Source organism: Diceros bicornis, chromosome 8, assembly GCF_020826845.1.
Source record: "Diceros bicornis minor isolate mBicDic1 chromosome 8, mDicBic1.mat.cur, whole genome shotgun sequence".
Taxonomy (NCBI): domain Eukaryota; kingdom Metazoa; phylum Chordata; class Mammalia; order Perissodactyla; family Rhinocerotidae; genus Diceros; species Diceros bicornis.
This window is the reverse complement of record NC_080747.1, coordinates 45,731,541-45,803,629: the sequence shown is the minus strand read 5'-3', so window position 1 is coordinate 45,803,629 and position 72,089 is coordinate 45,731,541.

Below are 72,089 nucleotides of genomic sequence, written 5' to 3'. Positions count from 1 at the left end.
AAAATGTTTTATTAAATCCAGCTATAGTTCATGTCTAACAAAATTACACATGAAGATTGAAGTCTCTTAGCATGCAGAAGAGTTGTACAATCATTTGCAGAATGATTTAAGGAGAAACAATGATCCTCTGTTGATAATGACATTAAAGAGATATATATTTACTCTTAAGCAAGGATATGTAAGTAAATCAATGAATAATTTAAATTATAGTTTTTTGATAAATAAGCTTTTGGAATGTTGCAAAGGAATAACTAGAGAATGTAGAGACACCTTGTGACCATGGTTCTATTCCAAAGGTCTCCGGTTTAGAGGTCAGATTTTCCATCATAGTGGTAAGGACTGAAGGTTCTGGAAAGAGACTGCCTGGATGCAGAGCCTGGCTTCATTGCTTACTAGACATGTGGACTTTCCTTACATCGACAACAAGAATAACAATTGTATCTACCAACAAGTTTGTTGAGAGGATAAAAAGAAATATCACATGCAGAATACCAAGTGCAATGTTTGGCACATAGGAAGTACTCTAAAAATTAAATCATTATTAGCTTTGTAAGGTGACATAAGACACAAAAACCTGTGTTCTTTTTCTTATTAATTTGAAATATTAGTATTTTATACTACAATAGTTGTTTTGAAAATAATTTTAAACAGTTAACTATAAGATTTAAAAGCTCAGCTTCTTTGAATGAAATTCCTAAAATAGTGCCTGCCATACAGAGGTCATTAAATACATTTTTAATGAACAAAGGGAGGGCTGGGCATTCTGAAGCTCCAAGCACGACCTGGGGTTTCCTGAGGCCCCCTCTGAGATCTTGCTCTGGAATACTATTAAGATATTTGTACCAGATAGTCCTTTAAGTTTGGCTCTCTTGTCTTAGAAGCAGTTGTAGCAGGACGGTAAAAGTGCTAGATTGTGGACTCCAATTATTAGGGAGACTTATTACACTTGCGGGTGATGGGAGACAGCTGGGTGCACAAGCAGCTGTTTTGGTACCGTGTCCCAATATGAGTATTTGAGGTGACTTGATCTTAGCAGGCAGGTAAATCAGGGCTTTTGGCAAATTCTGGAGCAGAGCTTATTCACCTATATAGGAAGAAGTGTTATGGCGTTTGCCAGCTGGTGGCAACAAAACAACAGATGTGTTCTGGGAAAAAAGAATTGAAAGACCATGCAAAGCAGGAATTGAGTCCTAAAGAAACAGGATCTTAGTCCCTGTGTCCCCTGACACAGGGACTTGAGTATAAGGAACCAGTTAGTAAGCCCCTTACCATAACAAATTAGAGAAGGGGTTTCGGGGAAAAAGACGGAAACCATATTTGAAGAAATGGACCACATGATGAAGGTTGACTTGCAGTCAAGCATAACATGATGCAGAGTGTTAGCATGTTAAGCAGCAGCTTTTAAAATCCCTCTGCCGAAGGTTAAAATCCATCTTAAGAAAGAAGCAAAGTTGGATCTGTATGTGGGATTTAGCATCCTTTTGGAGAGAAGAGGGAAACTGAGGCTCGGGATCAGATAGCTCTCTAAAATTGTCCAACAGCATTTATAATTGAACTTTAAAACAGTTCTTTAAGTTTCTTGTTGTGTTTAGCATTTGCTGTGAAACTCTATATATTCAATTATATTCAGGAGTCCTTTTATTTCCCCTTCGTGTTGGAACATATTGGGAGACTCTACACACAAAATCTTGGCAAATGACCACATTGCCTGAAATCCTTTCAAGTAGAGTTTGATGTTCTCCTAGAGAGAGCAATGACTTGGGGGTTTTGGATCCACTTGTAATACTAAGGCAGGCTCCGTTCACTCTCAATCTCTGACACACACTTGCCAACCCTGCAACAATTCAGTGTTGTTTTCTTGTCATATCTTCTACTGTTGCCCCTGGCACTGGACTTCCTGAAAATTGGTCTAGCGTCTGATAGTATGTAGACTATGCAAGCGCTTTCAAACCTATTTTGTAATTTGCGCTTGCTCAGCAGCCCAGTCTTTGATGGATTCTATTTTCAAGAATATCTGCTACACACCTCTTCTCCTTTTCCAAGAAAGACTCAAATTTCTAAAGAAATTATGAGTTTACAGAGGCTGAATTAAGCGCAATTTCTAGCCTGCAATGTTCTGAGGAAGTTTCTTAGATTTTCGCAATCAGAAATAAGCTTTCGTGCTTCTGGCAACATTTCTGAAAACCCAAGTCTGCAATAATATAACCCCCCAAATTGACAAATCTGATCTTAAATGAATTCTATAGTTTCCTTCTGCTGCTGAGTTGAACAACTTGGGTATCATGATGAGAGAAAATTCTTGAAGTAGTTTAAGGAGATTAAGAATAATCTCACATGGCTTTGCATTAAAAAACTCTCTGAAAGCATTGATAGAAATTATTGATTTTAGTCAAGCTTTCCTGGGGCTATGGATTAGAGATTACATTTCATACTACATAGCAAGATAACAAGTCTTCCTAATAATCCCTTTCAACCTCACTCTGGCCGCTTGTCATCTGAACCTCATGATCTGTCTCCCCCAACCCCATCATTTCCTCTCTGGGCATTGCTATCCCTTTATTATTCAGAGCATCTTAGTTTTCTCTTGATTTTCCCGGTTAGCATCTCTAGGTATCCAGCCTCTTTCCTTTGATTAAAACAATTGTTTTTATTTTTTTCTTAAATGTCTCAAGTAGAAGTAAAAAACTGAAAAAACTATAATATGTTTTTATTCTTGTAGTTGTCTGATAGCAAGATCATGATCAGATTCTTACCATTATAAATATATGACTGACATGAGATCTCTTTTCCTTAAAATGTTATCTATCTTTTCCAGTACCAAATAAGGTACCATTTCCTGGGGTTCAAACTGAGGACAAACTTTGAATGAATTTATGCTTCAACTCAGTTCACCCTTTCTCTGTCAGTGAATCCAGACTTTGGCAAGGGTAATTGAATGAAATGCAAAGTCATTGCTGATGCCAAGACTACGTGAGAACTGCATTTGCTTGACAGGCCCTCAATGGGCATGTAAAAAGAAATCACATACTGTTTCCCTTTTCTTTCCCTTCCAAGTGCTTATGTTAAAAAGACTGAAGGCTTGGAAAGGTATTCCCAATGTGGTTGTTCTTGTTAGTGTTTAACATAACCTGCTTCTCAGAAAAAATACCAGGTTATATCATTGCTTTGTTGCAATATGTCACGTTCTATATCACATTCATGAAATCTTTGAAGGAATGAAGTCATTCTAATGGGCCACGTACATTACAATTCTTTTCAAACACTTCACTACTTTAACATTTGTTTTTTTTAATCTTTTTAAGTCCTACTATTATAATTCCAGAGTCAATATATACATAATTATTTACATAATTTGGGATTTCCTTATTGCTTATTGCAAAAAATTGGAATTCGGCAAATATGTTTATAGCAGATGTTGGGACAGATGCATACAATTTACCACCTTAACATCAGAATCTGAACACATAATCTAAAAATGAGCACTGGATGTTTAACATGTTGAGGACATAGATTTTTTAAAAATCTGATCATATAGCTACTCTTAAAATAGTGCGAGGGGGGTGATTAAAATCTGATAAATTACAAGCTGAAGCAAAGGTGTCTTATTTAATAATTTCTCCTGTCAGATTTTCAGGTGTAAGTCATAGATGTATTCCTAAGATATAGCTGATTTAAATTTATGGACAGTCTTTTTTTCCCAAAACAAATGATCACATTTCTGTAAGCATTTACCACTGATTTGGAAGTAGGCCAGGAAATCTCTGCCATATGTATAAAATGTTCAAAAACCTTTATTTATTACATCAATATACATATCTTTATAAAAAATTCAGTGCTACAATCCTTTCAAGTTCTGAATGAATAGTCAGGAACAACACAGCAAGGCCTCCAAATCAACCTATTTCTGCCGTAACAAAATGAGGCCTGTATGTGTAATCCTGGTTGTGGGCTCCAAATAGCCCTGAGAATGACATATTATATGACAATGAACAAGACCCTGCCCCAATTCTTCATCTTTAATATTGAGGGGTTAGACTAGATTCTCTGTTCCCTCAAACACATCAATTCTATGTTCAAATGAAGAACATAGAAGTAGGCAGTTTAAAAAATGGCATTTAGAATTAAGTACATGACCCTGGAAATATCACTGCTTTGTTATTAATTCAGGCATAATAAAGTTTAAAGATGATAGTTCCATTGTCATTATTATAAGACTACTTCAAGCTATATGCTTGTATGATCATTTATCTGAATTTCCTATCTGAGTAAACTTCTACGGAGTACTCTTAAGTGGGTTAGTGAAAATTAGGTATTTTTCCAAGCATTTAAAATTTTTATAATTACCTAAATCTTGAAATTTTCATAAGATTTCTTAAAACTTTAGCATCTTGCCAACTTTTAGGCAATAACTTCATAATTAGAGAAGCTTCTTAGCTCTAACTTAGCTCTTATCTCCCTAGTATATTTTTATGAATTTGAATAGAAAAGTCATAAAGAAGAGAGAGAACTAAAAATTGTTCTATCCTTTTTTTTCAAACAAAGAGTAATGATCTGGTTTGGACTGTTGATCATTATGAACGGGTGACCAAAAATAAGGATCCATTATAAAATTATAATCAAGAAATATGCAAAGCAGGGAACAATAGAGGTCGCTTAATATGATTCTAAACTTGGCACTTAGTATATGAATAAACACAGAATTAGTTATTCTTCTATCAATAGAGGTAATTACACTCTTTTATTAAATTATTGAAAAATATTTCTCTCAATTCAGAAAAAATATCTTATAATATCTTTGAAACACAAGGAACATGGGAGGCAGGAGGAGAAGAAAAAAATCACTGCTGTGGGTATTGATAATAGACACCAAAATAAAATAACAAAGAGAATCTCTTTCCTACAGAGCATCTCTACAAGTCAGATGATGACTATTTACATCCCAATATTAAGCCACATCAAAACATTTTGAAGATGACCAGCTGAATAAGGAAGACAGTTTTCTAAATCAAAATTGTGAACTGCAGTTGTTTACTGCCCCATTTCATTTTCTTTAATATTTTCTCACCCTATTTTTGAGAACTTGATTCACAATTGCCCCTGTTTAAAAATGAATATTAAATAGAAAAGAAAGAAATAAACCAGGAGCTATGCAAAAATACCACAAAAGGAAAGATAGAATGATCTATATCAAAATAAAGAATAAACAATCTAATAAAAATCACCCAAGAATAATATTGTACAGGTAGGTATTTCCCTATATTATGAAAGAAATCAAATAACTTAGAATATTTGGTTTAAAAAACTCAAATAATAGGCATGTTAAATAGTGGAAATGATGGTCAACTAGAGGAAAGATAGAGAAGATTGTTGTCTGAGTCCAGATTCCCTAGAAGCAGACAGAAGTTCTGTGTGAGCAACTGATTAAGACACTTCTAGAAAAGGATGCCTAGTAGACAAGGGAAGTCCCCTAAAAAGAACAGATGTAGACATAGAAACAAAAACATACAATAGTAAAAGGAAGGGGATAGAGAATCAGTAAAAGTAATCCAAGAACATCTGGAAGCAGGATCAATACATCCACTCAACTTGTCTTGGTCTGTATTCCCATAAAAGCAGACTCTGAGTCAAGGGCTCTAGTGAAAGTAGTTTATTTGGATGGTGATCCCAGGAAAGACTGGCAAGGCAGTGGAGAAGTGAAACGGGAAGGAAAGAAGGAAATACAGGGTGCTTTATGAAGCAGTTCTCCACTGTGGGTGACTGAAGCTTAATCCCATCAATGTACAAACGTGGAGTTGCATCCTTAGAAACATTGGTGTTTACATTCTTTTTCATCTGACTCATTCTCATGATGTGTGATTGTATATCATTGTGGTTTTATATGCATATCCTTGATAACTGAAGATGTGTCATATTTCTCTGGATGCTTTTAAAATTTGTCTTTATCTTTGGTGTTTGGCTATAATGTGATTGTTTCTTTGAATTTGTCCTGCTTGAGTCAGTTTAGTTTGTTGGATCTGGATACTTTTTAAAATATTGGATATTTTGTCAATTATTTGTTCAAATATTTTGTTTTTTCTGAATCATTCGCTCTCTCTTCACTTTCAGGGATTCCAATTTATTTATATCAGACTTCATTTTTTTTTTGAGGAAGATTGGCCCTACACTAACATCTGTTGCCAATCTTCCTCTTTTTTTTTCCTTTTTTCTCCCCAAAGCCCCGTACATAGTTACAGAGTTGTAGTTCTTCTATGTGGGACACTGCCTGAGCATGGCTTGCTGAACGGTGAGTAGGTCTGCGCCCAGGATCTGCACCAGCAACCCTGGGCTGCCGAAGCACAATGCGTGAACTTAACCACTGCACCACCAGGCCAGTCCCAATATCAGACTTCTTAACATTGTCCCACATAATCCTGAGGCTCTATTAATATTTTCTCAAGTTTTTAATCTCTTTTAAATTCAGGTTAGATCATTTCTGTTGATATATCTTCAAGTTCACTTATTTATTTATCTATCTATCTATTTATTGCAGCCTCCAAACTTCTGGTAATCCCATTCACTTTTCACTCTAGATATTGTATTTTTAAGTTCTTGAATTTCCATTTCTATTCCAGACATCTAGAGAGATTTTATTTCCCGTCTTTTTATTCATCATGTCCATCTTTTCCTTTATCATCTTGCACATATTTACGATGGAGTTTTAAAATCTTTGTCTGCTAATTCTAACATCTCAGTCATCACGGGGTCTGTTTCTATTGACCACTCCTTTTTTTCTTGCTTATAGGTCCATTTTCTGCTTTTTTTTAATATCTAATATCTAATATATATATGTGCTTTAAAAAAAAATTATGCTGGACTTTGTGGATATGTTTTAGGAAGTTTGATTATGTTGTCTCCCTTTAAAGGATGTTGAATTTTGTTCTGGAGAGCACCTACACTTCAACAGGTATCCAGTGCTAACATTTCCTGAGTGTTTGGGGGTTTTAGAAGTGTTCTGTTTCTTTCCCACTGCTTCTTTAGGATCAGGTTTTTATTGTATTTGTGAAGTCAATTAACCATTTCCATTTTTCAAATTATTTTCCTGTTATGTCTTCAGTCATCCTCTTTGTCCTATAAATGTATGATGTTTCATGTCATTTATATGAGCCTTTGGCAGGAAATGAAAGGAAACACTTGTGTCCAATCTGTCATCTTCAAACAAATTCTTAGCTGAATCTTCCCACACTCTACTTTTCCAAATTAAAAATTTACTTCGTCTGCTGCACACTGATTGCATTTAGTTTCCCATCAGTCTCTAAGCTTTTGAGATTCAATGGCTTGAAATACCCCTTTCCCTCTGGCTGGAATGCATTTCCTCACTGTCACTTCCTTCTCTGCTTATTGACATGTTATTCTTCCCTGATGACTCACTAAAACATTTCTTTCTCCTTGAAGCCTTCCCATTTCATACCAAATTAGAATAAATGTCCTCTGAGAGCCTAAAAATATTTATCTGTGACTTTATTTTACACTTCATTGTATTTTGTCTGCATTATGCTTAATATTTATCTCTCTGTCTCCTGAAACACATTTTAAGCTCCTTAAGCATGGGAATAATTTTGATCTCCCCAAATTTTTCAGTCTTACTGAATAAGGATCTTTAGATATGTCATTTAGTTAAAGAAAAAATTGATCTGACACTTGTTACAATGGCAAAAAAGACTTTATTCAAGACTACTGCAATAGGGGTATTGTAGTAGGGCAGAATGATTGTGCTCAACTCTGAATACAAGAAACACAGCTGGGGATTTATAGCCAGTGAGCAGAGTGAGTGGTCAATGGAGGAAAATTACTAAGAGGAGATATCAAGCATAGGGGGATTCTTGCTAAACTGGGCAAACAGGACTCTAGCTACAGGCCGGTAAGGATTTATACATCAAAGATGAGGAGATGAGGAAATTGATCGAATATCAAGGGTGATTAGATATCAAGGATGGGAGGATTCTTGCTAAACTGATTAAGCAGAATTCCTGGTAAACTGGGTTAGACAGGCCAAAGATAGGACAGAGGCTAAGGGCTAGGCCCAGTAGAAAAGAGGGCTCAGAAGAGCCTGACTAAAGTTTGATCAATGTGTCTTTCTCAATATAATCTTACACTTTCATTTCTTTGAGCATTCTGGATCCTCTGCTTAAAATAGTTACCCCATCTCCACCCAGTATTTAGTATATCTTCTTGATCTTACCAAAATATTATTTCATTATGTGGTATCTCTCATTAACTCCCTCAAAAATAATGAAATATAACTTAGTCTTATCTTCCCACAGTAGGAAAGGACTTTTACCAAGTCCAGCATAGTACTTATCATAGGGTAACGTTGTGCTTGAATCTTCTCCTGTAGTAGACTCTAGCTTTATGCACAAGCAGTATGTCTTAGTCAACATTTTAGTTCCTGTAGTATAAGAAGGTGCACTAAAATGTGTGTCAAATTGGACTCTTGACCTTTTACAGTTGGATAATCCTCAAAAATCATCTGGAATTTGGATGTTATCCAGATGATCTGTGAAACTTGCCACTATCAGCTATAATTACACATTTATTTATTTATAAGCACTCTTTGAATTTAGATGAATGTTTTGGACCAAAAATGGTAATCATGATCAAGGGAAAGAACAGTAAGGTCAATTTCTATTTGAAGGATAATGAATCTTAATTTCATTTAGGCAGGATGATAACAAGTCTATTGCCATTTATATATCATTCCTTATTTTATACTTAATTGGGTTTTGTAAATATAGTTCATTTCAGTGACATTTGAAAGAAATATTCTTTAACAGAATTTTCAATGTAAGCAGATGCAATCAATTGTTAGAAATACCACATATATATTGTTACTCTAGTTCCTCTGTATTTCATGTATGTAATATATAGAAAAGAATTGTAATATTTGTTTATTGTATATTATTAGTAGTAGTATACCTAATACACACCTAGTTTCCCTTAATTTGCATATATATTTCAGATTAATTTTATGGTAGCTAACAACAGAGTAATGGGGCTAGTAACAGAGTAATGGAAGAAAAGCTAAAGAAAATAGGGGATAAAATGCTACATGAAATTGAAAAAAAACAAGAAAAAGGAAAGTAAACTGAATAAAATTTGATAGAATATTGTATTGGGGGTACACCAGGCAACAAATAGAGAGATCTAAAAGGAAGAAATGTAGGACCAGGAAAAAAAAATGAAGAATTTTATAGTTAGAATTTTTTTAGCTGTAAGTAAGAGAAATCTAACTGAAGTGGACTTAACAACAACAGAAAAGAATCTGTCAGGCAGGAGGGGGACAGGTGTTGCCTTGTGTAACTGAAAGGTCCATAACCCTAACGGTGTTGGATCCAAACACTTAACTCTTTGGATTATTAAAACTACTAAAAATCTGTTTTGATCTCTGTCTTACTCTGTCTTCGTTCTTAGTCAAGCTCTCCTCATGCTGAGGCAATGACGGGCACCAGTTATTACAAAATTAGTAGAAAGAGAATATATATTTCCTAGCAGATCTGTAAGCTTTTCCAGATCCTTTTCATTGGCCGAATGTATGTCACAAACTTAACCCAAACTAATCATAGTAATCTTGAGAACGGATTGCATTGACTAAACAAGCTAGATTGGGTGACCAACGCTGAAGACTGTCACCTTTGCCTGAAATACCTGAACTAACAGTGGATAAGGAAAGGCAAATCTGGGTATTGTTATCTGAAAACGAGGCAATTAATTCTAGACAATTACCGGAAAGTCAACAAATAACATATATAAGAAGGAGGTAGCTTACACAGTGACAGATACCCAGCTATGGGATGAAAACAAAAAGTGAAAGACGGGAATAACAGGAGAAGGGTAAAGAAAGAAAGTAACTATAAAGATGGACGTGAAGAGAAGGATAAAAAACTCTGATCATAAACAGAAGATACATATATATGTATATATATGATATATATCTTGTATATATCAGACATATACATAAATATAAGATATGTATATTAATGGTATGTATATGAATAAATATAAAATATATATACTAATGGTGTGTATATATATACTTCCATAATGGTGTATGTGTGTATATATATGCATATACACATACGTGAATACAGACACATAAATTTATTTTTTTTAACCTAATGGTAAATTTATCATAGAAATTAGTGTTTACAAGTAGTGATTGGAAATCTGAAGCACAGTGTGCACTCCTCAAATTCCATTTCCTTATGAAACTTGTTGGTTTGATTAGATGCTGCAGTAAACAAGACAGAAAGCAGCCTTCTCTCCCTTCTCAAATATGCATTTGCTCTTACAGATCTGCTAGGAAAGATATATTCACGAAGTGGGAGGGGATATATATATATATATATTTAAAGTAGGCACATATAATAAACATGCATTGATATGGCTAAATTCTTGGCTTCAACATTAGCTAATTCCAAACTTGGAAACAGTGGTACTAACAAAAATAACACATTTGTGCATGGCTGCATATGGGTGCTGTTTTATTATATATAAAACACTGCAAACCGTTTTGAAGTGGATGAGGGCTAGAGGTTGAGTGGTTGTAATGAAGCAAAATTGCAGGTTCCCAAGGGCAGGGTAGAAAAGCAAACGAACTGTGTTTTCAGTTCCTTAGAAATTACTTTGGCAATTAAGAGGTGTTCATATATGTGGTTTGACTGCAATCAGGGCACCCGGTGGAATACCCAGACATTTCTTAATGTAAGTTGGCCATTATTTCAGCAATTATAAAAGGGATATAAATGCTAACATGCACATTTCCAGTAATATGGCTTTCAGTCCCTATACCATCATTGTAGAAATGTATTATGTGGCTTCTTTAAACCCAGCTTGCTCTGCAAGGTCAATGCAACCAGCAATTCCTTCCTTGCAGGGCAACCATTTTATTAGGTAGCATGGAAGTCAGAGCTCCCTATTTCATTAAATGGCAATTAAGTAATTTAAAAATAATACTAAGCCTCTTAATCAGCTTGTTTTGCCATGTATTCCACAAGGGACTTGGGCATTCTCTAACAATTAATAAGAAAAGTGCTTCATGAATACAACCAATGCTTTTAAGCTTTGAATTTTCCTGCTAACCCGGAGGTTTTAAAATAGTGCTCTCATGAAAATGCTGTCTTTTAAAATGCATTCTCTCTCAACAAGAGAAAAGCTTTTAATGAGTTAATGAAGTAATTATCCGCTGTTAGAGTATATTTTATTTTATAGTAGTTTAGACAAAAAGCAGTCACATCCTAAATGAGTAGTTATGAGCAACTAAAAACCCTTACAAATATCTATTAAATCATTTTGTTGTTTTACCTTAAATATATAGAATTTGAAATTGTCCTTGGAGAAAATTGTACCTCAGATAACTGTTTGAGTTATCTATTGCTGCATAACAAACCACCCCAAAGCTTAGTGTCTGAAACAACAACAATAATTTATTCTGGTCACAAATATTCAATTTGGGCAGGGCTCAACAAGGACACTTATCTCTGTACTACATGGTATCAGCTAGCGTGGCTTAAATAGGGGCTGGAGGATCCACTTCCAAGATGGCTCACTCGCATGGCTGGCAAGTTGGTGTTGGCTTTCATCTGGGAACTCAGCCAGTATTGTGGGCCCTGGTTCCTCTCTATGGAGTGTATGGGCTTCCTTAGAGCATGGTGGGCAGGTTCCAAGAGCAAGCATGCCATGAGAACCAAGTGGAAACTGTACTATCCTTTTGGACTTAGATGAGGAATGTACATGGCATCACTTCTGACAACCTCTCCCAGACTCAAAGTGAGGGAACCTGAACCCCCCCTCTCTTTCGGAAAAGTGCCAAAGCCACACTCCAAAAACAGCCCATGGGATAGGAGACACTATTATAGATATTTCTTGGAAAATACCATCTGTCCCGATATTCATATAAAAATGGAAACATATTCAAGACCCACGTGATAAAAAAGAAATACATTCCATTCACTCTGAGTAACAAGAAAAAATCTTCTTTCAACACTTTTTAATTTGTTGGTCTTTGTTCTAATCTAACCAGATGTTCAGTATAACATAGCAGAAGGAGAACATGTATTAGAGTCCAGCATTGTTTTCTAAATCCTATGATGACTAGCTGGGAGACTCTAGGAAAGCCATATAAGCTTTCTGAGTACTTTGCTGTTCATCATTAAAATTAGGTCTAATAATAACTGTTTTGCAAGGGTATTTGCAAGGAAGGTTAAATGAGGTGATAACATAAAGAACTTTGCACATAAGTCATTAATTTTTGTCTAATGCAAATATGTTATCAATGTCACTGTTGTTATCAAATAATGTGAAGACAGTGATAATTTTATATCCAATAAAGCAATGCAAAAATGACCCCAGTATACCTTAACAACCTTGATTATCCACAGAGGAGCTGTCTATAGGTTGATTCATATGGGGTCAATTTGAAAGACTATGAATTTCAACCTACGTTACTTCTAGAATTTCATATCCTGATACTCCAAGTATCGGGATGCTCGTATTGCTGGAGGGAAAAACACTGTAAACTAAATAGTTCTTTTTTTCTCTAGAGCATGGAAAAAAAATCACATATCACAAAAATGTGTTAAAATATTTTTGCTGTTATTATTACTGTTAATTCACAATTAAAATGGATCTGGACAGATCAAATATCCTGAATGATAAATTGAGTGGCTTACTGTAGTCATCTTCAACTTATTTGCCAACCACCTATGGAACAGTTTATAAACATATCACTGTCTAATTATATATCCTGGTACTCAATAATAAGTTAATAGATGATCATGCTCAATAATCCAAATGCCCAAATCAATTATCTTTTATTATAATATGCAATTTATCAAATTATTAAGGACCTTCATATTTAACCATGTCTATCTTTCCACATACCCCACTCCTCACTTACACACACAAAGCCACATTAGAATTCAGAACAGCAGAAAGTCAAATATGGAAGTGATTTTCAGTTTTCTTGCCCGTCTATATATACTAACAATGCTACATCTAGATCCATACTGTGTATACATTTAATGCATTGTTAACTCCTTTCTATCTGATTTTGGAGGAGGAAAGAGAACTTTCAGTTTATAAAATTAAAAATTTTAGGAAACATTAGACGTGAGAATAGTAAATTAATATAACTGTGATTCCCTGGAGTCTGTGTGGAGAAACAACACTATTTAAAACCATGTAAGGGATAAACTTTTTCCTTCTACTGCTATGCAATCCAAATATTTTATTTTTATTTTTCTGACATAAATCTATTTAACTATTCTTCTGCCAGTTCTAATTTTAGTCTAAGGGATAGAGAAATAGGCTGATTGCAACATTAGACTACTGTTATTGAAACATGGTGGAGAGGAGGTGGTGATTAGAAAAAATTACACTAAATTACACTAACACCCCAAAAGAAATTTTCTGAGAAGAAAGTACTATTTTTCCTACAATTGCTGAAATACTGAAAATAGATTCACTAATTTTGTTTCTCTGGCTCCTAAACAAGTTTGAACAACAAGAAATCAATCTGAAATTTCACTTTTATTTAATTTTTTGTAATTTTACTTAATAAAGTATACAAATGTTTCACTGATCTGAATAACAGACATTTGGTAACCACAACTATCTAATAAAGCTACAAAACAGAATTTAGTTTGAAAAGTCACCAAGCCATGATATGAATATCGGAGATCACTTACTCATGTGTCCATTTCACCTCTTTCCTGGCACATGGTAAGTTCTTCAACTCTTTGAAGTTAATCATCACCAGTTGAGCCAATGATATGAAGGGAAGTCACTTTTAGATAGAAGTCTTTGAGAGGTAGTTCATGATTAATCATATTCTCTTACCCCTGCCATGTAGATCTGAGTGCCTGAGTGAACATGTACAGAGATGTGCACTCTCACCTCCATGACTCACAATGACTACGTATCAGAGCAAGAAATAATGCTTTGCTTTAAGTCATTGAGATTTGTGGATGTTTACCTCACCACAACCAAGCCTAGCTCAACTGATATAGAGCCCCAAATATCTACCATAATGCTCATAAGTGTATTAAATTAGGTTACAAACCTGACAAACACAACTTAGATGAAACTTCCTCTATTGTTGCCCTTTGTAGATATGTGAATTCATTGTGACACTCTTAGTCTAAACCCATATACGACTGCAGAATCTACTCAAGTCAGCGTTCAAGACTGTGGTCATCAATGAAAGCTTACCAGGCAAAATTTAGTCCTGATCTGATATTTTTCTTTAAAGCTTAATGAATTAGATGTTATAAAAAGTAAAATTTTGATTATATTCTCACCACATTAAAAAATATAAATTGGAAACTGGGAAGTAGGGAAATTGATGGTTGACATCAGAAGAAGGATACCACATCAAATTAGACCCAAAATTTCATAAACATTACTGTGTGAAGGAAAACTTAGACTTGAAGATATTAACAATATAATAATTCATGTTCATTAGCATGATCCTGGTACTTAAAGTAAAATTTAATATGGAATCATAGCCACAATTGGTTAATTACCTACTTTATGCAAATTATTTCATGGGCGTTCTTCCTGTTGTTCTCAGTACAACTCTGCTGGGCAGGTATCACTAAGCCATATATGTATATATTCATATATATTCAATATATATTCTATATATATATATTCTATATATATATATATGAATATTCTTATACTTATACTTCTATTCATGTATATGTATGAATAGAATTTTCTTACCCAGCCCTAACTCCTTTCTGGAGAAGAATATTTTACCACCACCTTCCGGGAGCTCTGGCCCATAATTAGCCAAGATAATAGAAAGATTCTTTGATATCCCAGAGAAACTAAAGACTCTTAAAGAATACTAATGCAATAAATTTCTATTACTCAAAACAAAAAAAAAAAAAAAGGATTTTGGTGTTTTTTTTTGTGAGGAAGATCAGCCCTGAGCTAACATCCATGTCAATCCTCCTCATTATGCTGAGGAAGGCTGGTCCTGGGCTAGCATCTGTGCCCATCTTCCTCCACTTTATATGGGACACTGCCTCAGCGTGGCCTGACAAGCAGTGCGTCGGTGCGTGCCCGAGATCCGAACCTGGGCTGCCAGCAGCGGAGCTCGAGCACTTAACCGCTACACCCCAGGGCCGGCCCCCAGGATTTGTTTTACTCTGGAGTTGGACCAAAAATGTTGTTTTCCTGCATCTCTCCCTCCTATATTCCAAGTTCCTTGAAGAAAAAAGTTAGATGAAACCTCTTGTCTGAAAACTTGAACCAGAAGCCGTGATGAAGAAAAGGATCCCTAAGGGAAGAAAAGAAAAGGTCCCAGATGCAAGGAGCTCAGTGGCAGGTCAAGGGAAGGAAGAGGGAAGGAAAGCAGAGGAGAAGGACTCATAGAAGGTAGTGACGCTTGTTGAAGGGAAACTCTGCCTGCCCGTCTAGGCGAAGGAAAAGTACAGAACTGATCTGAAATGCTGGAACCAGAATCCAAACTCAGAAAAATCTGATTTTAGAAAACACATTTTTCTATTACAGCACATTGCCTCTCTAGCATGGATATATCTCATTTTACTACATTTACTCTAAGAAAAAAATATATTTACTTATTTTAACTGATTTATTTATAGTCTGACTCCATCCACAAAGAATTGAAAGTGTCTTACTCAAAAATTACAAGGTAAATATTCTGGAATATTTTCCCATAAATAAGTGTATCATTGAAAACTAAATGCAGTTTTAGTATCAGGGCACTCAAATTCAGGCAAGAGGACACTTGCTCTGGGCCTCATGTTTTGAAGTTCCTACATGTGTTACTGCAAAAACATTTATGGAACCAATGGCACCTTCTGTCATTTGAAATTTCACTCTCAACACTGACAGCATGTACCCCTAACCCTAGACACTCACTGACATGATTAACACTGTTCGAGCCCCCAAGGAAAGTCTTGTTTCCTTTCCTTCGACTAGTCCTAGGACCAAAAGCAACTGAGTGAAGCTTTTAGGGCTGTGCTATGCCAGCGTTGGAGATGGCACTGTTTTGAATGGTGGGGTGGACTTACCAGCACGAGCGCTTGCATATAGAAAATGAATTATCAAATCCTTTTTCTCAGATAGGTGTTACTGCAATGGATTTTTGCATAGGGAAGAACCATTTCTCAGTGATGCTGTGTCTATTTTCTTGTTTCTCTTTTTGTTCCAATTTGTAATTCCAAAGGTACTTATGAAAAAGCACAGCACTGACGTTAGATGAACATAGCAACTGAGAGAGACTTTCTAAGAAATAATTGATATTCCTTTTAAATTTGTATAAGACTAGATATAACATATAAAAAGCATGATACCAATTCTTTAATTCATATGGTGTCATTTAGTGGTATGTTTAGCTCATAATTTTATTTTTATAAAGATAATACATTTTAGTTTAATTTTTTAAATGATACAAGTTGTAATTTTCAGACTTATTTAAATGTTTGATTTTAAATTTTGATATTTAATTATAACTTGAATAGATTTAAATGTCTTAGGAATTTTTAATATATTAGAAAAGAAATAACTTCTTTTGGAAATGTATGAAAAATATTTTACTTTTTAATTTTGTACTTTATTTCTGATGAAAAGATTTAAATATACACTCTGAATGCAATTAGTTTTTATTCTTTACATCATCTACATTATTATTCAGAGTGAGTATAAGTCAAAATCTTGTTAGAAATAGAAAATAGTAATTTAATTTAATAAAAAACATAAAAGTAAAAATAAGAGAGAATCTTCAAAGAAGCAGTCCGCTTAAATTTTTAAACACTGTAGACAATAAGAGTGAGCAGGGCCAGCTCCATGGCTTAGCAGTTAAGTGCACGCGCTCCACTACTGGCGGCCCGGGCTCGGATTCTGGGTGCCATCGATGCACTGCTTCTCCGGCCATGCTGAGGCTGCATCCCACATACAGCAACTAGAAGGATGTTCAGCTATGACATACAACTATCTACTGGGGCTTTGGGGGAAAAAAAAAAAATTTGAGTGAGCAGATTTCTGTCGAACATCACCCTCATAAAATTTGCAATCAGATATTACAAATTCTTGATTTAATGAAGATTTAATTACTGATCAAAACAATGAAAACTAGCAAGAAAATTATTTTCATCAAGTTCTCAATTTAAACAGGTCCGATAACATCCCTGCCCTGACAGATTCTTAATAAAAGGAAGATTTAATTGTTGATCATGAAATGTGGCTTGCACACATAAGTACACACAATTTTACAATTTAAAAAGTGGTGATATAAACTCCAAACAATTCACAGAATTCAATAAAACAAGAGACACCAGTAAAGATTATAATCATAATGTTATTTAAAAAATAATATGTTTCCGTCTTATATTTACTTTTTGGTGTTACTAAAAGGAATATATTTATAGAAAACAATAGAAAGAGGGGGTTTATTAAAAATGATTTTGAAATTTGATGGTAAAATGGGTGAACACATAGGATGCATACAAAAATAATGAAACAATTACTATCTAGGCTGGAGAAGTCAAAATGGCTATTAATTTATCAGGTAATATACTGATAGAAGTAATACAGAAAATTTTAAGTGTAATATTTTCATTTCAATTAGATGATATCAGTGATAAAATTGCTATTGAACAACTAACATTTATTCACTACATTGTTAAACTATTAGAAGAAGAAAACAACAAAATCAGGTGTTAAAAATATAGGCTTTGACTTAAGCGAAGAACTAAAATGAGAACACTTAATTTGTTAAATTACTACAAAAATGTGTTGAGGATAAGCTTAACATAGTGTTAGAAAAAAGAAAAGCATAGAAGTGGAAATTTTGGCCAAAAATCCAGAATGCTTTTTGATGCTTCGTCTATACTTAAGAAATAATGACATTTTTGAAACAATTCAGATTGTTTACAATTTTCGTTTCAATTTTCATCTATGTAGTATTTAAAAGTGAGACATCTTAATGAAACATATATCAGATTTGACATAATAATCACTCTTGGAAACATTATGGTAACCCTGCCTTAATTCTGTTAAAGCTATTAGATTTCATTTACAAAAAATACAAATACACAGAAAAGTTAAGAGTGGGAGTGGGAATAGAAGGTCCTCAAAGAGCTAATCATAATTATGATCTTTGACCAAAAAAATGAAATTAATATTGAATTTTCTCTCTTTGTAGTTACTTGATATGAACTATAGTTTTCTAGTAAGATTGTTAGCAATAGCTTATAAAAAATTCAAGCCAACTTAAGTTTGGCTATCTAACTTAAAAGAATTAAAATATAATTGTATTAAATTTTTATGAGTAAACTTCTTATACTTAAAAAAAAACACTCCATATGAAATGTGCAGCAAATGTGACTTTCTAGTTACACAAAACACCAAAACAAGTAAATAAAACATTTGCATGGCTATGAAGCAGATTCATGTAAAAATAGTCACAAAACTTCTTTCTACAATAGTTTTATTTTAGAAATCAATTTCACTATAAAAATCAAGCAATAAAAATGTTGAAAGAAGAAAAATTTAATAAATAATATATAGATCTAGATATTTCTTTATAAGATGGTGACAATCATGACACATGTGATAGCAGTTTATATGATTACATTGGAACATTTTATAATGATAACGATGACTGTCTGTGTTAACACAATACAACTGTTTATTCCAGTATATTCTTCCAGAGGATGATAAGACTATAAATTAGTATATAACTTCACAGTTTACCTCAGAAAATGCCTGCAAACTTTATTCCAGACAGACAATTTACTCTTGATGACATTAGAGTGTCCACCAATATTAAGCTGTTAAGTCACAAAGCAGGCTAATTCCCAATCAGTTTCCTGAATGATTATCCCTAAACTATTGAGCCCAGACCTAAATTCTCTCCCCCTCTCCATATACATATATAGATATATTTACATATACACACGCAAATGTGCAAATATACATATACATTCATATGTATATTTATATACAAATGTACATTTATAAATAAATATAAATATATAATCTGTAAGAAAAAAGTGTGTGTGTGTGTGTGTATATATATATATATATATACATACACATATATTTCCTTGGACTCTCCTTTCTGAAACACAGAAATTGTTCAGTCAAGGTGGTGATCTCCCTTACTTCAGTAGTCTAATTATCTAAGCTTTGCTAGATAAACAAGTTTTTACGGTGGTCTTTGGGGACGTAAATAGTTAACAGTACTATTGACAGTGATTTTTAAAAACGTTATTTATGCAACCGCATTATAGTGTTTTAACATGATGTGTAAAATTTATGCTTTATTTCCATGAATTTAGGAATACTTTAGGAATTTTACAGGAAATTCCAATTGTTTCTGCCTCAACAGAGCAAAATTTCTACAAACTGAATTCAATAAAAAGCTATCTAAAACTTGAAAATGATTCTAAAAACATTATTAGCGATTTTGTTGAACTAAAACCAAGAAAAATAAATTTCATAGAATAAATATATAATATTTCCTTAAATATGTATCTTTAAAACTTATTGAAACATTACTGAAATATTAACAGAACATCCCAGATCTGTGCAATTATAATTACCTTCAGTAATCTTTGGTATTCTGTCCACTTTCAATCATATAAAATCATAAATTATGCGTATTTTAAATTTTTATTATTATAGATGTTTACTGTCAGAATAAAGGATAGAACATACTTTAGCAGTTTGGGGCCACCATTTGTACTCTTGCCCTGTTCTCCTCCAAATAAAATATTTGTGGTGGTCCTTTTAGTGAAAACAGGCCAATTTTCCATAATCAGAAAAATTTTGTTTATCTGAACCATCATTCAGCTCAGTAATGGCAAATTATTGACGTGCTTTTGCATTCTTTCTGCATCGACACTCTTCCTTTTTTCAGGAGCTACCATCTATCTGAGTGAAGGAGGCAGATTTGACAGAGTAATTACGAATAATATTCAGTCAGCTCCAGACATTAGAGCTTGACATAGAGAAGATCACATTGGTGCTGGGGCAGAAGTATGTGTGAATACAATCACACATTCACATTGATAGAACAGTGATTGTATCTAAAATTTTAATGTTTAATTTTTGAAAATGTGTTTGTGTATTTAACCATGTGACATGGATTTTTGAAACAAAAAATGACCTGTTTATGTCAATTATGTATTTTTTTTTACCTGAAAATAATAGGGACTGTCAGAAACTACCACTACATGCTTTCATTGAATAAACTCTTTGAGAATAAAAACATTCTCATTATTCATGAAAAACTTCTCCAAGCCAATATTCTTGTTTCCTTCTCATCTTTTTTATTTTTATATAAAGTATACAACCACAACCAAGTGTTCAATGATAATTATTCTTAAACCAAAATCATTGGTTTTGATAAGTAGTACACTAACATCAGCAGGTTTATATCAAATTATTTCATGTAGAAGTCAATTCATTCAGCTATCTAGAGGAACAGTTTGCTCGTAATTAATCTTGGCAGGTACGCTAAGAAACCAAGTTGCTTAAACTCAGATAATCCATGAGAGGTGTATTGATTTTTTTCCTCAGTGTTGTCAAGACTACTGAAAATTTCCAAGCCCCACGTTTCACTGTCCACATTTTGGGTGTAATGCCTCTGATTATCCAACTGAAAATCTGCTCATAAGGCACAACAGGAGTAGACTGAGTCCACACAGAAGGGGAGTTTAAGTCTGTCAGCCTGCATGGCCTAACGCTGACACGACACTTGGGAGAGAGCAGGCTATAAATATTTATTTAAATATTCATTAAATTAATGACTATAACCCACCTTTGTGTAGTTGTTTGGAGGATATTTAATTCCAACGAGAGCTAGCGAAGTTCCTAAACTGTTAATAAGATCTTATTTTGAAAGCAAAATATGCTACATTTGATCAATGTTCTAGAACAAAAGAAATACTGAAAACCAGTTTTTCAGAAGTCCAACTATGCTCTGCTCTCCAATTCCTGTCCCAAATCAGGATGAGAGAAATGAAATTTAGGGCTGGTGTGACAAAAAATATATGAATTAGTTATCTATTGCTGTGTCATGAGACTTAGCAGCTAAAACAACACTGATTTACGTGGGTCTGGAATTTGGCAGTAACTTAGCTGGGTGGTTCTGTCTCAGAGACTATAATGAGGTTGTTGTCAAGATGTTGGCTGCAATTTCAGTCATCTGAAAGCTTATTTTGGACTAAAAAATCCCCTTCCAAGGGTTGTTGGCAAGCGTCTCCAGTTCCTTGCCTCATGGATCACTCCATAGGGATGCTTGAGTGTCCTTATGACATGACAGCTGGTTTCCCCCAGAGCAAATTATCCAGGAGAAAGCACAGAAAAAGTCACAATGCCTTTTGTATCCTAATGTCAGAAGCCAAATACCATCACATTTGATGTATGCTATTGATCATACAGACCAAACCTGATAAAATGTGGGAGGGGACTACACAATGCTGTGAATACCAGAAGTAGGGGATCATTGAGAGTTATCTTGGAAGTGGGCTACCACAATATTCAATATGCAATATCTCCTTCTATGGATTTTATAAATCTCATTCTAGAATCAAAATGAATAATAAGGATTCTATATACTTGGACCAAATTTGTTTATCTCTTAAAAAACTGTCTTCATTGAATTATCTATGACTGTGATTATTATTTATAGTTGGCTTTTGATTTTTATCTAAGATTGCAAGAATTAATAAAACTGTAAAGTTCATTGTCGCATTTTTGAGGACATTGTCCATTTCACCCTTTCTTTTATGAAATATATTTCCAACTGAGAAACGTCTCCTGTAATTTAGCACTAAGAAGTTTTTTATTTCTCTGAAGAATACTAGGTAATTGATCATGTTTGCCCCGTTTTTTTTTTTCTTGCTGCACGGCAGTTTAGAAACAAATGTGAATTTCAGCTCTATTGATTAGGTTGACACATGCTTTGAATGTTTATTGCTTCTTTTTTCTTTTTTTGTCTCTTAAATATTTGTTTTTATATGATTTTGAAATTCAGTGAGCATATACCAAATGCTCTGTATGAAATTAATTCCAAAGGAATTATGTTTGTCATAGAAAAATATGAAAGAATAGAAAAATAGAAAGTAGAAAGAAGAAAATAATACCACTCCTTGTTCTACTAACTAGAGGGAAAAGCTGTTACAGTCATATGGTAGGAGCACCCCTTCTTTCATGATAATGCCCAATCATATCATCGCTACTCATTTTTTGTTGTCGTTGCTGTTTACCTGAAATATCATGTAAAGCCTCTGTTTTCAGTTCAGAAGAGTAAAGGGCTTGGACATTATCATTCTCATCCTTACAATAAGAAGACGCTGGACAAACTGAAGAGCAACAGTTTTTCTTGGATCTGTTAAGAAAGTGAGTTTACAGAGAAAACTACTGTCCTGAAATTTGGAGCTATAAATGCCTCCAAGGAAACACAAGAGCTGAGCAATTGCTTATTTTAAGAAAAGCAGCTAGAAGTCTTACAAGCCAGTAGGAACATGAAACTACAAATTTTGACTAATTGCTGGAGGACAAGTATGGGCTAGAGTGAGAGTAAAACACCTCTGGGGAGCTATAGTCACACGGCTGGGGGCACAGTTTTGCAGGTTTTCCTTTAGGAAATCCACTAGGCTCTCACAAGGGAGGATTGGGAAGAATATGCAGAAAGCCTCTCATCCCTCCAGCCCAGGACCCTGAAAGGGGAAGGGAAGACTATCACTGTGAAAACTGACCAGACTATTCTCTCTTTTGTGGACCAAACACTAAATCTCCAGAGTTCAGACATTTCCAGAGATGACCAGTATAATTCTGTCCCAAATGTGGGAAAAGAACTCTGCTCTGCCCACTTTCAATATTGTTTCATCTAGGACTAAAAGGCCTTAATATACAAGAGAGAGGGTTTCAAGAACACAGACTGGAGACACTGGAGTATACCCACTGCAGCCTGGGAGGAGATTAAGGAGTAGGGAGTAGGGAAAAAAAAAAGCTCAAATCTGAAGGAGGGACAGAAAAACTGTGAAGGCTACACTCCCAAGACTAAAGATTACACTAAAGATTGAGATAAAACTCAATATTAGAGAAAAATTCTCCGTCACACCCTACCATCACATTAATAAAATCCAATGATAATAACAGGATTACCATGGAGAGATTTATAAAAACTCTGAAGAAGAGCACATAGAGAAGCCCCAAAGCCAAGAAAGGAAAGGTAAACAAGGTTTGTAGAGGAATTTTAAGTCATTCATCCCCATAACCATAACAAACATCAAACGTGGGTCAATTCTCAGCCACATTAGCATAATTTCTCACACTAGAGTCCTGTTAGCCTCATTGTCCATAATGTGTTTGGTTTCCAATGAAAAAACATATCCAAGGCATGCCAAAAGGCAATAAAAACACAGTCTGAAGAGAATAGGCAATTAACTAAATCAGACTCAGATATGATACACACGTTGGAATTACCAGAGAATTTAGAATAAATATGATTAATATGTTAAAACTTCTAATAGAAATAATAGACAACATGCAAAACCAGTTGTACAATTTCAGCAGAGATAGAAACTTTAAGAAAGAATCAGAAGGAAATACTAGAAAGTGAAAGCATGAGAGCAATGAAGAATACCTTTGAAGGGCTCATTAGTAAACTCAACACAGCTAAGAAAATAATCAATTTAAGTTGAGTATGGGTCAATGGAAACTACTCAAACTAAAGTAAAAGAGAAAAAATAATGAAAAGAATAGAACAGAATATTCAAGGACTATGGGACAATTTCAAACAGGGTAAGATATATGTAACTGGACTATGAAAGGAGAAGAAAAAATGAACAGAGCAGAAAAAATAATTGAAGAAATAACTGCCTAAAATTTTCCAAAAATACTGACAAAAATCAAAACACAGACCCAAAAATTTCAGAGTACAACAAATAGGATAAATACCAAAGAAACTCACACCTGGGTGTACTGTATTTAAACAATGAAAGCCCAAAACAGAGAGAATCTCGAAGACACCCAGAAAGAATAGGGGAAAGTTTAACTATAGAGGAATAAGAATAAGAATTAGAGAAGACGTCACATCAGAAGCCATACAAGCAGGAACACAGTGGAGGGAAAATTTTAAAGTGTTCAGAGAAAAACAAATGTTACCATATAACAATTCTGTATCCAGCAAACATATCCTTCAAAAGTAAAGAAAAAATACTTTCTCAGACAAACAAAAACTGAAGGAATTCATTGTTTCATTGTCTATAGCTACGCCCTAGAAAGAAAGGTTAATAAATGCTTTTCAGGCAGAAGAAAAACAATATAAGTCAGAAAGTTGGATCTACATAAAGAAGGAAAAAGTGTCACAAAGGAATGAATGAAGATAAAATATAATAGTTTATTTTTCTTATTTTTAATGGCCCTAAAAGATAACTGAGTGTTTGAAGAAATAATAGTAACAATGTAGTAGTTGTTTGGAGAATAAATAAAAGTGAAGTAAATGAAAACAAGTCACAATAGATGGAAAAGAGGAAATGAAAATATGCCATTATAAAGAACCCTTACTACACATGGAGTGGTATAGCATTATTTAAAGGTGATCTTATACTATTAAAAAATTTATATTGTAAACCCTAGGGCAATGTACTGGGTTGAATAGTAGTCCCTCAAAATTCATGTCCCTCCAAAACCTGTGAATGCAACCTTATTTGGAAGTAGAGTCTTTTTTGATATAATCAAGTTAAGATGAGGTTTTACTAGATTACGATGAGCCCTAAATCTAATATGACTGGTGTCCTTATGAAAAGAGAAAAATTAGGACACAGACACACAAGGGAGAAGGCCATGTGAAGATGGATTTAGAGATTGGAGTTATACAGACAGCAGCCAAGGAATTCCAAGAATTGCCAGCAACCCCCAGAAGCTAGACGAGACAATGAAGAATCCTCATCTAAAGACTTTAGGGAAAGTAGTGTTCTGGCAACAACTTGATTTCAGACTTTCAGCCTCCAGAACTGAGAGAATATAAATTTCTGCTGTTATAAATCATGCATTTTGTGGTAATGTGTTATGATAGTCCTAGGAAAATAATATAGGCAACACAAAATAATATTTTTAAATTTATAAATAATTAACAAAATAGAGCAAGCAGAAAAAGAGTGAGATGAGATATAAAGAATAAACACAACGAAGAGAAAATACCAAGATGGTAGATTCTAATCAAACTATATAGTAACCACTTTAAATGTGATTGTTCTAAACATACCAGTTAAAAAATATTCTCAGATCATACACAAAAACAGACCCAAATATATGCTGACTATAAGAAATCCACTTTAAATATAATGAATCAGATAGATTAAAAGTGAAGAGATGAAAGATGACAAACCATGCAAACACTAATCAAAGGAAAGCTGAAGGAGTTATATTAATTTTGGACAAAGAAGATAATCAGAGATGAATCAGGGTCATTAATGATAAATGAGTCAATTCTCCAAGAAGACATAATATTCCTAAACATGTATGCAACTAACAACAGAGTATCAAAATACATGAAGCAAAACTGAAAAAATTGAAAGGAGAAATAGACAAATCAACAACTATAGTTGGACACTTCAACACCCACCTCTCTGTAATCTACAGATCAAGCAGGCAGAAAATCAGTAAGGATAAAGACCTTAACAGCACAATCAATCAGCTTGATGTGATGGATATTACAGAACGCTCCATTGACTGTGTAACAGTCCACTTCTACTCTTTAAAAAAATTATTCTACAGCAGCTTCTTTGCCCACAGTCCTATGGAGTCTAGATATAGGTACAAATGCAGATGTAGATATATATTTGTACAGGTAGACAGATACACAGCCGGAATTTTTTTTTCCTTTCTATAACTTATAAGTGGAATGGGTTATCATATATTTTTCAAAAAATACCTCAACTTGAATTCTTGGAAGAACCCCTGCTTTGTCAATAGATATTATGCCAAATCGGAGTACTTTCTAGGTATTTATAAAAACTATGTTTGAGTTTTGTATTTCAGTGGAAACGGGACAGGCGGCACTGTGAGTTAGATATATGTATTCACTCTCTTAAAAATGCCTTTTATCTTTCTTAATATCAGTTTGACAAGAAGCACACAGATATGTTATATATGATAGATTTTATAAATTTCAATCATAATCCATATGAAATATTATCTTTCATGTTTTGATCACCTATTTTATATCTGTGACATAGATTGCTAGTTTTTCACCAATATCCAATCTCTTCTAATAAAATCTTCACATTTTGTCTGGGGACAGGGATATATGGAATAAAGACCACATTTCCACATCTCCCTTGCAGCCAAGTGGAACCATCTCTGTTGAGTGAGATATAGGTGAAAGTGTTTTTAAAATATTATTAAAGGAAAAACCTACACTCTTATTTACATATTTCTCCTTCCTAATAATTAGGATGTGGATGTTGTACCTAGAACTTAGAGAGCCATCTAGGACTATGAGATAGAACTCTTATTTTTCAAATGCTAAAGCAATAAGAGAAAGAAGCCTGAATCCTGATTGACCACAGGGCCACCATATCTATGATCTGGTGCTTAGACTGCTTACTTTTACATTTTGTTACCATAGAGATAAATAAACTTCGGTCCATTATTTTTGGATTTTGATCTCTGGCAGCAGATCATGATTACAGGTAGTAAATATTTGTTAGGAAGGTATTTACCAGTTAACTAACTGCTACACACACACACACACACACACACACACACACACACACACAGTGTAGCTGACCCTTAAAACTGCATCACCGTAAACTAGTTACTGAAATCCTCAGTCAATCTTAATATCTCCCTAAAATATATCCAATATTATGAGAACAGGAAATCTTATCTTTGTAGGAGAAATGGAGATACTGTTGACGTGGAAATAAAAAGGAAGAAACATTTTCTATAAAGCAAAGAATTGATGTAATGCAGGATAGGTTGCTATTATGTGTTCAACTTATTGGCATCTGACAGTTTACATGTATATCTGAGTTGATATAAGCCCAAATAGTTAATACTTAAATCATGTTTCTTTTCTGAATAAATATCCAGCTTTGTGAGGAGTACCAAATTAACTGAATAAAAATTAAGTGAATAAAATCAATATGTAGTTAATAAAAGCCTATTTCGTAGTCTTGTGTAATACAAAGAAGTCAGTAACTATATTCAGTATAGAGGCTGGCCTGGTGGTGCAAGCAGTTAAGTGCACACACTCCACTGTGGCAGCCCGGGGTTCGTCGGTTTGGATCCCGGCTGCTCATCGATGCACCACTTGCCGGGCCATGCTGTGGCGGCGTCCTGTATAAAGTGGAGGAAGATGGGCACAGATGTTAGCCCAGGGCCAGTCTTCCTCAGCAAAAAAGAGGAGGATTGGCAGATGTTAGCACAGGGCTGATCTTCCTCACACACACAAAAAAACTATATTCAGTATATATTCATTCAAAAACCACCTACTGAGTATATGTGTGGAATAAATATTTTAAAGACATCATTTTGGATCTCAAGAAGTTCACAGTCAAATAAATAGAATAAGAAAATATGGATTAAGAGAGTTCCTTTTTTTTTTTTTGTGAGGAAGATTAGCCCTGAGCTAACATCCGATGCCAATCCTCCCCTTTTTGCTGAGGGAGATTGGCCCTGGGCTAACATCCATGCCCATCTTCCTCTACTTTATATGGGACACCGCCACAGCATGGTTTGACAAGGGGTACATCTGTGCGTGCCAGGATCCAAACCTGCCAACCGTGGGCCGCCAAAGCAGAGCATGCGCTCTTAATGGCTACACCACCAGGCCGGCCTCAAGAGATTTCTTTTTTAAATCTCTAATTCTACATTAAAAAAATTATTTTACTGTTACTCTTCTCTGAAATGTAGTATTTGTTTCCTGTAATCTCTACTATGATTTGGGCCACTTAAATCTATAGTTACTATTTGTTAATGCTTTGGGTATACATACAATTGCATTAACCCAAAATAAAAATCGGTATTAAAAGCATTTATCACTGCATCTCCATCTCCATTACTCCCATCTCAGTAATTTCTGAGATATTGAATAAACCCCTAGTTTACCTTTCATAATGAAAATCTTGCATTAAAAGATGAAAAATTTGATGATGTATCTAACTATGTATCTATTTACCCACAAAAATACATATCTATATCTTCATTTATTCCTATATCTATGCTCTGTATGTAACAAAGTCAAAAAACGTCACTCTAGATAAAGAGTAGAAGTCAACTGTTGTATTATGCTTTAGTTCATACCCTTTCCAATATGTTTTTAAAGGAAACATGAAGAAACTACATAAAAATAATTACCTTGACCGCAAAGCAAGCTCATATTGAGAAGGTTGTTTGATATCTTTCAGAATTTAATCTTCAAAACAAAAGTAGATGGAATACTGGATAACACCCCAGAGGATAGCACATATAATACTTCCTAATGTATATATTATATAATGTTTACATAGTATATAAAGTTATTTGGAGTTACACAAGCATCAGAAATCACATATGTGTTAACTATAATATGAACATTCATGATATTTGATAAAAAAGAAAATAACATGTTTTATAATCCTAGTTTATGTGCACCTGAAAAATATATACGGAAAAAAATGTACACATTTCTGTGTATATTGTTATCCTGTATAAACCACTACTTCATACTGAGCAAGCTGGGAGATGTAAGAATAACCACCATTTTATAATTTATAATTTAAACTTTCCTGTAGTAATCTTAATTATCCAAATCAATTGAAAGTAGAAGCCAATTGAAGTTGAATAGCCTCCAGGACACATAAGTCACTTTCATGAGATCCCAGGGGAACTATTACTTATGTGCAATCAAATATGTTTTGTACAACAATGGCAAAGCAGTTCAGAGCGGTCAATCTAAAGTAATAAGTATGATGAATTCTCAACTTCGATTTAATTTTCTTCTTTGATAGTATGAGGATAATCATAATACCAAACTCATAGAGTTTTTAATTCATTTATTTCATTTATTCCTTTTTCCCACGAACAATTTTTTTCTTAAATTGAGCAGTGACAAGCAGTCACTGCTTGTCTTGGACAAGCATCTAAGACAAGATGCTTTGGATACTTCAGTGAACAAGCTCCCACCATCTTCAACACAGGGTAAGTGGTCCACTGGGTATGTGTAATAATTTTCCAAGAGATACTCAGGCACAAACAGTCTTATGGGCATTGGTTTTGAGATATCCACTTCTGTCTTTACTCTCTTCTGAAACTAATTCTCCAGAAGTCATCTGATTATGTCTTTTCTTATTTCTCCTTCACAAAGCTTCATCTCCCACATTCTTAAAGGAAGGTATATTTCTCACACACTCCCTAATATTAACAGTGTGCATTGCCCAAGAATATAAAACCCTCAGGATGCCAAAAAATAACAATTTGAAATGTTGGCATCAGTAGTGAGGAAGTGAATGACTCTAATGAGTGAGTAACAAATCAGCTTGTAAAGCAGGTTTCCAACTCTTTGCTTTCAAGAAAATTGAAGGAGAACATCAAACTGTCAGCTAATAAATCACCAAAAATAATTTTTAATGATAGAACACTATGTGATTTTTGTCATGTAATTCATATGGTGACCAAAATAATTGAGTTACATTGCTGTAACAAAATTCCTTCAAATTCCAACTACCTTTGAAATGGAGACAAACCTTCTCAGGACTCACATCAATAAAATTAAAACAAAATATAGTAAAATAATTAATAGTGAAAGCTTTATCATTCTAGTATGATACCTGAATTAACTGAAAAAAAAATCCCAAACCATCTAATTAAAAATACATTCCAAATTAATAATTTCATTCATAATTGTTTATTTAAATTAACTGTATAGTAATGTCACTTATATATTAATAATAATTATAATAGTAACTCAATCTAAAAAGGTAAATTTTAACATGAAGAGGATTATAATAGAATAAAATGTATTTGTTCGAGAAAATGTGTAATGTAGAAGCATATAATATATTACATTAGGGTAAAAATCTGTGAGTGAAATAGTATGGGAAAAATAGCTCAGACCTTAGGGATCATATGCCTCTGGTGAATGGAAATGAAAGCCAGGATGAAATATTCCATCTCTGTACATTTTTTACTGTCAAAAGCTTCTCTTTGTAGTTAGCCAAAAGCATTGGTTACTAGTCTTAGGTCTTTTTATGATGATATAAAACACTTGAATGTTCCTTCTACAAGTGGTTAAATAAAAATTAGACAGTTAATGTGTACCCCTTGACTATTTTCTTTTCTAGGTTTAACAGTCTGAGTTTTGTCAACCATTTCAGTGATATATTTTAAAGGCCACTTATCATCCTCATGCCTGCTCCACCACTCCACTCACAAAGTGTCCCAGTTTCTCCTCTTAAAGTGGTTTGGTTCCAGCTGACACAAATCTAGCTGCATAATCCACTGTCAGTAATTCCACATGTTAGAATGCTACATGATAATATGTATTAGTTTGCTTGTGCTGCTATAACAAAATACCATAGACTGGGTGACTTAAACAACAAACATTTTATTTCTCACAGCTCTGGAAGCCAGGAAGTCCAAGATCAAGGTGCCAACCACTTTGGTTGCTGCTGAGAACCCTTACAGACTGCTGTCTTCTTGCTCTGTCCTCACAAGGTGGAGAGAGAGTGGTCTCTCTTTTATAAAACTACTAATCCCAACGTGAAGACCCCACCCTCACGACCTCATCTAACCCAAAATATCTCCCAATGGCCCCATCTCCAAACATCCTCACATTGGAGGTTGGGGCTTCAACATTTGATTTTCTGGGGACACAACTCAGTCCTTAGCAGCATATAAATTTATAATGTCTGGGTGCTAATCAAACAGTAAATAGCAAAGTCAAAAACAAGTATATTCTTCTAGATTATTATAAACTTTGGATAAGCCTATTAAAGACTTTGAAAAACATTCATATTATCATGTAGATTTCTGTATGGTAGAAATCATCACCCCTAAGATTACAATTGACTGTCTTGTAGAACATTAACCAGTTTTGTGGCTAAACTAACATTCTTATTTTAACCTTTACCTTTTAAGTTGTTTATAAATACCCACCTCTTCAAATTCTTTTTAGATAACACTTACCATCTTACTATTTCTATCATTAATAAGCCAAGTGAAATCTTTACCACATTTTCATTTTATATCTTTATGAGAATCATGTTTTTTTTTTAATTGATGTTTTAATAGTTTTTAACATTGTGAAATTTTGGGTTGTGCATTTTTGTTTGTCCATCACCATATATATGTCTCCCTTCACCCCTTGTGCCCACCCCCCCCCCATGGCCCCTGGTAACCACAATACAGTTTTCTCTGTCCATGTGTTGGTTTGTATTCCACATATGAGTGAGATCATACAGTGTTTGTCTTTCTCCTTCTGGCGTACTTCACTTAACATAATGCCCTCCAGGCCCACCCGTGTTGTTGCAAATGGGACGATTTTGGTTTTTTTTATGGCTGAGTAGTATTCCATTGCATATATATACCACATTTTCTTGATCCAATCGTCAGTCGAGGGACACTTAGGTTGCTTCCACTTCTTGGCTATAGTGAATAATGCTGCAATGAACATAGGGGTTCATAAGCCTCTTTGGATTGTTGATTTCAGGCTCGATGGATAGATTCCCAGTAGTGGGATGGCTGGATCATAGGGTATCTCTATTTTTAATTCTTTGAGGAATCTCCATACCATTTTCCATAGAGGCTGCACCAGTTTGCATTCCCACCAGCTGTGTATGAGGGTTCCTGTTTATCCACATCCTCTCCAACATTTGTTGTTTTTTGTCTTGGTGATTATAGCCATTCTAACGGGCATGAGGTGATATCTTAGTGTTGTTTTGATTTGCATTTCCCTCATGATTAATGATGTTGAACATCTTTTCATGTGCCTATTGGCCATCTGTATATCTTCTTTGGAGAAGTGTCAATTCATTTCCTCTGCCCATTTTTTAATCTGGTTGTTTGTTTTTTTTCTTGTTCAGTTGTGTGAGTTCTTTATATATTATGGCGATCAACTCCTTGTCAGATGCATGTTTTGCAAATATTCTCTCCCAGTTGGTGGGTTGTCTGTTCATCTTGGAGAATCATATTTTTAACTTTTTAAAAATTATACTTTGACAAAATGAAATTTATATATAATGTTTAAACTGTGATATTGAGGTTGTTTCATTTGTGATAGTCCCAGTGTAGTTTTATCTTTCCAGCTCAAATAGACAACATTGGTTAAAGAGTGACTTTCTGTCATGTAATCCAGTATCGTTGCCTTATATATGTACAAAAAAGAAATGTCTTATTCCAAGACATAAATGACTAATATACTACATAACTGCGAACATACTCTTGCAGAAGGTTATGGCTAAACTTTTGGAAATGTTTTTTATATTTATATATGAAATAGTGATGCAGCCTGTATGGATGTCATCCATCATTATCATTTTTTAATCGTCATTATCTTTACCATGATTGTTATCACTATATTCTTCTTTATAGTCATTTAGCAAAAAAAGTGTAATAGAAAAAATAAGTCAACAAATACTGATTATTCAGAAAGCGGCTGAGAATTAAATAGTTATCATAAAAAGAAAATAGAAGTTTCAACATTCTAACAAAACCACTAAAGGCTCATGTTTGCAATTTTTGCGTATAAATCATTTTCCCACATAGTGTCTTATTTTATCCCTCAAAACTACTCCAGAACTTAGGTAAGAAGAGTATAATGTGCTTATCTGAGAAACAGATAAGCTGAGGTTTACTCTAAGTGCATAATAAATAAGACTTTGTTCCAGATTTTTCAATTCCAGTTCTCAGAATCTCCATTTTAAGAGGTATTATTAAGTTCTTTCTTACAATGAAAATAAGTAATAAATGACTACCTAAGATTCTTGAACTTTGACAGCCTAGGAAAATGAATGTTTTATTCTGCTTTATTGCCTATTTGAGGTCTGAGGGTCAAATTGCTGCAAAAAAGCGTAGAAATCCACCCAGCAGATAACCATTTTAGATTCTCAATAAGGCAAATGATCAAGTCAGACTGGAGTGAAATGTTGCTTAGAATTCTTCAGAAAATATCCTAAATCCACATATAAATAGAGGTCTAATGCAACTTTTGCGACAGATGTGGGTTATGGAATTTAAGTATTGGAACTATCCTAAAGTTTAAGTACCTACAAGGCCTTTACTTAAACCAAACTTTATAAAGCACCTATAGTCGTATTGTGCTGCCATTGAGACAGATACACAATTACTTCAATCAAATGTAAAGAAATAGTATTATTAAGTATAATTATCCTTAGCAGCATGCTACAAGGCATATAATGAGAAAAACACACATTGCATCATGTATTTATTTAATCTAGTAAACTGTTTTTTTTTCCTAAGGGTCTGATTTGTGTACTTTCTCATTGCTATTGACATTTGCTCTTTCATCCATTATTAAGAATATATTATAAGAAATCTCAAAACTTTTTATTTACACTACATCCAAGAGCATTTTTTTCTGTTTTAGTTAAGTTTTGTGTGGCTGTTTTTCACAGAAAACTTGATTATGCATAGCATGAAAAAAAATAATAACTACAAATGTCGATAGAGAAACTCTAGCCAATTAGCTTAGAGCAAAATAGAATTTAAAATATATTACTAGACAGTTCTACCCTTAAGCCAGGGATTCAAACAAGTTAAAATATGTATAGCCCCTCAATCAAAATATTAAATTTACCAAAGCAGGATTTACAGGTTAGGGATAAAGAGAGTTTATTTTTATGAAATTTCTCATTCAAACATATAATTAATGACTACTTATACTGTCTATTGCATTGGTTATTTTCCAGGTAGAGTTTTCATTTCCTTTAAAAAATTAAGACTGTGAACCTTTAAGGGCTAATTTTTCTTAAGCTAAATATTATTTCTAAGCACCTGCATTGAAAGTCTCTGAATTAATTCTATAAGCCAGTCACAATCATACCCTCACCACTACTATTATGTATTAGACTGTGTATGGCTCCTATTCTTAGGGCAATTTAGAGTTGTTATGTCCTGAATGAGTCATAGATGCTGTCTTGGTATTGAATTTAACAAATTGTGGTTCTCTATTTCATTTCAAAAGATTTTTTTTTAATTTTTTTCTATTTTAATAAAAGTTCACAGCATTTTATAACTTAGAGAAATGAGATGATATTGAAAGTGAAGTGAAGGGCAAAATGACATAAACTAGGGATACAAATCAAGCCACAGATGATTTTCCAGTTTTCCAGAAAATTCAATCCAAGATAGTGATAATCAAATATACCTATTCTAATTATGTGTGCAGAGGTATATTATCAATAACTTGAAATTCTCTAGTAAAATAAGTGAAGATGAAATACATTAACTCAAAAGGACTTAAGGAGGCTAGATTAAAAATGCTGGCATATTGTTGAATGTCATAAAATATAGGCACATTCCATTGTGTTCTCTAGAAATAATGACTCGGTGTACATGGGTATATTTTCTTTTCAAAGAGAACGATATTATAGTTACATTAAAATCCTCATTTAATGTAGTAAAACCTAGCTTAGTACACCACACCCATACTTAATAACTTATTATATACTCGTTGGTTGGGTTTGTGATAAATAAAATAAAAAATGTCAAATAGTGGTTATTGTACTGATGAAGAAGAAAGTCTTATTGAATTAAGCAACACAAAGATAACAGGGATTTGTAAGCGCTCAGAAACAATCTGATGGAGAAAATAACAGTTTTTCAGTGAGACAAATGTGAGTAAGGGCATGATTTCCATGTATTGCTATGATTGAAAATTTATTCAATTGTCCCAGCATCACTTTCTTCATCTGTTTGTTTGTTTATTCCTTCATTTCTTCATTCACTATCACCAGTCTTCTACCAGGAAATATACTGTTTCTTCCCTTTAGGAAGCCTATGTGGGATACTGATATGAAAACATAATTAGAATAATCTGTGTCATTATAGAGATATTCACCTACTCCTTTATGCAGTCATCCAAAACATATTTATTGAGCACCTATTATGTGGTATAGACATTTGTGTTGGGGATACAATAATAAAAGAAAATAAATTTGTACTCATATAGCTTTCAGCTTAGTAAAGGAAATAGACAATAAACAAATACATATGTTAGGAAGATATATATATATATATTCAAACAAGTTAAGAAGATTATAACGCCTCAATACAATATTAAACTTCCTAGAGAAGGATTTAAATAGTAGTTACAAAAAGAGAGACATATTACTTTTGTGACGCAAATATTATGTGTTAGGGGATTTTATATATATATACACAGAGAGAGAGATTATATATATAAATAAAACTATATATGTTATGAGTTTATGATAGTTATGGAGAACAATAAAGCAGGAAACAAGCAGAAAAAGGAGGAAATAAAGCGTCAGGAAAGGCCTCTGTAGTAAGGTAGCATTGAGCAATTGCAGGAATGAAGCAAGGGCGGGAGCCATGTGCATATCTAATGAAATGCATATGGCGTTTGGAATTACCAATGCAAAGATTTTGAGGCAGAAATGTATCTGAGTGTACCAGAAACAACAGAGGCTAGTGTGGCTAGAGCAGAGTGAGAAAGAGGAGAGTGATAGATGATAATTTTCTTAAAAAGTGCAACCTGATTATCCAACTCTTTTCTTTTCTGGCCATAAAGAGTAGTTCCCCTGCCTCCTTTGTAGGAGTCATCTTGTAATTGAGTTTGAGCCTCAATATGCAAGTGAAAGCAATATGTGTCCTCCCAGATGTAGCCCTAAAATACTCCCACTCAGAAACATCTACATGCTCCTTCTGGCTTGATGCAAAGGAACTTGCAAGGTAAGCAGCCGGTGCTTGAAAATGCCAGAGCACAAGATGGCAGGAGCTTGGTCACGAATCACCACTTGGAAGAGAAGCTCTCATTTTTCAGGGATGTCCATTTTCAAATTTGAATGAGTAAGAAATAAATCTTATTGTGTTAAGTCACTGAAATTAGAGAGTTCCCTGTTAGAACAGCTATTGTTACCACAGCTAATGTAGAAGAGGTCATTGATTAACCGGCCTTAGGAAATATAGGCCATTGTAAAGATCCAGGTTTTTCATCTGAGAAAGATGGGAGATAACAGAGTTTTGAACATTATCTGTCTTTTGTTTTAAAGGGATCTCCTTGTTTTTATCTATTAGCTATTATTTCATGGTTTAAATGAGTCCTAACCTTATTAAAATTTAAATCTTCACCTTCCTACCCTTGTTCAGTTACCCTAATCCCCCTTATCCTGCTTTAAACTTCTTCCTTTTCCACAGGGCCTTGGCAGATTCCAACATATATTTTTTTGGTTTATTTGTATTACTGTCTCCCCCGACCAGAGTGTAAGCTCCATAAATGTAGAGATCTTTATCCATTTTCTTCACTGATGCATCTCAATCTTCTGAGTCAGTTCCCTATACATAGAACCTACTCAGGAACAATGCAGGAAAATTGGTTGAATGTAATTTATTAAAAAAAAATAGTACAGGGGCCAGCCTAGTGGCATAGTGGTTAAGTTCACCCACTCCGCTTCGGCGGCCCAGGGTTAGCAAGTTTGGATCCTGGGCGTGGACCTACACACCGCTCATCAAGCCATGCTGTGGCAGCATCCCATGTAAAGTAGAGGAAGATGGGCACGGATGTTAGCCCAGGGCCAATCTTCCTCAGCAAAAAGAGGAGGATTGGCAGCAGATGTTAGCTCAGGGACAATCTTCCTCGCGTACACACAAGAAAATAGTATAACAACTTTACTAAAATGAAGTATTTCTTTACCAAACCAAACCAAACCAAAACCAAAACCAAAACTAAAAATACATGCTGCTTTATGCAAACTGCTCTAGTTTCCATACCTTATGCAAATATATTAACAACTTGCTAAAGGTAGAAGAAAAACCTAGGAAATATATTAATTTACTTTTTATTAGGTGGTTTCACTTTTTAGATCAGTGTAGACCTAATTCCGAACCACAGAAATTTTCCACATCATAATGCACGGAACATCAGGCCATACATATCTACCCCTTTCCTTTCTGGAGAGGAAAAGAAAAAGTTCTTGCATTATTGAATAACACTCCTATTTCTTAAAAGAATTTGTTAATACCTATGTTTAAAGAAAAGAATCATATCCAAGTACTACTGCAATTTATGACATTTACTCCAGAATCAGTAGAACCTATAAGTTTCTAAAATCACATATCACAAGAATTTAAAATTTTGCATGCAACATTTTTAAAAAGAAATTTTGAGTAATAACATGAATAGAAAATTTATAGTTTCCAAAAGATTTCCCTTAGTTGAGGAAGGAAACATTCTGTGAAGGAGGAAGAAGAGGAAGATGAGGAGGAATTAACAACCTGGAGTTATAGTAGATTTCCTGAGGCGTGATCCAAGCTTATGGGAGAATCTCAGAAGTAGAACATGTTCTCTTAGTAATACCTCCAATTTTGACCTCCAACATTTTGAAAATGCCAGGATTTCCATATCTTTGTCTTTTAGCCACATAACTTCATCATCACCATCTCTGAGATAGGCCGGACAGGTTGTTATTTCTACTGAGGAAACCAGCAAATGGAGACAGAGACTGAAAATAATATAATCTAATTTTAAGGGAACACTAAAGCAACATTGGAGCCCACATCTTTTGGCTTCCAGTCTGGTGTCCTTTCTGTTTCTCAATGTGCCTAACTTTTGTGCTAGAAAAGGCTAAGAAATTAGATGTGAAACTTGCAAACAAATAAAAAAACCGGTGTATAATAGATATTTATGGTAGTGCTTATTTAAAAAAAATAAAGTGGGAATGAAAAACAGTTTGTAAGAAACACTGTTAAGGCCAAGAGAATAATATGAAATCTGGTTAGTGTCAAATGACAGAATTATTGATAGAACAAATGTGCCAGGCAATAAGAAAATAGAAGTGACCGTTGTTCCTGATGTTTTGGTAGCAACTATAACTTATTTAGTTTTAATGTCTAATTGTAATCTTAAAAGTCCAACTTAAAATATATACATCTGGAATACAATAATTAGTCATAATTTTAAAATAAAAATTAAAAAGTAGAAATTCCCAGGCCTGCCCGGTGGCGTAGCGGTCAAGTGCGTGCACTCCACTGCAGTGGCACGGGTTTGGATCCTGGGCACACACCCACGCACTGCTTGTCAAGCCATGCTGTGGCAGCGTCCTATATAAAGTAGAGGAACATGGACATGGATGTTAGCCCAGGGCCAGTCTTCCTCAGCAAAAAGAGGAGGATTGGTGACAGATGTTAGCTCAGGGCTGATCTTCCTCACAAAAAAAAAAAAAAAAAGTAGAAATTCCACAATGATCTGGATAACTCTTATAGCATTCTTTTTAAAAAGAGGTCACTGATTTTCTTTGCCATGTATGAAAAATATGAATCCATTCCTGTGTGTACCATAAGGAAGCCTGAGACATCTCAGAAAGATAACAAAAATAAAGGAAAAAAATGTTCATTTTGAAAGAGAGTCTTTAATTGGTCAAAAAGGTATATTTTAATAGTGCTTAGAAATCATAGATCTTTACGGTAATGTTTTCCTAAAGACTTATTTAGTAGAGGTTTTATAATGACTTCCAAAAGAGAAGACAATATAGAGGATTTGCCTTCTGAGATACCAATAATTGTTTTCACATGTTCAGCTGCAGAAATGTTACAGTTTGAAATGAATTTGGGGTTTAGGAACCAGCAGAACTGAGTTCAACTCCTGACTCCATCACAGGTCAGCCCTGTGCCTCCTACTTGTCACTAAACTTCTAAGGTTTAGTGTTTACTAGTTACTTAGTTACTCAAGTTTCTCCATTGAGTAAAGCAAATAAGTGATGTTAATTACCTTCTCTTGCAAATATTGACTAACATGGTGGATAGAAAAGGCCTGAGATATAATAAATGTTAGCCATTATTAATTAAAATAAATCTGAAAACTTGAACCTAATTAGTGGTCACAGTTTAATGCTCTTCACAAAAATAGGGAAGGAGCAATAAAATTTTAGATGCCACTATTTAAACAGTGTGGATTTGAGGTGCTAGTGAGTAGTTGGACATTCTTGGGCATAATTGCAGGAAAAAGATTTAGGAGAACATTAGAAAGATTACACTATAATCTCATCAGTGTTGCCAAAAAGTAAGAGTAACCAAAAGTGGTCATTAAAACTGATGGGAAAAATAAAATACCGGTATGACATCAAACTCCTTTACAATTCATTTTCTACTGTTATTTGCTTATTTAAAATTTCATGTTATAATTACTATAAAAATTACTATGGCTTAGGGATTTCAATCTGTACATCTAGAAAATTATTTGCAAAGTGCTTAAAATGGTGCCCGACACACACAGTACTCGAGAGAGAGAGACAGAGAGAGAAGACACATTTACATATACATACATATATATAGCGTATATTGGTTATCTAGCTATATAAATAGATGAGATAGGTAATGACATATATCTTTTCTTTTCTTGATGGGAATCTTTACATGATAAAGAGCCTGAATTGAGAATTTTCTGTTTTAGTCTCTATAAGGACATACTAATCTTTTCTAAGTTACGTCCTGATCCTGCTTTTTTCCTAGAAAAGGCAAATAAAAAGTTCTTTTTCAAGACAGCATGTTTCCATTGCTTGGTTTGTAAGTGGAGATACAGACAAATCATGTTACTGAAAAGCAATGAGTTTTAGATAGCAAGACAAATTTCATGTTTGAAAAGATAACTAAAATGTGCCAGTTTTCTGATTTCTCCAAGGAATAATGCTTTAAAGATGAATAATCTAGACTAGCCTCTTTTAAGAACCAAGTTATAACGGAAGCACTGAAATTAGGCAGCGAAGCTTTTTACTGCTGTTTTGTTCTCCTATGAAGCAATATTTTCTCTTCAATATATATATTACCTTCTAAAACTTCCGTTTCTCTTATAAAAGAAATTCAATATTTAATCTTTTTACAACTTAACGTTATGGCAAAAAACTTCGTATACTCAGAAGAGAAAAAAAGAAAAGAAAAAAGAATTGTGCCTTTTGCCAATTAATGACTTTAGAACACATTTGTCTTCCATCATTATAGTTTAATAAAGAACAGGATATTTTCACACAAGGAGAAGGAGAGCACAATCCCTGAATACACTGAAAATTCTGCTTCATGAAAAACTCACCAGAGGGTATTTTCATTTTTTCTCATTGTGCATCCAGCTGTCAACTAGCATTTGAGAATGACTGGTTTAGAGCAAATTTTTCTCTTTTTAATGCATAGCATAAAGGAATGTTTATCCTAGAAATCATAGACTCTCAAGGAGTGCATAATTAACAGAATGTATATCATAGTCATAGAATCGCAATCTATGAAGAAATATTATTGAGAATCTAATGTTCCACTTGCCTCCTAAAAATACCATCAAGAAGTTCTTTTATCATTTCATCTTTCTACAACAGAGTCTCAAACCCACACTCATCCACTCTACTTGTCTTCCTGTTACAATGACTGATTTGACCCTGACACTTTTTCTAAGGCCAACTTCTCCATTCGTCCCATGAAATTACCTGCTATCTCCTTCTGAACTACAGTTGACAACTTCTCTTCTGCAACATCATTTTCTGTTGGATCATTCCTATCATTAAGTAAAATTGTCTGGAGTTTTCTGTCTTAAAATATACCTCGCATTTCCTCACAGTCCAACAAGAGAAGGTCCTCTAGCAGCAAGGTTTCACCAAAAAGCTGTCTCGAGTTCCTGTCACTCTCCACAGAAAAACTTTCCAATGACCTCCTCTTTGAATTAAAATAAGCCTCAAATTATTTACAGAGCCTACAAGGACCTATGTGAAATGTCCCTATGGCTTGTCCAAACTCATCTTGACCACTCTACATCCCTCATTTGCTATGTGCAAGCACACTCATCTTCTTTCAGGTCCTCAAGTAGGCTGGCAGGTTTTCTGCTTTAAGGGCCATTTGACTTGCTTTCTCCTCTTTCTAGAATACTCAGCCCTCAGATATTAAGAGAGCTACCATTCAGTTCTCCACTCAAATACCACTATCCCCTGAGTCCTACAATACTCAGCCAACCTTCAGTAGCGTCCCCCACCAGTCACTCTTACCACCTATTTCACTACCTGTAATTGACTTTTGCCCTTTTGATAGCTGTCTCATTACCACTCTGGGATACAAACAGCATCAGAGCAGCGGCATTTTCTGTCTTATTTGCCGCTACACCTGGCACACACAAAATAGTTTCTGGCACATGGTAGTAGAAAATAATATTTGCTGTTAATAGATGCAAATGTTTAACTACGGATCAATAAATATCACTCACATTCACTCACGTATATTTTAAAAGTAATATTAATTAACCTGTGCAGCAGATTGATAAGGGATTTGACCCCATTGTGGTTGTGTTTATATGGAATAATACTCTCTTTTGCAATTTTCAAGTAATTAGAACTTTATAATAAATCATGTTTTTTATTGTGAATTGCACTAAAATTTCAGAAATGAGAAAAAATCTCTAATTTTTACTACAATTGATAAACATCAGATTAAAAAATATATGGATAAACATTTGCACATTTGAAACTTCAAAAGACAATTTGGATTTCTTATGGTATGATATTGTGATTTATAATAAGAAATATATATTTACTCCTATTCCCGTTACTGGCACAGAGCTCCTAAAACCCTTGGAATTTCCTAAATGATGAGAGTGACACCTCTTGCTATCTTAATGAGTTGACTTTTGGACCTCACCTAAGGATGGGGGCTGATTGCCAGGAAAACTAACTGTGTGAGTGAAAGATTGGAACTTTCGACCTCCCCCTCCCCACCTCCAGGGAGAGGAGAGGGACTGGAGATTGAATCAATTGCCAATGGCCAATGATTTAATCAATCATATCTATGTAATAAAGCCTCCATATGAGCCTAAAGGACTGGGTTCAGAGAGTTTCCTGCTTGGTGAACATGGAGGTGCTGAGAGCATGGCACGCCTGGAGGACATGGAAGCTTTGTGTCATTTCCCCATACCGTGCCCTGTGCATCTCTTCCATCTGGCTGTTCCTGAGTTATATCCTTTTATAGTATACCAGTGACCTAGTAAGTAAAATGTTTCTCTGAGTTCTGCCAGCCACTCTAGCTAATTAATTGAACCAAGGACGAAGTCGTGGGAACCTCTGCTCTATAGGCAGTAGGTCAGAAGCACGGGTGACAACCTGGGCTTACTACTAGTGTCTGAAGTTGGGGATGGGGGCACTCTTGTAGGACTGAACCCTTAACTTGTGGAACCTGATGCTATCTCCAGGTAGGTAGTGTCAGAATTGAGTTGAATCGTAGGCACCCAGCTGTTGTCCAGAGACTTGCTTGGATGTGTGGAGAACCACCCCCTCACACACACACACACACACACACACACACACACACACACATTGGAATTAGGTTCAGGAACCAAAAAGAATTAGTAAGTGCTAAATTTATAATATTTCTACTTTTTGAGATCAAAGTTTTAGAAGTAGCTAGTTATAGTCTCTTGGGAGCTCTTCCTTCATAGATATGCACACAAACTCTGTGGTAGGCTGACTCTAAGATGGTCCACAATGATCTCTGCCTCTTGATATTCACACCCGAGTGTGGGATTGACCTAGTGACTTGCTTCTATACAATAGAATACAGCAAAGACAATGGGTCATTACTTTCCTGATTAGGTTACAAAAGATTGTGGTTTCTGTAAAGCTAGCAGACCTTATTGCTCTCATGGATTACATGCTTTAACAAGTCAAGGTGGCGTGTTGGAGAGGCCCCCGTGGCAAGGCACTGAGGTTGGCATCTAGCTGCAAGTCAGTGAATAACTGAATCCTGCCACGTGAGCTTGAAAGTAGACCCCTTTCTAATTAAGCCTTGAGATGACTACAGCCCAGCTTACACCAATGGCAGCCTGTGACGGCTCCTGAGGTGAGAACTCAGCTAAGCTGTGCCTGGATTCCTGACCCAAAAAACTGTGAAACAATAAATACGTATTGTTTTGAGCTGCTAAGTTTTGAGGTAATTTATTACACAACAATAGATAACTAAGACAGGAACCTTTATATTCAGATTCCATTTTAAAAAATACTTAGAGTTTCCACCTTTATTTTTTGGCCCTCACTCTACCATACTTCATTTAAATGTTTTCCTCTGATTTTTTTTATTCTAAACCCTTGTTTTTTTCTCTTTTCATCTATTGAAATCATAGCCACTCTATATCTAATAATACAATTATCTGATCAATCTTCAAGTTACTGCAGTGAGAATTGAATATTATTGACCATCAAACCCTGTATGTGTATCATTGCTAAGTTTTTGTAATCATAAAAACAGATGCTTGTCCATTAGGTTTAGGAGCTCAAAGGAATGGCACGCATTTCAGTGGCATATGGATTGAGAAGGAAGCAGAGCTCGGCATAAATAAATTGGAACTTCTTGAGAGTTGGAAGAGCTTGTCAAAAATAGTTTTCTCTAATCACTTATTTTATTATCTTTCTGTCAGACATGCACACAGATATTTTTGAAATTGGATGCTACAATTTGAAATGATCACATCTAGTTTCAAAGAGAAAGTGAAATGTAGATGAAAAAATCAATATAGGGCTTCAAATTCCCACCAACCAGTTACGCTAGGAACTTGGTTTACTCTTTATTGAACTCAAGCAGCTGAAGTTCATTATGTCTTTTGATGTGTTCCTGACACACAGTAGGCATCCAAAAATTGTTGGGGCTTGCATTTGCAGGGTGCCGTTGCACTTCTACTTAAATCTAGTTGAGTAACACACAGTGTGACATTATTACTGTTCTCTGAATTTAATGACATTTATGTTAAAATGTATTTATTAGCATATCTATTTGTTCTTACTAGATACATAATGACAAGCAAAATCTATTTTTTTAAACACTGTATACATTTTACTAAAAACAAGGCAATACACATAAAATGTATTCAATATATATTTTTTAAAGAAGCTAAATAATTACACTCATATTTTTCTAATATTTATTCTAATATCACATTATTTCTTAAATGATTTAAAATTAAGCAATTATTTCAACTTCTCTTAATCTCTCATTTGTGTTCAACACCTTTTCCATTCAGTATTCAATCTGTTGCTAGATGTCTGGTTTTGTTGTTGCTTGTGTTTGTTTTTGGTATATGTGTGTCTGTGTGTGTGTGGGTCTAAAATCTAATAAAATCATGGATCTCCTAATTAAAATGAATCAATACTTGTTTATAGAATATGACCTTAATATGACATATAAGTTCTTGCTAAACAGAGTCTGAAAACATTTCCAGGCTCGAATCAGATAGTCCTGTGAGTGAAGCCATGTGCTTCCATTTATCGCATATAAATGACATTGGACATTGGACATATCTTCTTAATTCGCAATGTCGTTATTTATCAAGGTGAAGATAAGATTGCATATCTCGGCATTTATTGAGAGGATTGAATGAATTAACATACAGAAAGAACATATTCAAGTACACGATCTATAAAATCAGGGGGTAGTTGCCGTCCTTCATCTCCTTTTCTGTCTACCTCATTTCCATTCAGTCCTCCAGTCATGCTACCACAGAGAAGTTAGGGACAAGCTAGGGTGTTCCACTTCACCCAGTATTCCCTGTGTTAACAAGTCTCTTTGCTTATTTTTTCTCTGGTGATTTCTAAATCTTTCTTTCAGACCCAATTCAAATAACATTTTGTGTAAGTCATTTTGCCTTATATTCCCACAATCCTTAGTCTTTTATACATCCCTTTATTTAATTTTTAAAATGTCATTTTATATATGATTATCTCTCATCACTTAATAAACTGTTAGCATTTCAAAACCATGAAAAATGTCTTATTTTACTTACTCTCCCTGCATTTAGCACAGCACAACATAGGGACTTAATTCATATCTAAGTAAATTAAATCGATCATTAAGAACCTATTTCTAGTTACTGGATTTGTGTCAGACAATTGTTGTAAATAACAGCACAATAAACTATTCAACTGTTGTTCACTTGCTATAAAATTAGTTATATAAACTCAGGGTAGCAGAAGAGCTACGATGTTGTGGTGCGATGGGTTACAGATCATTCTCCTCCCAAAGCTTAATTGTATACTTCATTGACTTCTTATCACATAAAAGAAATATAGGTTTCTCTAGTCTGATGATAAGTTTTGTGGTCTTGTCATGGCCTCTAATTTTATCTTCAATTAAATAGTCAAAAGAGCAATTAGATTTAAGGGATTTCTTTCCCTGTTAGACCACTTGGCTCCATCTATCCTTTCATTGGGAGCATTGATATAGTCTTAGATTACTTGGAAAAATTGATAATGAATTATGCTCCTCGAGGCTGTGGTTAATTAAATTGGCTACCCTTTTGTCTTCAGTGTGGGTAGCCGGGGCACTGGACTACAGAGGACTAATGAATCCTTCTTAAGGTAAGTCCTCAAGGGATTTGAATTCCTGCTGTCAGGCAGAAGCATGATTCAGATCACAAAGTTCTCCCGTCTACTAAGTAGGTCAAACTCTCTAAGGGAGAATATAAAGCAATTTGAGGTCTGTTAAAATCAGAAACTATGAATTTAATTAGTTGTTATATCCAACAAACTTTTTTTTAATACTGCATTGTGAAGAAACTTTGGAAATCCTTTATATTTAATAGGAAAGATTTTGGATCAAAAAATAGTTCTGTTAGAAGCAAAGTGTCTCAGAACTCAAGGACTTTCAGAAAATGACATATGCCTAGACAGGTCATAAGCTTTATACGAAAATTTTTAAAGCAGTAGTCATGTAGGTTATTAAAAGTGCCATACCTGGTAGCAAATTATATTGTATTATGTATTTTGTAATGTTATACCTCTAACATGTGTCTACTGATTTGATGCTATGGATAAATAAATGTGTTGTGGCTTTCTCATTTTTTCATTTATGTTTTGTTTTATAATTTTTCAGCATAACCCTATGCAAATCATAAGAACATATGGAGATATTGCCATGTTGCTCACTGTCATGAGAAATGTATTGAATTGCTCTAATATAGGTCAAACTAGAATGAAAAGTTCATAGTAATAGTATTAACACTAATAATAATAATGAGTTATTAAACACATGAAATGGAAGAAACTATAATAATCATTTTTCATTGATTAGTTTATTAAATATTGACAAAATTATATATGGTCGTTATAATTACTATTATCATCTTAAAAACAAAGAAACTGAGGCACAGATGGGATAAGAAGTTTGCTCAAAGTTATGCAGCCAATCCACAATGAAGCAAAATTTCAAACACATCCTAACAACAGAGCCCACCCTCCTATAGACAAAGCAATACTGCCTCCTTTTGGCAATGAATTGAAAAGTTTCACAGAATGATATATTTCAGATGTAGTGGCATGTTGAATATAATATAATACTTTACTATTCAGTATGTACTGTGGACTAGAAGCACAAGCATCATGTGGTAGATTGCTAGAATTATAGAATCTCAGCTTCAACCAGGCACACTGAACCAGAGCATGCATTTTATCAAGATCCCCAGGTGCTTTGAGTACACATTAAATATGAGAATAACTGGTCTAGCACAGAGTTGCACAACCTAAAATACACATTTAGAATCACCTGGGAAACTATAAATATATAAACTATAAATGCATATACACTGTATCCAATTTCAGAACAATTACTGTAAATCGTAATCTCTGGGGAGGTTGCTGAAGTATCAGTATTTTTCAGGCCTTCAAGGTGATTCTAATGTGTAGCCAGGGTTGAAAATCACGATGTGGTACTCTAATGCAGTGTTTCTCAAATTTTGGTATGTAGAAGAGAAGCTAGAAAGACTTCAAAAACACTGATTGCTGGACCTACTTTCAGAGTTTTTGATTATGTAGGTCTAGAATGTGGCCTAGGGATGTGTATTTCTAACATGTCCTTAGGCACTGCTGACCTGAGTACCACACTTTGAGAACCACTGACTAACAAAATCTTTAACTTTATAGAATAAGTAATTAAGGGTGCCCAAGGAAGGAATGAAGAAGGGATAGAAAGTCCAGACTCTAAATCAGATACACCCGGGTCAAAACTTACTTCTGTCACCTATTGTCTTTGTAAACTTGGGCAAAATACTTACGTTTAACCTGTTTTAGACAGTCTCCTTACTCATGCAATGAAGGTAGTAATGCCAGTTTCATAGACAGTGGTAAGGATAAAATAAAAATGTATATAAATGCCTAGGATGGTATCTAATTGATATCCTTACTTAATCCATATTGTAGGTAACTATGGGCAAAAATGGAACGAACTCAGGCCTCCTAATTTTCCCTCTACATGCTAATTGCATTAGGTAATACTAAACTTTGTATTTCTAATTACATTACTGCTAGTTAATAGAGGTAGCTAAACATATGGTGAGAGAAATGGACAGTTTGAGTTTTTCTTTTAGGTTAATTACCCAAAAGCCATTCGCAATGAAAAATCTGAAGCATAGACATATCAGGCATTTAATTTAAAAGTCTTCTCTGGGGGCCAGCCCCGTGGCGCAGCAGTTAAGTGCGTGAACTCTGCTGCTGGCTGCCTGGGTTCGGATTCCCAGAGCACACCAATGCATCGCTTGTCAGGCCATGATGTGGCAGTATCCCACATAACATAGAGGAAGATGGGCACAGATGTTAGCTCAGGGCCAGTCTTCCTCAGCAAAAAGAGGAGGATTGGCATGGATGTTAGCTCAGGGCTGATCTTCCTCACCAAAAAAAAAAAAAAGTCTTCTCTGTCTGTTTTTTTTAAATACAACACTGGTCAACAGTCCTTTTACCATAAATAGAAGATTCGGAAAAGGACTCCTTAGGTAGGATGTTTATCTTTGTTTTCCTTAGCTTTTATTTTAAAATATAAACGTCACGCCTTAGGTTCTGGAGCCATTTATAAGCTGATCCTGCCTGCTTCTTATTCAAGACTCCTCCCAGTCCCCCTTATACAGTTTTCACTCCACTTAAAGAAAGAACTTGCAAATTCCTGATGTCAAATCTTGTTTCAGATATCTGGCCTTCTACACATGAATTTTCTGCTGCATTTGCTACCCTTTTTGATGATTCTATACACCCACAGCACCCTGTGTGATTGTCTGGAATGGACTAAGCACTGCATTGTATTGACATATTTGGTGTAGGTTCTATCTTCACCACAAGTCTTGAGAGGGTATATCTTTATTATTTACCTTACATTCCCAAAGCTTCTCACCAAGTTTGCTTTACTGAAGAGACTCAATAAACATTTGCTGAATGGACAATGTAACAATGTCCTTCAAAGTGGGATAGACACTTCAAAAAAAAATTCAGGAAAAAATACACAAGTGCCATGCTGACATGGCAAATATGACTATATGACTGGTTTAATGAATTCTGGTTGACTAGCATTTTCAAAAATAGAGCAGCAAATATTGAAATTCATAAAATAAAACTTTTAAGTGAATAGTAATGTATTTTTCTCTTATAAAAATGAATTATTTCAATACAATATGGAAACTAGTCAAAAGTACTTATTCAGACATTCTCTGAAGCCAAATCTTAAGGTGTAATAGTCTCCATGAAAATTACTGGGTATAGATAAACAGAATGGAAGATCGAGAGAGAAAAATGTGTATTACATTCACAAATATGCTCTATTCTATATGTGGTTAAAGCATAAGAAATTAAACAAAAAACTTTAAAAGTATTTAAATAACAGTCCAAATTCACTTTATTCTAAAGGAACATTGCAATTAGGGCAACCAACAAGGTTATGAGGCAAGAGACATTTTATGAAATTGCAGAGGAAGCTGTGAATCTTGCCGTGCCAAAATAAATAAACCACAAGGTAAAAATAACTCCAAAGTAGAACAAGCAAGAGAAATGATATCATTAACAACTAACTTCGACAATTCCTTTTCCAGGTAAAACAAGGATATTGCTTGCAAAGACGTGGTAGGATATAGAGTAAATAATTGAGGATGCTAGCAATGTAAACATAATATTAAAATATAAGTTTGTATATGTTCATTCTATTTTTGATCACCTCCTATGATATAGGAGAATAATTACTGGACTTGGAATCAGACCACCAAAGTGTAAATACATCTCTGAACTTACTGGTTTTGTGACCTTGAGCATGGTAGTTAACTTCTGAGCTTCAATCTTTTATCTCTAGTTTGTGTGTGTGTGTGTATGTGTTCAAAGAATTAATAGATATAAAACCCCTAACCCATTGTTTGGCATGCAAGTATCTAACATTTAAACTTTTAAAATCTGTTTAGTATTTATTGAGAGATAACGAATCTTAAAAAATATATAGCCCCTTAACAATAAAAAAATCTGCTAATATTAATAGCAGATGTCTGGAATTTAGTACAGTGAATGTACCTTTAAATAGTATCCTTTTTGTTTGACTTTTTCTTGCAAAGCATCTGGAAAAGTGGTAATCTTGTGCCCCTGAGTAAATGAGAAAGTTTGGCCTCTACTCTTTTGAAGCTCCTGTGTCTGGCCTCTGACCTAATCTCAGCTATCCCCTTTCAGGGGTAGTAATTTCCTGAGCCCCAGAGAAGTGTAGTAGCAGCAATATCAATCTAGATATAGTCGCCCTCTTGGGGGAGATGACTTGAAAGCCAGCTCCCCTGAGAATTTTTTTCCAGTGCTTCCCATCATTTTTTGCTATGTGAGGTAGATATACTAAAGGCAGATTCTGGCATTCACAAAAATAATTCAGAACCAATTCTCAAGTACTCTCACCTTTTATCCACTGAGTATTTGTAACCAAACAACCGAATGAAGCAGGGAGTTAGAAGAAAGTTCATAAGCCAAACATCATCAATATTAATAATAATGAACATTAAAAAGGCTTTGATAAGATGAAAATATTTTTAGATACACAAAAATTTATCATTATTATGTGAATTATTAAAGTAACCACACATTCAAATATATATATTCCTAAGAATCCTGAAATCATCACAAATATATATATTCCTAAGAATCCTGAATTATTAAAGTAACCACACATTCAAATATATATTCCTAAGAATCCTGAAAACATCACAATCCTGAAATTAAAATGTTCTAAAGATTAAGTGTTTGGTCTTTTTAAAAAGATAAGATGATCCTAAAGATAATAGATAATCATCTGTCTAGGAATAATTGGACATAGCCTTGCTAGGGGTAGAAGGACAGATTGAGTTTATCATGAAAATATGATCTATAAATTTCCTCCCAAAGTGACTTGCTAGAGAGGTTTTGGACATTCCTTTTCTCAGTTTAAGAAAATTCCATTTAGTCAATCAGCATCAGACTTTGATCCTGAAATCCCTCCACTAGTCCACTTGATCCTGAAATTCCTCCACTAGTCCACTAGATAGATATTTTTTGTTTACTTTCTCTTCTCTGAAAACCTTTTTGTTAACGTACTACTTTATAAGAAGAGAGTATTCTTTTCCTCTGAGTACTTGAGCCTGGAGTATATGATACCTCTCTCTTATTTTACCGAAAAACAAAAAGAATAACTGTAATATTGCCTTTAGAACACAACATTAGAATAATCTTTTTCTTTTTTGGTAAGGAAGTTTGTCCCTGAGCTAACATCTGTGCCCATCTTCCTCTATTTTGTATGTGGGATGCCACCACAACATGGCTTGATGAGCAATGTGTAGGTCCGCACCAGGGACCTGAACCTGCAAACCCCAGGCCGCCAAAATGGAGCATGCGAACCCAAGCACTACACCACTGGGCTGGCACCAGAATAATCTTAATTCATTAATTTTTACAAACAATTAATAAGTATCTACTATTAGCGAGGAGCTCTTTGGGTATTAGGAATATAATCATAAACAAAACAAAGTCCTTGTATTCATAGCACTTGCATTGTGAAGGCATGCAGGGGGGCAGGGAAGGAACAGATAGAAAAACAAACAAGTAAATATGTCTGATGTCAGAAGATGATAAATGCTACAGAGGAAAAAAAAATCAGAGCAGGAAATTGGAGTTTTCTAGTAGCAGAGCTGCATGCTGTTTATGGAAGCTGATCATGAGGCCATTTGAGCAGACACTTGTAGTAAATGAGAGAAGCGATGTGGATGTCTAGGGAAGAGTGTTTTATCCAAAGGAAACGGTAAGTGCAGAAGCCCTGGAGCAATAGTATGAAGGAAGACCAGGGTGGCTGGAGCCAACTGACAAGAGAGAGAATGGTAGACGACAAGAAATTGGTAACAAAGGAGCTAGATTGAATAGGGACTTGTAGGCTACTATAAAGAACATTGTCTTTCCACTGAGAAGCCACTGGAGGGTTTCTCTCAGAAGAGTGACATAATCTGACATCCATTTGAAAAGAATACCTCTGGTGGCTGCACTGAGAATAGCCTGAGCCAGTTAGGAGGTTATGACCATATACCTGGCTTAGGCTAGGATGGTGCAGGTGGAAGGGCCGAGAACTGGTCAGATTAGCTTGCTGATGGTTTGGATGTGGCATGTGTGGGGAAAGGAGGAATCAAGGATCGCTCAATGTCGTGTTGATGTATACTTTTTCTAGTCCATTGCTGAAGCCAGGTGAACTGTAACTCTCCCACCACAGAATGTTCATATCTCTTGACTCCACGTATCTTTTGCTGGATAAACACAGTCAAACATTTATTCTCTGATTTTCCATTTTCATGCAGTTCCATTTCATGCAGTTTCTGCTCTCCTCCTCTGATCAGACGTCATCATGCCTTAAGAAAGAAATTCTATTGAGCACAGACTATGTGCTATGAACTGTAATAAGCATGTTATGTGTATTAACTCATTAAATTTTATAAAACCTCTGTGTGATAATTATTATTTATAGATAGATTTATATGGAATTTATACCTGCACTTTAGGCTACGTGATTTACCCAAGGTCTCTAAGATGGATCTGTTGGAGCAAAGATTTGAGTCCAGATCTATGTGCTTTCTAAAAAAGGTAGCTAATTTCGCTAATTGCATGTGTGTATATTTTTAGAACACATATAGGTCAAATTTTACTCTAATAACAATTGATTGGGGTTATGCCCTCTTTGTATTTGTGCTATGAGACCCAATCAAGCTTTGGCTGCCTTTTTATTTCTAACTTCAGGAAGATATGAGGAAGGACTGGGAAAGGAATGCATTTACTGTACTGAATAACTTTTGACAATGATTTTCATTCTAAATGATTTTTAAAAGCGGTGTTATTCTTGGCCATTATCTAGGATCCTAAAATACTTTCAATGTAGTATACTCTTCATTATAATGATGTTCCTTTTGTAATGGATTTAGAACTTATTTGATCAGAAATAGCATAAAGTTGGATTGGATATACACAAATTTTGCTGAAGTTATTAAAAAACATTCATTATCCTAGAAGTTTCCAGGAGACACAAACTGTACCAAAGTGGCAACATAATAGTTTATATTGTTTGTTCCTTAAATACATCTTTACTTTGAGAATTCAATATAAGAGTTTATATTGTCATAAGAAGTATTCTGGGTAGAATAGTATTTGCAGCAAACATTATTTTTCAAATAATTGTAGAAGAATGGAGGTTCCAAAACCAACTCATAAATGAGGGTGTATAAATGCAGGCCAAGATACTGTAAAATGTTTGACTTTTATTACACATTATTGATGACTCATTAAAAAGGAAAAAAAATAAATATCTTTGGAGCTTTCAGTGCAGAATATCATTTCGTCTCTTTCATATTTGCTGTGATTTAATTGTTTTCAGTCTAGCTTGTTTTTGGCTTTCTTTTTAGAGCAACTCTTCTTTTATATGTTTTCCCAAAATAATTATTTTATAAAGAAAGTATGCATCATATCATAATCCTGCCATAGAGAGATGAACTTCTGGCCATTCACAGTGATGTTCCAAATTGTATATAGCTGAACTATCTCCTTATGTAGAGCTCTTTTAAAAATTGTGTTCTGTAACAAACATTTAAATTTAGCTTCAATTGATTTATTTTTTAACCTTAAAGATATTATATATTATTCTTGGTCTTTTTAGTCCATGACATTCCTTTCCTTTTTTGAAAATTTTATTTCACAGTATTCTTCTAAGTGATAGTTAGCAATTTTACCCTCTAATGAGTTAAAATGTCATCTGTTGAATGATCTGTTTTCATTCCTTTCTTTGAAGAAAACATTCTTTCTCTTTGCAGACTGTAAAATACTTATCAATAACCTGTTTTGATGATGTTGGTTTATTTTGTAATACACTGTACTACTTCGTAGTGCACTGGCCCAGGTGTTCTCCCCGATGAGGGAATTTTAAGTAAACAAAGAGCATAGTAGGGGACAGTTTTCCTCTTTGCCACCATTTATATTTTCCTTATAAGCTTTTTATTCAGCAGTGTGCCATATTATCTTATGCATTCTGTTTTTAGGACCCTCTACTATTCAGATTAGATTAGGTAAACTCCTTAAATGTATTCATATAGAGCAGAGAGTTTCATATTCCAAGATTTGTCTAGTTTTATACAAAATACCTTCACATTTGTCACCTAAAATGGGAAACTCCAATTTGCTTACATTTCATATTTTATTTTCAAAGAAATCTGAAAGTAACATGCTGCTTATTCTGCCTAAAGACACAATATCCTCCAATAGCTTCAACTGATTTCCCCTTCTTACCTGTTCTGTTGATTTGTTTTTCAGCATCAAGTACCACAGAATCTAGAACCTAAATAACTTATCTCTACTACTTTATTTTCAAAAGGCCTAACTGAATTTGTCAATCCAGTTTTGACAAATCTTTAGTTTCCTTTCATTGGACTAAGCCTAACTGTTTACCAAAGAACACACACACACACATATATATAGAGAGAGAGATATTTTAAGTCAGAAGCAAATATTTCAGCACTTCAAACTCATTAAATAATTAATGTTTTCAACAACAATAAAATCAGAGCTAATTACCCAATATCCCTGCACAGTGAATCCTGCATACTTATGGTGAGACTCAAGGTCATTGCTTGCACTTGCTTATTCTACAGGCACCGATGATTATTTTATACAGCATTCAGCTTCTGTCCTCAGACTAGGAACAGGTTATAAGACGCAAAACACTGTTGGAAACTCTTTAGCCAAAGCATTGAAGTTCCATTAAAATCATGTTTTTCAAAATTGAAAGTCTATTTTTATAGTTGAACAGATACTAATATTGCACAGAATCAAATTATTGTACTTACAAAACAATGTTAACGACCAGTTTTCTACAAGAACAAAATATTACTCTTCTTAGAACACAAGAAAACATCAGTAACTTCCTAACAGGTTAATAAAATGATTTTTGATGTATCATTACAACTCCCAGGTTTTAAATAATTGAGGTGTATTTTTTTTCTTTTTTCACTGCAAACACAGGAGAAAAACAGTAATGTGCAAACATTGTACTATTTTCATGAAAGAAAAAGAGGGGACTGGATCCATATAAAATGACTTCTTATTATTGATTTTTGTAATAATAAGAAATTCTGCAAGTCCTTATATTATAAATTTTCAAAATACAATATTTGCCAATGTTTTTGTTTGTTTTAAACATATAAATTCTACAGACTACTTTGTATTACCATAAGATATTGTTATATAACATATATAGAATTTATTCTAATATTTAAAATAGATTAGGAAATTAGTAAACCATGCATTTTTAAATATTCTGTTATTAAGACTTTACTTTTTTGAGAGCAGTTTTAGGTCACAGAAAAATTGAGAAGATACAGAGATTTCCCATGCATTCCTGCCTCTATACATGCATAGCCTCCCTTATTATCAACATCACTCACCAGGATGATACATTTGTTACCGTAAACCTACATTGTCACATCATAATCACCCAAAGTCCATACATAGTTTACCTTAGGATTCACTTTTGATGTTGTTCATTGCATGTGTTTATACAAATTTATAATGGCACATACTACTATTATAGTATCATACAGAATAGTTTTACTGGCCTAAATGTCCTCTGTCTTCTGCCTATTCATCCTCTTATCCACTCCTCCCCCCTAACCCTTGGCAACCACTGATCTTTTTACTGCCTCCATAGTTTTGCATTTTCCAGAATGTTATAGAGTTGGAATCATACAGTATGTAGCCTTTTCAGACTGGCTTCTTCCATTTAGTAATATGTAGTTAAGGTTCCTCCATGTCTTTTAATGGTTTGATAGCTCATTTATTTCTAGCATTGGATAATATTCCATAGTCTGGATGTACACAGTTTATTTATCCATTCACCTACTGAAGGACATCTTGGTTATTTCCAAGTTTTGGCAAATATGAATGAGGCTGCTATAAACATGTATGTGCACAGTTTTGTGTGGACATAAATTTTCAACAAACTATACATTTTAAACCAACTTGGCAAACAATTTAAAACAAATCATCAAAATGAATACTCATTTTCATCATTAGTTAGTTTCTATAATCAGTTTGAAGTTGTGTCAGGGCCAACGGAAGGGCCAAGGGAAAATGTAGAAGAAAATGTAGAAATGGTGAAATCATCACTCCTTACAGAACATATGAAATAACTTGCTTTTTTGAAAGAATAATTAACATCTTAGAATTCGTTTTACCATTAGTGAGCTAGTCATTTCCTATTAACTGAATTTTATTTGTTCTCTCAATTTTCAAAGCCCTTGAAGGTCCATGATATTTAAGTATATGTTAGATGATTATCATGGTAATAACAACAAAAAGAAGACGAGCCTTTTCAGGAGAGCATAGCCCTATATAACCTTTTATTATTTTCTCGGCTGTGTAAGTGATCCCCACAATTTGGCAGCTTAAAACAACACATATGTGTTATCTTACGCTTTCTGAGGATCAGAAGTCCAGGCACAGGTTATCTGGTTCTTCTGCTTAGTGTTTCACAAGGCTGCACAGCATTAGCCGGAGGTGAGTTCTCATCTAGGGACTAGACTAGGGAAGCATCCACTTACCTACTCGTGTGGCCATTGGCTTCATTCGGTTCCTTGTATCTGAAGGATTCCTGGCAGTTTGCTTCTTAAAACCCAGATATGGAAGAGATGGTCTCTAGATTGAGTCTGCAAGCAAGGCAGAGTCTTACATAATATAATGTAATATTAGAAATGAAATGCTGCCAACTTTGTGGTATTTTACATTTAGAAGCAAGCCATAGGTCTTGCCCACACTTAAGAATATAAGAGTACACAAGATTATATAAGATTATACAATAATTGTCACTATTTACATAGAATGGAAGAAAAGTCATATTGTGACTGAAAGACTATCTTTTTGTGAGCAATCATAAAAATGCAGGTAGAAAAATGAAATAAAATTTTATTCAAATAGACTAAAATTCAAACACAAAAATCAATCTCTCTCACATGTATGGAAGACATCAAAAGGTAAAATGAAATGTTTTAATAAATTATTCAGGGTTTTTGTTACTAACTAGTCTTTAAACATGTCCAGCCACTTTTAACTTTCTTAGTTCATAATGCTATTTCCTTTTATTTTAAAAGTATGACATACGTATTACCCATGTAACTAGATATGAAGAATGGATTTTAATAAGAACTAGGACAATGACGTAAAATGTTTCAGAATAATATATGTTAACCAACCTCTTTATTAATTCTAAAATTGGACTCAGGCAATGCTTTTCTTTAAATTTCAAATAGAAGTATTGTTTTTATTCATATAAAACAAATTAAGTTTTCCATTTGTAATTGAAAAGGTCACAGCATGTGTTATCTACTAAATTAGTTGCTGAATGAAAAATCTACCTGGCTAAGATCATCTGTTTCATCTACTAACTTTATTGTCAGAAATTTTTTAAATGATAAAATGTAAATTTCTTATTTAAAAAAACACACAAAACCTTGTTTTCTAGCATCTGCCATGTTCTATTGTTTCCGAATAAAATAATATTTAAACAATAAAGTAAGGAGATATTAGTTTGAAAAAAAGACAAGTGGATTAGTCCATTCCTATAAATCTCAACTTATGTGGATAATTAAGAATAATAACACACAAGAAATTTTTTGAGTGACCAATACTGTTTAAAAGGCTAGCCTTGGCTTCCAATGTCTGGTTCACATGACGTGGCCTAGACGTTGTCCCTCACTGACATCTTCTCTTAATTTCTACTTCTTCCTTCCTCTTCTCTTTCTTTCTTCCATTCTTCTCTTTTATTCAAGGAGACTTACTGCTTCCCAAGTCAGACTGCTTAGAATACTTTGAGTGCTTTCCTTAATTTGTTTATAAGTACTAATATCCGCTCACCTAATGTTGCTATTTTTCTGATCAATTCCAGGCTACTTCTTACATTGATTGGTGGTTTTTAGATGTTGCCACCTAACTAGTAAGGAAAGCACAGTTCTGCGTAAAATATTTCTCATTTAGAGGCTGTAAGGGGGAGCTCAACATGAGAACTTGGTGAAAGGAAAGAAAATAATTCTTAAAAAAGACCATTATAAAAGCTCTTAAGTAGCTACTAAATCTACCTATCAATCAATCTATTTAAAAATATAAAATGTTACATTAACAGTTCTGATTATATGCTCATGTGGATGCGATGAAAGCTAACAAATTGAGGCTAGTAATCCATCATACAAAAAAAAATAATAAATAATCCATTCTACAAAAATGTTGGTCATATGATCTGATCTCTTTCAATCTGGACGATAGCCAAGTGGGGAAAAATGGATGTTTGCTTAGTAGCAAGAAAAATGCACTATATTGCAAGGCAAAACTTTAATAAAAGATGGACTGGTGAATACAACTTAGTACAGGACAAATCAGTTTATCCTGACATCCTCTGTAAAGCTAATTCTTGAAACTCAAATGTTCAGGCATGCTAGAGGGATACAGTCAGTCTTCAGATCAGAAGCTGCGTCCCTGCTCTATACAGCAACATACTTGCAGGGACATAATAATATCTTACCCATGGAGCTGTAGGAGCAGACCCTGAGAATTACGCTCTTACTAGCTTGCCTAAAGAAAAAGGAAAGAAAAAAGCTTTCTCAAGGATACACGGCATCTTTCAATGCCTATTAAAGAAAGTAGGATTCTTAATACCTGAGTTGTTAGAATAGCAATCCTTTTCTCCCTTCAAAGGAGATAGTAAGAGCGTGGAAAGAGGCTTTTATTCTCCTCCTTTCTGCTCCCCCTAGTTGGGAAGATGACAAAAGTTTAAGCAGAAATAACTCCTCCTTGGCCAGAGGCTGAAATATGAGGTAAAGGCAGAGAGTATTTCTTTCCCTAAAATGGAAAACTAATATTTTCCACCATTATGATTCAAGGCAGCAAAAGAAATGCGTCTTGGTGCTACTTTTGTAGACACAAGTCACCTAAATGTGAAATGACACATTTAGAAGTAGGAAACAACCTAAGTGCCCATCAAGGGATAAAGAAAATGTGATATATATACACTATGGAATGCTACTCAGCTATAAAAAAAGATGAAATCTTGCCATTTGCGACAACATGGATGGCCCTTGAGGGTATTATGCTAAGTGAAAGACATCAGGAGGAGAAAGTCAAGTACCGTATGATCTCACTTATAAGTAGAAGATAAAAACGACAACAACAAACAAACACGTAGATACAGAGAGTAGATTGGTTGTTACCTGAGGGGAAGGGGGGAAGGAGGAGGGCAAAAGGAGTGACAGGGCACATGTGTACGCTGATGGATGGTAATTAGTCTTTGGGCAGTGAACATGATGTAGTCTACACAGAAATGGAAATATAATGATGTACACCTGAAATATATATAATGTTCTAAACCAACATTACTTCAATTAAAAAAAAACTAAAATATCTGAATAAAATGGACTTTAGTTAACAAAAAAAAAAAAGAAGTAAATGACTCTAAAACAAAACAATTCTGGCACTTTAAGCTCTTTTTGCTTTTCAGCCTTCTTTATCAGACACAGCTCTCATCATACCTGGATAAAATTTATTTATATTATGTCACATTGCAAAAAAATAATTTGTATGTTGATGGCTTCCATATCTTTGTATGTCCTCAGTATGTGTCATTGGATGCACTGGATACAAAACAGAGGATCCATGGTTTAGACAAACATTTGAAAATCCGTATGTTGATTATTATGAATCCGTAAAGTGTGTTTTGTGTTGTTGGTTATTAATTTATTATTATTATTGTTTTGCTTCATGGTGCTGAGCATACATGATTCTTACCTCCATTTTCCCCTCTCCTATCTATTGTATAAGATAAACTCAGTGACAGATCCATGATTCCAATAGCCCCCAACTATACTAAAATTCAGGTTAGTCAAATTGGGATTGTTCCCTACTACTGCAAATTTTCACCATAAATGCTTTCAATAAATATATTGAGGTGACTCTTGATTATTACTCTAATCACTTTTATAAACCTGAACTTTGAAATCTGGAACTTATGTTGGATGTATTTGATGCACTATAGTTTATAATAGCTGCATTATTTAATTTGACTTTTAGCACATTTGCATTTCTGATGAAAAGTTTTACAGAGATTTGTAGAACACAAAAAAGAGTCTAAATACATGTTTTAAGTTCCTTTAATTGTCACTTTTAGGAAGAAATGTTGTATATTTCTCAAAATTGCATTTTAAATTTTAAAAATTGTTGTCAATATTTCAATTCATCTAAGAACATAAGGGAAACAGTTTTATGAGAGACATTCTTCTTAAAATTTTGACTAAGTTATTAAAAACATTTTTTGTGTGATTTTTTCCCTCAACAGGCAAATAAAAATGTGTTGATTACCCTTTCGTACAAATTTTTCATTGAGGAAAAAACATAGTTAAGCACTTCAAAACTCATTAAATGCTTAACACTTTTCAACAACAGTAAAATCAGAGCTAATTGCCAATATTTTGCTCAGTAAACCTTGCACCCTTACTCTGGGAATCAAGGTCATTGTTGGCATTTGCTTATTCTACAGGCACTAATGATTATTTTATTCAGCACTCAGCTTCTGCTGTCAGACTAGAACCTGATTACAAAAGACAATGAGAAAAGCATTTTTACAATGTATTGTGATTGCATCAACACACACTTAAGCAAGCTGATAATTTAAAGGGAGGATATTTGTTAATCTATTTGCTTTATATTCTGTAACCATAATTTGTTTTTTAAGTTCTAGTGTTTCTTCCACTTTTTTGGAATAGTTGCTTTGATTCATAGGTCAGATATCCTAAAAAAGGATTCTCTGAAGGAAAAGTTCTGATTTTATGAGACTACTTTCTCTGATAAAATTTTTATGAGGACAGTTATCCTTAGTTTACTTGTTTCTGGTTGAAATGGCATATACATAAGAGTATCAACTATATATTTTTCTTTGTGAAAGGTGACCACAAAATATATAACTATGTTTCTAGTCAGAAAAATTAAAAAGGACTTTTTTGTCATATAAAACAACCTGGACAATATAACAGAAGGATAAAAAGAAATCAGATATAAACAATTATATGCCTTAAATGACACTGTGTCATTAGTAAGAAGAAATTAATTTAAGACTTGATAGAAGTTCTTACAATTTGGGAGGCAGGGATTAACTCCTTTTAAGAAGGTCATTGAAATAGTCCTCAGAAAAATGAACAGACAAAGAAAATTATGCATAGAATTTTAGGGCATGAGTCAACCTCTTGAAAGCCCACCCTCCCATTCAACCACTGATTCACTTTGACTTTGTGGCAACTGGCTCAGGCAAAGCATTGTTTCCTTTCTCAACACTAGAACTTTCATACGTTATGTTCCTCTCTTAAATGGCACGCCTTTAACTGAGTCCTTTATTGACTATTTAAATTACTTGAATTCAGTCTAATAAACGCAAGATGGATAATTACATTACAAATTAATTATTTTTAAGGATTTTTCTAATGAACTTGAAACCACTTGAAAAGAATATATCAATAACGCCCTTTGTCATGTCCTTACACGCTCCATTCTTAAAGACCTAGGGATTATACCCTCCACACCAAACTGGGAAGTTTCTCTCTACTCCATAGATACTACTTTTCATAGGAATATAACACTGTTTCTACCTCCAAGTAGTTAGCATATAATGCTAACTACTGGAGATGAGAAGATAACAGAATGAGATTATAATGTGTTTGTGTGTGTGTGAGTGCTCAAGGAAGAATTTCAAGGAAGTGCAATATCAGAATCAAAATCTGTACTGGAGGTGGTTGAGCATGGATTTGAAGCTGTAGAAAATTGAAACATTGAAGTAGAGGACAAATGAGAAGCACCCATAGAGCAAAGAAGAAAAGGAAAAAGCCAGTCATAAGAGACCATGTATCATATGATTCCATTAATATGACAAAAATGGACGAAAAGGCAAATCCGTAGAAACAGAAAGTAAACTAGGTTTCCTAGGACCAGGAGTTGGGGTGAATAGGTGTTAACGGTAAGTGAGATCTCAATGGGGTGATTAAAATGTTCTAAAATTGATTTATGATAATAATTATAGAACTTCATACATTTACTAAATTTCATTGAATTGTGTACTTGAAATGGAACTACGTGATATATAAAACATGAATTGATAGAGTTATAAAAAAAGGAGAAAAAGAAGTTGATAAGCAAATGAAAGTAATACAAGTATAAAGGAAAAAGAAATGTTGATCTTACATTCAGATATCTTTTATCTCATTTTTAATAAAAGGCCTTAAAGGTAACAAACAACAATTAATAATAGAAGAAGAAAACTGAGCTGAAGGTAGACTTGTGAATGTAAATTGAAAGGATCACTGAATACCTTGGAAATAAAGAGTAAATGTTTGAATAAAAGAAAAAAGCCTGTTGATGTGAAGACAAAAAATAGAAGATAAATTTAGGGCACAGGAAACAGGGCTGACCAAAACTGGGCTCATTCTTTTCTCCTAGTGTTAAGAAGACAATAAGTTTGTGTTTTAAGAATTTTGAAAGAATAATTTATTAGTCAGAATTAATATATCTAATAATTTTCTATAAATGAAAGCACTATTTCCCTTTAAATATGCAAAATTTCAGAAAATATACTACCCATATACTTATTTGTTTAGAAATACTAGTTTATTCCAGTTCATCAGAAATGAAAGAAAAATAAAACTCATAAGTGGAAAATCGTTTGTAAAGGAAATTTCAAGTCATCTGCAAAGGGCATACTTACATTAAAGTTAAATTTTAATTTCAGATAAGCAAACAAATAATTTTTAGTGGATGTCCTCTGCAATATATGAAGCATACTTATAATAATAAAAATATCCACTTTGTATTTCAAATGCAAATTTAACTTGCTGTCTTGTATTTTATCTAGCAATTCAATCCACCATGAGAAAATATGTTTCTTTTATTTAGAAAAATACCATTTAATTTATTACGCTTAGCTTATTGGATTTGGAAGAAAGTACACCAATATGGTACAGCTGTTTCCTCCTTAGGTTCCAAGTTGCAGGTGATGTGCATATTATGTATTTTGTAATTACGAATTATTTAGAAATAAAAACTATAAAAAGGATCACCAAGAAAATTAGAACATAACTAATGAACCACAAGTGAATGAGAGATAGCTAGAAACTATCTCACTGTTAGTGGTGAAGTATTCAGCACAACTATTTCCTTCCAATTTTTCCTCTAAATCTTTCTATCTAGGTTTCATATAATTGACAATTTTCTGTTTGGATAAATAACTCCGGTAACAGTAATAAGAAAAATAAACTTTTTATCATATAACGGTAAGATATCATTATAGATGACTTAGAAACTTATGTCATTAACATTACCTCACAATTAAATAGACATACATACACCATGTTCCCCAAACTTTCCTATGAGACATCTTAAAAATTGATTTCCATGCTTTTTCACTCTGGAAAGTGTAGATATCTAGGTGGTGATAAAAACCATGTCTTAGATCTACTTTATTGATTGAACTCTTTCTGCCTTTTTTTTGCCTGACTTAACAGCTGGATTAGAGAAGTCTGACTGACATCCCAGGGGGCACTGGAATCTTCTGAGCATCACAGGTACATGGGTCAGTTTCCCAGGGAGGAAGAGACCAGCAATCACAGCCTAGCCAGCAACATTCTATAGAGAGCCTATTGTTAAGAAACTCAAGTCTTGCCAGTGTGGCTTCTGTGTCAAAGCGATTCAAATTTGTGTACTTAAAAGACTCTCTTCTCCTTAAGTAAACCAGGGAAGATCTGATTATCTCACTCCAATTACTAGAGAGTGCAATGCTCAAATCTACAGCATTTCCAACCAAGTGAAAGATACATACACTGGTGAAAACAGTGTTACAAATGCAAATGTTTTGAGAGATCTCAAAAACAAAATGAAATAAAGACCACATCAAATCTCTAGACTTATGAAGTAGTCAAACACAGGCAGCATAATTCCTTTAAATAAAAATGGAGCATAAATTTCCAATTAATAAACACAGCTAAACCCCTTTTGGAAAGTTTTTAGCTACTAGAAGTAAAGTCTTTTTTTTTCATTAAAAAAGTTAGATAAATTAATGTGTTCATAAGCATGATGTAAAAAGAAAATAATTTTCTCATTTTATTGCCAAGTTAACTTTTTAATTTTGTAATTAAGAATACTTTATAACATAATTCAGATAATAAAAGTACTCTTTCAATTGGGAAGGAATAGATAGCAGAAATAAATCATAAAGTAGGGCAGAAATAGTACATATGGCTACATGGTTTTATTTTAATTTCACTTTTTAAAAAATGAAAAAAAGTTAAGCCAGCATACAATTTTGTTGGCAGGGTGCATTGCCAAAATATTGGAGTCAAAAACTTGTTTTATTTCAGGTTTTTTTCATTTGGATCTTGGAAACAGATTTTTTTTTTTTTTTTTACTAAATTAGACTGCATATTCATTTTCTACTGCTTTTCAAAAAGGAAAAATTAGGAATAATTATATTGATAAAGTTTAAGTTATAAACTTGTTGTTTTTCCCCTATTCATTCACACATTTAAATGACACATTATCCTCCATTACAAAATACATGAAACAACAATTTTACATCAAGAGGAGTTTATTAAATGTTTATCAGAAAAGTTATGCCAGAGAAGACCGATATATAGAAACTAAATGTGGAAGAGACCATTTTTACCTTCCAACATTTTCATGGGTGATCTTCATCATAAACAAAGGAGGGAGGATTGCTTAATCTGAGGGGGCCCCTCTCCAAAAAAACAACTTTGCTGTGAAACAAGGAGTCATTCTCCATCAGGCAGACTCCCTTGTTTATATAAATCCAGGACTACATTGTGTACAATCTGATATAAAAATTACTGCTGGGGCTGGCCCGGTGGCTTGGTGGTTAAGTGCGTGTGCTCCGCTGCTGGTGGCCCGGGTTCGGATCCCAGGTGCGCACAGAGGCACCGCTTCTCCAGCCATACTGAGGCTGCGTCCCACATGCAGCAACTAGAAGGATGTGCAACTATGACATACAGCTATCTACTGGGGCTTTGGAGGGGGGGGGGGAAGGAGGAGGATTGGCAATAGTTGTTAGCTCAGAGCCAGTCTTCCTTAGCAAAAAGAGGAGGATTAGCATGGATGTTAGCTCAGGGCTGATCTCCCTCACAAAAAAAAAAAAAAAAAAAAAAAAAAAATACTGCTGAATACTGTTGCTCTTCCTTTCAACAAATATCTACTGAATACTCACGACATGAAACACCCTTGGGAGGGACAGAGGCAGTTGTTTCAAACTGCTCTTTGATCTCAAGGAGTTAATAGCCACACTTAACTAAAAGGAATAATTTATAATCCATTATAGTATTTTTTTCACTCTTTCTCTCTCCTGAATTCACTGGAAAGGCCAGAGAAGAACTTATTTTGAATCTCGCCACAGTATGTTTCTGTCTCATCTAAGTGGAAGTCTTATCCCATGTTCCATAATAGATAGAGTGGCCTTCATCTACATATTAAAAAGTGGGCATACTGCCAGTTTAGGAAGGCTCTCTGGGAACTTGTACTCCATTATGGGACCTTGGAAACAGTGGGTTGGCTACAGCAGAATGGATAGTGTCTTTCCACAGAAAGAAGAATCAATAAAGACTACAAAAAAGGAAAAAGGCAAAGTACTGTAGGTTCTTAAATGAAAATTGATTTCCACCATTGACCATGGAACAAACTCATCAGTACATCACATTTAGAGGGAATCTAATTGTTTCTTCTTATGGTAGGGTTTGAACTTGGAAGGGAAGTTTAAGAGGGAAATCAATCCTCTGTTATCACAAGTAGCTTAGTCACAGCATACTGATTCAAGAAAACACAGTTGTTTAAGAGGCCATTGTAATCACTCAGTGGAATGCCTCAGGAAACCAAGCTGCATTCTTCAGAAACATATGAGTTCAATTTTTAATTCCTCTTTTTTTTTTTTGTGAGGAGGACTAGCCCTGAGCTAACATCCAATGCCAATCCTCCCCTTTTTTCTTGAGGAAGATTGGCCCTGGGCTAACATCCGTGCCCATCCTCCTCTACTTTATATGGGACACTGCCACAGCATGGCTTGACAAGCAGTGCGTCTCTGTGCCCCCAGGATCCGAACCCGCGATCCCTGGGCTGCCGCAGCGGAGCGCGCACACTTAACCACTTGCGCCACTGGGCCGGTCCCCTTTAATTCCTTTTTTTCATGTACGTACCTGATCACTAGACACACTCTTAATTTCTCTCAGTCACATAGTAAATGAAACACAAAAGAAAATGGATTCATGCAAGTTCACTAGTAAAGGAGGTGCGAGCATCCAAACTGGGGGCCATACTGTTGATTCATCTCTGTATGTAAGGGACAACATGTTACTTTATTTACTTATCACTTAGACATAATAAGGGTACAGGACTGATCATGAAACACAAATCTGTGGTTTCATGGAACTTACATTGTATTTTATATGTAAGTGAGGGAGGAGGCAGATAAATAAGGAAGTGAAAAATTAATGAAAAAAAAAACAAATTTCCAATAGAGGTAAGTGGTAAGACCTGACCTTGAAGTAGAGTATCTCAGGCAAAGGGAATAGCAAAAAGTGGAAGCATGATTTCCATGGTCAAGGGACAGAAAGAAGAAAGCTCAGTGTGGTTGGATATAATAAGCTAGAATAGTGTTAGGAACTGATATGGGAGGGTATGCAGGAGCCAAATCATGTATGACCATGGGGACCATGGTAAGCAGCTTAGTCTGAATGAAAGTAAGATTGGAAACTTTGGAAGATTTTTTGGGGTTGGGAAAAGAATTGTATTTAATTTACACTCCTTAAAAACTCATGCTGGCTGATATATGAGGAATAAACTGAAGATGCATCAGTCATCAGGCCTTTATACTAGTCCAAGGGAGAAATGACTATGGCTTTGACTATGGTGATAAAAGTTTTTTTTACAAGACTATCGTGTTTTTGCTAAAAGCTTTTTTAAATTGAGGAATCTCAGGCTGGGGCAGTTGCATAGAAAATCATTGAATGTGGCTTAATGAGAAGAAGAAAAGTCTACTTCTGTGGGAAATAAGCCACAGCACAGCAAACACTCAAAATAAGTCATCAAACCTTCCAAAAAAATCTTGCAATCCATCTCACACATATAGAATTCTATGTTGCTATACATTCAAGTTCTTTTAATTATAATAAAAACTACCATCAAGTCTACCTGTTTTCCCTGCCTTCCTCCGTCCTCCTTCCTTCAGTCAGCCATAGTTCATTTGTACTTCAATCTTACCGGTGATAATTCACAACTATCATTATCATAGTCTCATTTTGGCACAATGGAAAGAGCATTGACTTAAAAGCAGGTTTATTCCAGTCCTGAGACTTACTGACTGCGGTGACCTTAGGAAGTTGTTGACCTTTCCAAGTCTTCGTTTCCTAATCTGTAAAGTTAGGAGAACAGACCTGCCCCATGCTCTGAGTGCTTCAGATATTTAAATTTAATCCACAAAATAATTCTGAATTAGATATTATTATTGTTTTATTATTATTATTATTATTTCCATTCAATGGGTAAGAAAAATGAGGTACATAGATGAGGTAAATACCTCAGTGAAGGTCGCTAGCTAGTAGGTTGCAGAGCCTAGGTTTGAACATAAACAGTGTGTCTGATTACAGAGAGAACATTCTTAAATACTACACTATATCTTTAATGGACCAACATATCATAGATACTTAGTAAAAATTGGTTACCTCATTCATCTTTTTCTGCACCTCCTTCCTCATGTTCAGTTATAATTACATCTATCAGAATTATGCAGTCTTTCAGTACCTTGGCCCAGATTGGTGCTTCTCTTTCCCCATTTGTCATCTCGCCCAGAAGTTCTAAATCAGCTGCCACTCATTATTAAAAAATAAATCTGTTTATCCAATTTCTCTCTTTACGACTTCCACAGCAGTATAACCTGAGCTGATAACGCTAACAGAATTCCAAATCTCTTGAATGATGAGTCCAAAAGAAAATAATATGCATAATGTACTTACAGGATTCAGAGAAAATGATAGAATTTTCTGCATTTGACAGAGCAACTGATGTATAGTTACGACTTTCTGAATACTCACTTGTAAAGTGATAGTAAATAATTCTTGATAGAGAGAAGAAAATAAGAGAAAATATCACAGATCACAAAATAATCTGAACAATCACAAGCCTCAAGTTATGGAAAGGCACTTTCTGTCCAGTTAACCGTGCTTTACTAGTCACGAACAGGCTACTGAGAAGCTGAAATGTACATCAGAAACAAGTAGGAGATGGAGTGTTGGTATTGAAAAGTACTAGGGAAAGCATTGAGGATTTGTGTTCAGCTTCAGAAGTATTAATGATGATCTTCGTGTAGACCTCATACGTGCAAATATATAATATGTATATACATGAACAAATATCTTTGTTGTGTCTCCTGGGTTCTAGGAAAGCATCATTATTTGGTTAAACCTTTTTCATATATATTTTTCATTTTATTTTGCTTTCACAATAGCCTTGAGAAGTAGGTAGCAATGGTGGGGGCTGAGAGGGAGATGATAGTGTCACTAGTAATGATAGCAGTAGCAGTAGAACTATTTTGCAGAGGTAGAAATTGAGAAAGATACATAAGTAAATTACCTCAAGTTATACAGCTAATAAGAAGTAGAATTGGATCATAAATGCGCTTCCTTACACTCCAAATCTCTGGATTTTCCTCTATAAAAAGGCTTTGAACATAAATTCCATTTTCATTATAGTATGTAACTATTTCAGAACAATATTTATATATCTGAAAAATTCATTCATAGTTTGGATTATACATAGTATGAACATTCTATTTTTGGTACAGAGATGTTTTAAATAAAATGTTGTGCTTTAAATACCTAAGTGGGATAAAAGTTATTAAGAATAATACATTTAAAGAAGAAATATAGCTAATTAAAACCCCTTTAATGTATTTAATCCCAATTTATCTTTAATTGATTTCTAGATATTAAATATTATCCTCATTTCTTTGAGTGAGGAAACTGAGAGATCTATTGAGTCTATGGAAGAGCTGTCAACACAGTTAACAAATGCTGATCAGTTACTCTAATTTTATCTCCTCCATTGTTATCATAAATATTCCTATAAAATGAAAATTGTGTTATTGTCTCCAACTGTGTGCAAAATTTTACATTTTATGTATATATATATATATATACACATATATATAAAATATATATATAAAATCCTAATAAACTTAAAGGTTCACCAAAAAATTATTACTTAAACAAGAATGGAACTAAGAACATTTATTGAATTACAACAATGACAAATGAAGCACCAGTTGTTTTCACCTGTGTTACCTTATTTAATCCTGACCATATCCTTCAAGGTATGGCTGAAACAATTTACCAGAGGAGTAAGCTGAAGTTGAAGAAGATCAAATAACTTGTCTAAGTCATGCTACTAGTGATTTTTGGAATTTTTAATCAGTCATACCTAGTATCTTTTGAGATCACTTAGCCTATTGCAATAGCTGAGAAGTAAAAAGAAAAAGAAAAAACCTTCATTAATACCAACTACATATTCGTTAACACCAGTTGTTGAATAAATATTTCTCAAGCAAATTCACAGCTACTACAGAGTCAACTCATTTTAACTACCAAATAGTAACAACAAGGCAATGACTTTTGGACTCACCCAGCCTGATCTTAATCCTCTGGCATCCTGAAAAGGCAATAGATACATATCACATTACTTTGTCACCTTGATCCATTTCGCGGTCTTGTGATACTAACTTGGCACTATTTCTTCATTTTCTATCATACTGTAGTAGGATATATTATAAGCTTTTTCTACATTTCCATTGTAGGTACTTATAACTTCTCAAGATAAATACTTGAGCACTGCAGGAATGAGATGAGGATTGCCTGTTAGCACAATCCTAGAATACTCTTGAACTGATATTATAAATCAGATAGTCAGTGTCTGAAATCTATCATTTACCATAGAGTTCAATATAAAGAAATAACAAGGGACATTTTTATCATCGATAACAATTGTAATCCCTGTAAAATTAATGAAAGGCACACATTCACTTCAGGTAGCAGAGTCAAGAGGGCAAAAAATTAAACTATGAGTAAAGTTTTAGAAAGTTCATTACAATACAAAAGTGTTCCATGGACAAGAAGGTCATCTAAATTTTTGCCCAGTTATTATTTTAACAATAAGGCATCAAACGTAAGTGGTCCAAATGAAAAAGCCTTAAGCCACAGTTTCTACAGAGCCCTGAACTGGAAGTAAAAGACAGGAAACTCTATATCTAAAATATGAGCTTTTAATCTTAAATAATTTTGTACAATTTAATAATGTCTTCCAAAACTGCAACTTACATTATAAAGTTACCCTTTAACTGGACAATATAATCTATATTATATTGACTAATAGTCCAGTAAACTTGACTACAAAGCAAAATTTTAAGTGATTTTCCTATAACTCCCACTTGCAATTGGATTTGACTTCTATACTAAAAATCTTTTAGTAATCAAAAACCTTAATAGATAATGTCTTGTTATATCATTAACGGGTTACAATCAGTTGATTTGAACATTATAACAATAAAGCCAAGGTCTTGGGGTATGTCCCAATGTGGACTTACATGACAAATTCTACTCTTGACCACAGTCAGTCATCTCAGGATCATTTGCTTCTGGTTCCAAGTATGGCAAAGACCAGAGAGGAAATCAAGGATCTATATTAGGCAATCTACCATCAAAATGAGGAAAACAATTTTAGCCAATTTCTGCTTTTTTAGAAGCATAAGTTTTGTGCCAACAATCACACTAACTATGTTCTTGGTCTTCGGGATCTAAATGGTAGATACCTTGAAAAACGAAATAATATAGAAACATGCCATTCCAGAGCTGGCAAATCAGCAGGAAAAACACAGCTCTCAAGGATCTGTAATAAATGTGAACCTGGGTTGAAAGTGTATTATCTAAAATGTCTAATGTGGGAGATGCTATGAGGCAAGCATTTCTGATTATATAACTAGTAGGATGTGCTGTATCAACATAATTTAAAAATTATCCATCTGTGGTGAAGCAGGACCCCAGCCAGAAGCTAAAGATACAAGATTCTCTCCTTGGGAAAGAGTGACTAGCCAGAACCAAAACAAGAGTAACACCCACAGTTAATCACAATTAAAGAAAGAAATGGTCAGTATTGTGATCTCTGCCTTTAATAGCTGCCATGCCCTCTGCCAGGATCCCAAGCATGAACAGTCTAGCAAATACATACTCTTAGACTAAGGCATCACCCCAAAATCCCTATTTACTCTCCTTAACTGGTGAAGTGAGCTGAGGGATGCACGCCACATACCATTGTTAAACTAGGTCCACCTTGATTTTCATGTGGTCTTCTTTGGAGATCTTGTCTCCAAGCAGAATACATCTCTAAGACTCAAAGACAGATATCAGCGTATTTCTTCAACTGTGGAAAAAGAGCCATTAACAGGACCCTAACTCTACTGGGGTGATTTATTTTGTGTCCTTGAGAACTTTATTTCGCCTTTTACTCATAGGAGAACTCTTTCTCTTTTGGAGTACCTTGAAGGGTACACACTGAGGAAGGGAAAACTTACAAGCTCTTCTCAGGGCAAAGTTTCTTAATCTGAAAGTGAGGTTGCGGCAAGCCACACAGCACTGAAATTATATGTGAAATATTCTAATTTTATAAATACGTGCTTTTACTTCTGGGAATCAAATTTAAAGAGTTGGTGACTCTGAAAAGATTAAAAACTTCTGGCTTAGAGATCGACTGCTGTGTAAGATAAGAAAGAAATTTCTGAATGGAGAAGGGAGTATATAGAGAAACAATATTTGAAATATCTCTAGGTTTTTTCATTTACCTTATTTCCATTAAAATATTATACAGCATACAATATTTTAAGGAAAAGAAATGTGTACATTGCAAAATTATATGAGTCTCTGCTAATAAGTTTTATCAGAAAATTGTGGAGATCCTACTTTTACCAGACACACACACACATACACACAAACACTTTTTCCCCCTAGTTCATTTACTGTATTGCCTAATTTTGCTATTGTTCTAGGTTGAATTCTGTGTCAGCTCTTAGTAGCATGGTAACTGAGTAGCAGCATGGCCATTGAATTAGTGGAGAGTCATGGTATTATTCAGGTCTAGCCAGATTGGGACACAGAACTCAAACAATCTGCTAGATTTCTGAGAATTTCATCTAATCTTTCTGGAGAGAAATGCCTGACAGCACATGCCAAAAGACCTATGCTCCTACCTCCCCTTTCTGGCAAAATAAGACAACAAAACATACCCTAGTCCTTCTGAAAACTTCATTTTGGTGCTCCATAAAGTTCTGAACCTGAATAAAAAATTTTAGATGCTGAACGATGTTACATACAACTCGTTCCAGGAGAAATATATATGATATGGGTGGTGCTCCAGTGGCATCTGGATATATATAATTTGGGGGTAATGTAAATTTTAGTTTAGTGCACTGATGATGAGATA